This window comes from Pinus tabuliformis, chromosome 8, assembly GCF_031772625.1.
Source record: "Pinus tabuliformis cultivar Carrire ecotype Pingquan chromosome 8, CPIR1, whole genome shotgun sequence".
Classification (NCBI taxonomy): Eukaryota; Viridiplantae; Streptophyta; class Pinopsida; order Pinales; family Pinaceae; genus Pinus; species Pinus tabuliformis.
The window spans coordinates 1669550110-1669622198 of NC_142294.1; positions in this window are offsets into that span (position 1 = coordinate 1669550110).

Consider the following 72089-nt stretch of genomic DNA (forward strand, 5'->3'; position numbering starts at 1 on the left):
CCTATATCCTCCTGCCCAACCCCTATTAGAACATGATCTACCTCTGTGGTTGGAGGAGGAAGATGAGGATGAAGTTTATTTTTCACTGCTTTGTGCATTAGAAATCGCCATGGGGGGAAAATCGCAAGATGAGGATGATATGATTGAAGATCTGATTCATAATCCACCTCCCAGTGTACCACCATTAGAGGACATAGTAAGAGAAACCCCAAACAACCCCTAAACTGATCTCTGTGCGTCCGAATTCACCTCTCTCTGTGTTAAGAATATAGAGTTCAGCCCAGAAAGGACCTTGAAAATCAATCCATCCCTACCCACTTCCCAGGAGAAGGAATTGTGTAGCTTGCTGAGAAAACACCTAGATGCATTCGCCTGGGGTTATAAGGAGATGTAGGGAGTGCACCCTTCAGTATGTACTCATCATATATACATCAAGGAGGGTTGCAAGCCAGTTAGGCAGCTTCAAAGGAGGATGAATCCAACACTTAGAGATATTGTTAAGGAAGAACTACATAAATTGCTTGATGCAGGATTCATCTATCCCATCTTTGACAGAGAATGGGTCTCTCCTTTGGTTCTAGTGCCAAAGAAAAATGGTAAGTGGAGAATCTTTTTCGACTATCGGGAATTGAACAAAGCCACTAAAAAGGACCATTTCTTTACCTTTCATAGATCAAGTGTTAGACAGTTTGGCAGGGAAATTTTTTTTCTCTTTCCTAGATGGGTTTAGCGGGTACAATCAGATTCAAATCAGTGCCGAAGACCAAGATAAGACCACTTTCACTTGTCCTTGGGGTACCTTTGCATACCGAGTCCTTCCTTTTGGTTTGTGTAATTCTCCCGCCACTTTCCAAAGAGCAGTATTGAGTATATTCTCTGAATTAGTTCATGATGAGGTAGAGATACACATGGATGACTTTACTCCTTATGGCTCTGACTTTCAGGAAGCCTTATCTAATATAGGAAAATTTCTAGACAAGTGTATTGAGATGAACCTGTCCCTTAGTCTGGAAAAATGTGAATTTTTTATGACTGAAGGGATTGTGCTAGGTCATGCAATATCTCAACAGGGACTGCAGGTGGTCCCCAAAAAAATTGCTATCATCCAACAGGTCCCACCTCCTTAAAAGTGAGAGATGTCAAAAGTTTCCTAGGCTTAGCTGGGTATTACCGGAGATTCATTAAAGATTTCAGCAAGCTAGCCTCTCCTTTGTTTGGCCTTTTAGGTAAAGATGTCGAGTTTATATGGTCGAAAAACTATTAAGAAGCCTAGATACCTTGAAGAGCAAGCTCGTGACTACCCCAATTTTGAGAGGCCCAAACTGGGCCCTACCTTTCCACATTCACACAGATGCCTCGAACAAAGCAATAGGAGCAGCCTTGGGACAAATTGATGAAAAGTTTCCTTATGCCATATACTTTATAAGCAAAAACTTGTCAAAGGCTGAGTTAAACTATACAATGACTGAGAAGGAACTCCTAGCTGTCGTGCATTCTTTAAACAAATTCAGACATTATATCACAAGCTATCAAACCTTTGTGCACACTGATCATGCTATAATTAGATATTTAATGAACAAACTGGATGTGAATGATCACATTATTATATGGTTGCTTTTACTGCAGCAATTTGATTTGACCATTATTGATAAGCCTGGTAAAGAAAATGTTGTTGCTGACTTTTTTTCTAGAGTAAATTTGCCTGTAGGTGAAGAAGGAATGGTGGATGACCAAATTCCAGATGAACATTTGTTTGCTATCTCAGTACTCTCTCCATGGTTTGCTGATATAGCAAACTACTTGGTTTTAGCACAGTTCCCACCACACCTGTCCTCAAAAGAGAAGAGAAAGATAGTAAGAAAAAGTTCCCCTTTCACCTGGATTGGGGGCAATCTCTTCAAACTTGGCCCAGATCAGATCTTGAGAAGATGTGTCAGGGAGGAGGAAGTCTTTGAAATCCTCTTGACCTGTCATGATGGGCCTTGTGGAGGTCATTTTGCATAAAAAAGAACTGCCTTCAAGATACTGCAAGCAGGCTACTACTGGCCCACTCTTCATCAGGATGTGAGGAGATATACTAGCTAGTGTGATCGGTGTCAGAGGATGGGGAAACCTACTCCAAAGGATGAGACGCTCATGCAACCTCAAGTGACCTTTGAGCTATTTGAGAAGTGGGGCATGTACTTTGGGGGGCCTATCAGCCCTCCTTCAAAGTAGAAGCAATACGTCATTGTGTGCACCAATTACTTGACAAAGTGGGCAGAGACAAAAGTAATCAAAGCAACAACAGAGGAAAAAGTAGCTGAATTTTTGGGGGAGAACATATTCTATAAGTTCGGGTATCCAAGAGAATTGGTCACAGATCAAGGTAGTCAATTTACTTCCAATTTGATTGAAGACTTGCTCACACATCATAGAATCAAGCATAGGACTTCGACCCCTTACCATCCACAAGCCAATGGGCAGGTGGAGGTCACTAACAGAGCATTGGAAGGGATCCTGACAAAGGTAGTGAGCAGCAGCAGAAAAGACTGGGCGGATAGATTAGTTGAGGCCACTTGGGCCTACAACACAACATGGAAGACCACTACAGGGTTCACACCCTATGAGCTGATCTATGGGAAGAAGGCTTTGCTGTCAATAGAATTTGAATTCAATACCCTGAGGATGGTAGCTCAGCTAGACCTAGACCTCAGCCATGCACATAAAGAAATATTACTTCAACTCAATGGATTGGATGAACACAGAATGCAGGCCCTTCTCCATACAGAGGTAGTTCAGCTTTAGAGAAATATATGGAATGACAAAAATATCAAGGAGAAGCAATTCAAAGAGGGAGATTTGGCACTACTCTATGATTCAAGATACAAAGATTTCAAGGGCAGGCTAAGGACAAGATGGCTGGGACCCTACACTATGGAGAAATTCAATGACAATCGTTCAGTTCTAATCAGAACCATTGATGATGAAGCCATTTGCATACTTGTCAATGGACATCGATTGAAAGTTGACAAGAAACCCCTCTCCAAGCGAGAGTTCATTGAAGATTTGAATAAGACAGTGATGGTAGTGGACATGTCTTATCCTCCACTTCACCCACTCACTAAAGAAAAACAAAAAACAAAAAATAAGGACTCAAGTGAAAACCTCCATGAGGCACTTGAGTCCCATCATCGGGTTGAAAACCTCTTCTGAGGCAACCCAATGATGTCAAAAAAGAGAGAGAGAAAAATAAGATCCTTGGGTGAAAGCCTCCCTTGGAGGCGCCCAGGGTAGGCAATTAGTGTGAAAACCTCCCTGAGGCGCCCTAGTTGTTTTCAAACAAAAAAAATAGAGAAAAAGAAAAATGAATTTTCAGTTGCATTGCAGGTTTGCAGGAGGACTATAGGAAGCAACAAAAGGTGCCAAGGGAGCCTTGAAAATAACACCAACACCTATCCTACCTTCCCACACCTTTCTCAGTCATTCTTGGCAGTTCTTTCACCTCACTATGCTTCTTTTTCAAAGAATGTGTTTTCTACAGAAGGCTCCTATAGGAATTACAGAGAGCCAGAAATGGATATAAAAGGCAGTTTGAGGGACAGAGAAGCTTCATAAAAAAATCTATAAATCCTCCTGCAGTATCCAAGCCTCCTTGCCATCATTTCCAAGCCTGCATCACACCCCAAGCATCATTCTTCTTCCTATCCAAGAAAAACATAGAAAAAAAACAATTCTTCAGGAAAAGAAAAAAACAAAAAAATAAGAAAGGGAACAACACCATCAACCTCACCTGAAGCCTACCTATTACCTCTCCATCTCTATCTACATCTTTGGCATCATCCTCATAGCTCCAAGCACAGAAAGAAGCTGAAGTTTCAAGGGGAGAAGTAGCTATAGGAGCTCCTGTAGTAGCTGATCCCATTAAAATCTAACATCAACAGCAAGAGGGTGCAAATATGAAGGTTGAAGAAGACACCTGAAGCAAAGATCCAGCCGGAGAAGAACTTGCACAAGGCACAAACACACATCAACAATCAGATAGCATGCAGCAAAAGAAACAAAGGCATGCAGTAGAGAGAAAGAGCCATAACACCTCACAACAAATGCATTCGGATCTTAGGTAAGTAACTAACCTGCTCCTCTATTTGCATATGTGTAATTAGAAAGCATGTAATAGCAACGAGATGGTTGAGATTGAACGAGGGAAAGGTGGCCAGTTAACTTGGCCACCTTCATCTAGTTGACTCCACTCATCCGAAGATGTCACCCACACGTGCGCACAGTTAACTCAAGAAAGATGTCAAGGACAGGTAGTGGAGGAAGTGTGAACTTCGATGCAATCATGAGGGATGATTATGAGGAAAGGGCCATGATGACAAGGCAGGTGGGGACCAACGGTCTGAATATGGCCAACGTACACTTTGCTAGCTCACCCTCCATCACCAGAAATATCCATAAAGGGCAATAAGTACTCCTCCTCAAGCACTCTCACCACCTTTTCCTTCATTCTCTCCTCGAAACTCCACTCCTGCAATCTCCTCGTGCCCCCACAGCCTCGTAACCATCGTTCTCCATTGATCTCTCCCATATTCCTGCTCTCGGCGTTTTCTACAGGAGCACTTACAGGTTCTACAGGAGCACCTACATGGATTCTACAGGAGGGACAACAGTCTTCTACAGGAGGGCCAATGAGTTGTTTTGAAGGGAGAAAACACGAGTTTTAGCACGATTCTCGGGCTGAGGAGGTAGGTTCCATGCATACCCCCATTGAATATCAAAATATGCAAGCAGTGGTTTAAATTCGTGGGTGAAATCAAGCCTTTAGGTGAAGGAAATACATAAAATATTCTTCTGCTTATTTCTTACAAAAAGCACAGTCTCTATGTTTCTCTGTTTTTCTTCAAAAAGTGTTGTCTCCATCTCCAAATTTGGTTTCCCAAAGAAGCATAAACAAAATGACAGGAGGTTTTATGGAGAAGGAGCCCACCAACTCCTCCAGGCTCCATGCACATCCCCAAGTAGTGGACATATTCACAAGAGCAAATTGGATGAACGTTTTTGAGAAATTATGAGGGTTTGATGATGAAATTGCTCAAGAATTTGCCCACTCTTTGGTCCCTCACACCAAAACACATGCCAATGTCACCTTTAGAGGTCTTTCCATGAAGATAACCCCTGAATTTATCAATAGGGTCACTACCCTTCCTCTTGGGTTGCCTTGGAGTAAGGATGAGAAACCAATTGGCAATGCTGCTAAGAAAAACTTTTTCCAAAACAATGAAACCCCAGTAGAGGATACAAATGGCATTATAAGGACTAGCATACCCTATCCTTGGGATGAGGTTAGCTACCAAATGATCAAATATATTTCCTGTGAGGGGAGGTACAACATTGTATATGGTTACCACTTTAGGATCCTTCATGAATTAAGGTATGGCATGGACACTCCAGTTCCTCAGAAGCTTAGCATCCCCTACTTCCTCCTACAGTCTCTCATTGAATCCAGCACTACAGTTCAAGCAGGAAATTCAGAGCAATTATCTCACCATGGGTTAATCAAAATTTTAGTGGAAGAAGCCATCCATACATTTACACTCCCTATAGCATGGGAAATCTTTCGAAACATGACAGTTGAGGATGACATAAAGACCCTAACTTATGATATCAGTCCTACTGGCAGTTAGGAGGAAGAGCAGCAAGGGGAAGAAGGAAGCAACTAGTGACTTAGTAGAACAAGAAGGGAAGGAGGTGAAGCAACTAGTGACTTAGTAGAACAAGAAGGGAAGAAGGAAGAAACTAAGATAGAAGAGGAGAAAGCTCAAGAAACAGAGCAAACAAAGACAAAAAAGGAGACAGAAGGAGGAGAAAAAGGGGTAGAAAAGACAGAACAAGGAGAAGTGTCCCCTGAGACTCTAGAAAGAGAAGCAACAGTGGCTCTCACTGCCCTCAGTACACCCATCAAGCCAAAGAAGAAGAGCAAAAGACAGGCCTCCATGTATTTCAGGGCTAGGAAGAGCACAAGAATAAAAAAAGGGAGACCCCAGCCTTCTTCAAAAGTGCCAATTATAATTGAAGATTCACCCTCTACCCAAGGAAAGGAATCCCCTTCTAAGGCACCTATCACATATGAAAGGGGGACTCCTAGATCTCCCACATGGAAAGAAAAGGCAGAAATACAGGACCCAAAAGGCACAAACAGTTCTACAGGAGACACTGTCAAAACCACAGGAGACCCAAAAGCTTGAGAAAAGGATAGAAGGACAGCCACAGGGAAAGGAGGAAGAAATAGAGCTACAAGAACCTGATCCCTAGCCCAGTCTTGGCTCCTACTACAATATTCTTGAGGGGGGAAGAATAATTCCACAAAAATTTGCAATTCCACTATTCTTTGAATTAGAGAAAGAGAGAATAAGAACACATAGGTGGATGCAAATAGCCAAATCCAAAGGAGTTGAGGATATTGGCCATATGGAGAACAAACTCAGAGAAATGGGCAGAGAGTTGAGTGCTATCAGACACAGAGAAGCAATTACAAGAAACCACCTTGAAACTGAAAATGAATTGCTAAGAAGGCAGCTGCAAGAGAAAGAGACCCAACTGGCATGCATGGCCAGCTGGTCCATGGAGGCATTGCAATGTAGAACACCAGCAAAATCCTATGGCCTGTATCTCAAGGACCAATGGTTGCAATTTCAGATAAAGACTTTGGCACAAAGAGGCACAATGCCTTTCCAAGATTACAGGTAGTTTATGGACCTATGTGACCAAAGCACATCAAAAGATAAGGCAAAGATGGTAGAATTCTACCTACATAACATGGCCCTCACAGACATGAATGTGTGGGACCCCAATGCCAGGCTAGGGGACCTGCAACTAATGGCCATGGCCTCATGGATGAACCATGAAGAGTTAAGGGCAACAGAAATAAGAAGGTTGATGATAAAGGAGTAGAATGAGCCATTAATGATCAGAGCTGAGCCATCAGACCTCATGGCACTCATCAACACACATAACTTGCTTGCCAATAATCCTCAGATTGTCCCTAGATATATAAGTGATTAGGCACAAGCCATTGCACACTTTTAGGATATGGAAAGGCTACTTGGGGATGACTACGTGCATGCATGTATGAGGAGATGGAACACCTTACCACACAGTCTGCAGATCCGGGAATATCATTCCCCAATGAGGATGAAGGAGGCATTAGGAGAGTGCCAATGTATAAGCGCTCCATGCAAAGGCTGAAGGTCAATTGGATTGGCATCAAATTGAGTCCCCCACTGCTGCTAAGCATGTTGGAAGGCAGAAGAGAAGAAGAAGAGCAGGAGCAGTGGAAAGAGATAGGCAGGAAGGCAGAATTCTATGACAAGGAAGAGGAGACCACATCAGAAGCATGGAATGCTAGGGAGGCCACCAGGGCCATAAAAGATGAGGAGATGGACTAAGTTTCTCAGAGGATGAGCAACACTTTTAGTAGGCGGTGATGATGAGCCTCATAAATGGGTAATTATATGGGCTCATTTTACCTCCTAACCTAGTCAAATCAACCATTCTCTTAGCTTATTGTATGATTTTCTGATTATATTTATGCTTATAGAGTGGGTTGAGTTAGTTATGATGCCATGTGGTCTAATATGTAATTAATGCAAATTATTGATGAATTTTGAGGTCAAATTCAAGGATCCAGTGGACAAATGGTAGCAATAACTTGAAGTGGACAAAGGAGAGGACTTATAGGAGGGAATCCCCCTCATTTATTACTCCTCAATTTGAATTCCCCTTCATTTAGCTTGGAGTACAAGTAGCCAAGTCATGCACTAGAAGGCAGCCGAGCAAGTGGAGGATGACTGATGATTATCTCGAGTTTTGGGAGCCAAGCCTCCCTGATTTTAAGGAAGCTATTGGTAGCTTCAATTGTATAAGTAGAGAGGCCTAGGGCCTCACTAGGGTCGTATTTTTGTTGGATTTCTGCTTATGTAAACTCTACTCCAACTTCGAGCTTATTATTTTGACAATTTCATGTAATCTTGTTATTGTTTTGGAAATAAAGATGGAATCCATTTTGAGCTAGCATTGAGTTACCTCAGAGGGCTGAAGCTCTTGGGTTAGGGACCAATCCAAGCAACCAAGCTCCTCTTTACTTGTATTTGTATGCTTTATTTCAGTTTGTAGATTAGGTTGCTGTTAGATGAATTTCTTTTATGGTCAAGAATAGGTTGCTTTTGATGATTCAATAGTTTGCTTCCATTTGTGCTTTCTATAGAAGGTTAAGTAGTGGTAAAGAAAAGATTCAAAAGGCTAGCAACAGTGCCTTGGCCTCTCTTGCTCCCTTTGGGACCATGATTTGAGGCAAAGACCCTCTTGATGCCCCAAAAACACAGATTTTCCTCATTCATAGGACTTCTAGTGTTTGCAGCTTTTTTGGTGGTCACTTCTCGATTTACATTAGTCTTCTTTCATGCTTTCCTTTCTTGCAGTAGTTATCAACATTTCCTTTCATAGATCGCAGTTTAGACTAGTTTGATGCAAAACTCTGTTTTTCTAGATGCACTTATTTCATTGCTTGCTTAATCTCATTGGTTGAATGTTAGTTGTTTATGCAGTAGATATCTTATAGCAGCAAGCCAGCCTATCATCCATCCCATCCTCCATCTTATCCATGCCCTACAGGTCGCCCAAGTCTCCCCTCAATTCTGCCTTAGTTTCCTGCATTTTCCATAGAATTTCTTCCTCTCTCCTTGAGCAAATCCAATCATCTTTCTCTCTCCTGATGATTCTTGGTAGACCCTAGGCGCCCTAACACCTCATTCCAACCTTCATCCACCTTTCCACCCACTCTCACACCCTCAAAACAGCCAAAACTGTTCTCGACCTCCTCCTGTAGGCCTCCTGTAGAACGTTGTTTTTCCTCCTATAGATTTCCTGTGTCCTCCTGTAGATTTTCCTGTAGGCTTTCTTTTGAAGGCCGAGTATGGGAAAAGCCTCTAGAAGGCCACTTGAGACCTCCTAGGACCCAACCACACCATCCTAGTCCCAAAACCACCCTCCAACGCCACATATTCGCTGCCACATTCACAATCAATAAATTACATACATGTCAAATTCACATAAAAATACATAAAAATCCAAAAAGATGTTTTCTGCTCATTTACTTCCAGAAATATCTTAGTTAGATGTTGTTTACTTCTTTGAATAGATAATGGCATTCTTTTCTTGGTTTTCATAGTACTTTCTGCAAAAGTAGGGTTAGTTGGTTAATTAGGATTTACTTGGTTTGCTTTACATTTCAGTCTTTCTCCTTTCTGCAGTTAGAGTAGTATCTGTAGAGTAGTCTTTCTCTCCTTTCATCACATATAGAGCTTCTTTTGGAATCCATAGAAGTTGGCTTGAGCTCCTAGTGATCTTGCGTTGGCTAACCAAGTGACAACCTACAGTAAGAACTAGTACTTGTGCATACAACACCGTCGCTTCCAAGTTTGTTACAAACTATAAGGTTGATAAGAGTAAAGTAGGTAGCCCAAGAGTTGCAACATTATTGCTGCAATACTGGTGCTCACTAGATGTTAGTTCAGACAAAGACCTAGTTGAGATCAGATGCAGGGACAATGTATTATCATTTGCTAGATTTTTCCTATAAGGAAATATCCTGCATGCAGAAGGAATTCATTCCTTCAGGATTGTGCAGTTTTATAGTGTGTGAGAGCAATGTGTGAGATCAGTGTCACACTAGGTTACAGTTGGAGCACCCAGGGAAAACTGTGTAAGGAAATAGGAGGCTTGGAGGACATAGGGAAAGGCATATGGTTTGTCTGGTCTGTTTATATGCAGTGAGGGATTGTACTGAGAGTTGGATAACTGTGTGAGAGCTAAAGCTGTGTGTAATCTCTGAGATATTTCCATTGTATGATAATACATATAGTGGGGTTTTTTAGCTGAGGCTTTCCCTAGAGTATTCTTCTGTGTTTCATGTGTGATTGAATCTTCTTCTCTATTATATGTGTTCTATTTGATCTTGCTCAAATCTATTAAGCTTCCGCAAGTTTGATTTTAGAAGTAGATTAAGTATTTTGCTTTAGTACATTGCATAATCAGTTTAATCTATAGTGAGAATTTCTATATGGTATCAGAGCAAAGGTGATCAAAGATGTGAATAACATATTGAGAAGGGAGAAGCTTAAAGTTCTTGATTGCAGGTACAAAATTGATTTCTTATCACATCTCAAATTTCACCAATGGCGTTCAATGGATTGAGACTCGAGTATGCCCTGGATGGTAGCTCAAATTACATAGCTTGGAAGGATCGCATGGAAGTGGTAATAGAGGATAATGGTTTAAAGGACTTCATTGATCAAGAATTCCCCAAGCCATCAGCAGCTAATGCCCAAAAATGGGCGGAATGGAAGAAATGTGTGGCGAGAGTGAGGAGGATTCTTCTGGAGGGAGTTCGAGACCATATTGTCTCGAGTCTCCATGGGAAGGAGACTCCGTATTAAATGTGGAAGACATTGAAGGACCTACATCAGAACAATAGTGACCAGAGGAAGCTGGCGCTAAAGGACAAGCTTCAGAAAATCAAAATGGAAAAGGGCGACAACATTTCTACATATTTGAACAAGCTCACCACCTGTAGGGATGAGCTTGGTAGTGTAGGAATCATGACAACCAATGATGATATGGTGAGCCTTGCTCTCCTCGGTCTTCCAAAGAGCTTGAATAATTACTAGGACTTAGTGAATGGAAGAAAGAAACTGCTAGATTGGGAACGACTGTGGTTAGATCTGATGCAGGAGGAGATCAGGAGGAGCACCAGAGATGGTTCTTCATCTAAACCTGATGATGAAGAAAATCTAGCCTTGGCCAGTAAGGCGAGGAAAGGGAAAGGGAAGGCATCCCATTCCAAATCGAGTTCTTCTCATGTTGGGAAGAAGTTTGATAAATCTAAAGTGAGATGCTTTAATTGTCATGAGGTGGGTCATTATGCAAATAATTGCCCACAGAAGAAATCCAAGAAGGGATCAGAAAGTGAGGCACTGGCTTCACAATTCGAATTGGATTTTTCCCTCATCGCATGTATGGTTCCATCGATAGTTGGGTGTGTTCGGTATCTGGACAGTGAAGCCTCTTTCCACATGACCGGAGACAAAAGTTTATTCAGTACCTTGGAGGAGAAAGACCTCCAGATGCGCATAGAGATGGTCGATGATGGAAAGTATTGTGTTTCAGGTGAAGGTATGGTTGTGTTTCAGAGGGAGCATGGAGCTCCTCTCACCCTGACTGGAGTAAAGTATGTGCCTAGATTGATGAAGGACTTGGTCTCGGTATAAATGTTGAAAGATAAGGGCTATGATGTAGTCTTCAGCAAAGGAAAGGCGTTCCTGAGACACATAACCATGGGCTAGACCAAGAGGATTGGGATTCGAGTAAAGAATCTCTACAAGCTAGAGGTAGATGATTGTGCTGCATTGAGTTCAAAAGTAGAGAAGGTGCAAAGCCAAGATATTGGCGAGTTATGGCACAGATGGTTGGGCCACTTGCATCATGGAGCCTTGAAGATCATGCAACGGATTCTACTAGACTTCCCAAAGGTAAACTTGAGTAGGTAGATACATGCAAAGGTTGTACCTTGGGTAAGTATGCAGTCTTCCTTTCAGGATTGAGACAGTTAAGTAGAAGCAATATTGGAGCAAGTTCACTCATATGTGTGTGGACCATTCTTGACAGCCTCCACCACTAAACAAATGTACTATGCAATTTTTATTGATGATTTCTCTCGTAGATGCTGGATCTATTTCATGTTGAAGAAGGATCAAACCCTCTCAAAGTTTTGTGATTTCAAAGCTTTGGTTGAGAAAGAATCTGGAAGGAAAATCAAAGCCTTGAGGAGCAACAATGGTGGAGAGTATGTCTTTCAAGTGTTTAAGGACTTCTGTGCTGCAGAAGGAATTAAATAGAAATTGACGGAACCCCATAACCCACATCAGAATGGGGTGGTCGAGAGGAAGAACAGGATGATTGTGGGAGCAGCTTCGGTGATGCTACATGGCCAAGGCTTCATTTGTGGGCTGAGGCATGCAATACTATTGTCTATTTGTAGAATAGAATCCTGCATCGCATACTTGGGATGAAGACACTAGATGAAGCACTTTCCAGGGAGAGACCAGATGTGAGTCACTTCAGGATCTTTGGCTTATCAGTTTATTGCCATGTGACCAAGGATGCCTGAAAGAAACTTGAGCCAACAGCTGAGTTGGGGATACTTGTGGGGTACACTGATACACCCCACAACTAGTGTACTTGTCGACCAGTCAGAGGACAACAGTCCATAGAGATCTTAAGTTCGATGAGCAGAAGACCTTGAGAGTTTCCCTTGGGAGGGAGCTCGAACTATAGGCAGAAGAGGAACTTTTGAATCCTAAGGAGGAGGAGCCTCTGATTGATGTGGAATAGCCGCATGCAGAGGATCCAGGAGTGGAGACATCCACTCATGCAGAGTCTTCCAGAGAGGGACAGAAGCAAACCAGGGAAGCTAACAGATTGTTGTCAGATGCGAGAGAGAATGTGGGAGAACCATCCTCTTAGTGCAAACAGAGGAGGTCACCTGTTAGGTACACCGGGTACATGGCCCTTGTTGGGGAATGTATTGAGACTGAGTCTTCTTCTTTTGAGGAAGTAGTGCAGCAGCCGATTTTGGTTGATGCGATGGTGGAGGAGTATGAATCCATCATTCAGAACAGTGTTTTGGATCTAGTCCCAAAACTAGAGAACAAGTCAGTGGTGAGTTCTCGTTAGCTTTACAAGGTGAAGCATGCAGATGATGACAATGTTGAGAAACATAAGGAAAGGTTTGATGCCTGTGGTTTCTCATAGGTCGAGGGAATTGACTATGATGAGACTTTTGCTCCTATAGCAAGGTACTCATCTATCATATCAATGTTGGCACTATGAGCACAGATGGGTTGGAAGATCCATCAAATGGATGTGAAGACTACCTTCCTTAATGGCAAGATTGAGGAAGAGGTGTACATAGAGCAGCCAGAAGGTTTTGAGACATTCAATCATGGGTTGCATGTGTGCCGACTCAAGAGAGCTTTCTACGAGCTGAAGCAAGCACATCGTGCTTGGTACACCAGAATTGGCAACTACTTCACTGGGTTGGGCTTCATAAAGAGTGAAGCAGATGCGAACCTGTACCACATCATGGTAGAAGGTAAGCAGTTGATCATTGTTATTTATGTTGATGATCTCATATTGACAGGTGATGATCAATTGATCATGTCTTGCAAGGAGGACCTTGCAAGAGAATTCGATATGAAAGACATGGGTCTCATGCACTACTTTCTAGGCATGGAAGTGTGGCAGAAGGATGGGGAGTTGTTTGTGTCTCAAGGCAAGTATGCCAATGAGATACTCATGAGATTCCACATGGAGAAGTGCAAGCCCATGCAGACTCCTCTAGCAGGTATCTGGAGGAAGGAGGATGCTACTTCAGGTGAGGTAGTAGCTGCTACTGTTTATCGGCAGCTTGTGGGTTCACTGATGTACTTAGTGAACACACGACCAGATTTGTGTTTTGCAGTGAACCAGCTGAGTCAAGCTATGGTTCAGCCTACCAAGCTATTTTGGAAGGCAGCGAAGCATGTATTGAGATACCTCAGAGGCACATCTCAGTATGGATTATGGTACAGACGGATAGAGGGAGTGAAGCTTCAAGGCTTCACAGATGCAGATTGGGCAGGGAGTCCATCAGATTAGAAGAGCACATCAGGTGGAATTTTCAACCTTGGGTCAGCAGCAGTTTCTTGGTACAGCAGGAAATAGAGGTCAGTTGCACTCAGCACATCGGAGGCCGAATACATGGCTGCAAGTCAGGCAACATGTGAGGCTATCTGGATGCGGAAAATTCTAGTTGGGTTGTTTGATCAGAGGATGGATCCAACAGTGATATATTGTGATAATCAGAGTTGTATCAAACTCTCTGAGAATCCAGTGTTTCATGATAGGTCCAAGCACATCGATATTCGGTATCATCATCTTAGAGACTTTGTGGCGAGGAGGATCATGTTGTTGCAGTACATTTCAACTGAGGAGCATGATGCTAATATTTTGACTAAGGCATTGTCAAAATACAAATTCGAGTTCCATAGAGACAAGATTGGGGTGACTGATAATCCCTTTCTTGTTGAGAGGGAGTGTTGAAAATAGCAACAAGAAATGCTAAAAATAGCATTCCTATAGATAGCATTTTGGGATATATTCCAATTTTAATTTGTCCTTGAATTAAAATTCGAGTTTGGTCTTACTAGTTGTTTGAATAATAATTAATTAATTCATCTTGAGTTAATTAGTTAGAGAAATTCAAACATGAAGTCTATGTGAAGACATGCAATAGTTATCCCCTTGATTGTGGAATTTATCCCTTAGGTAAGGAGATGAGGATGAGTTGTAATTAGTTAGCTTAGTTAACTAAGTTAAGTCCAGTTAAATTAGTTCCAAACAGTTAGAGGAACTACTTGTGTGTTCAGTTAGTTAATGCTTGCATGCATGTAACTAGTGTTCTCCAGATAACTGAATATTCTCTCATGAATAACTCATGCATGTTAGTTCAAACAAAGACCCAGTTGAGATCAGATGCAGGGACAATGTACTATTAGTTGCTAGATTTTTCCTATAAGGAAATATCTTGCATGCAGAAGGAATTCATTCCTTCAAGATTGCGCAATTTTACAGTGTGTGAGAGCAGTGTGTGAGATCAATGTCACACTAGATTACAGCTAGAGCACCTAGGGAAAACTGCACAAGGAAATGGGATGCTTGGAGGACAGAGGGAAAGGCATATGGGTTGTCTGGTCTATCTATGAGCAGTGAGGGATTGTACTGAGAGCTGGATAGTTGTGTGAGTGCTAAAGCTGTGTGTAATCTCTAAGATATTTCCATTATATGATAATACAAATAGCGAGATTTTTTAGCTGAGGCTTTCCCCAGAGTATTCTTCTGTGTTTCATGTGTGATTGAATCTTCTTCTCTGTTATATGTGTTATGTTTGATCTTGCTCAAATCGATTAAGCTTCCGCAAGTTTGATTGTAGAAGTAAATCAAGTATTTTGCTTTAGTACATTGCATAATCAGTTTAATCTACAGTGAGAATTTCTATAAATTCCTAGTCAGATGGAATGATTTTCTAGAGAACGATGTCACATGGGAGGGAGAATAGGTGCTACAACATCGAACATTGAAATTGCTTGAGGATAAGCAAACTTTGGGCAAGGAGGACTGTGATATCCCCACTAAATAATTTTTTCCTAAGCAATCCTCAATTTTGGTATTTTTTCCATTTTATGATATGGGCTTAGGAAAAGGGGGTTGAGTAGACCCCCACTCAATTTTGGAGAAAAAGGAGGCTATGCACATTAGATAAAAAGGAATAATTATTTTTCTAGGGGAATGTGGGGGCCACAAAATTGTGAAATTCGACCCCCTTGAGGAATTAACACTATGAAAACTAGCTTGAAATGAAGCAACTAGAATTAATTCTTCTAACTAATTAAATTATGCAGTTTATTTTTTTACAGAAATGCAATTCCTTGACCAACAAAAATGTTGTGGAAAATAAAAACTAGAACTGAGAAATATAGAGCGCACACAAAAAATTGACACAATTATTTTTGGGCAAATGTCCCCAGAAAAACCTAGCTTGGTAAAATGGATGCAGCAGATGAGGTTTTTATCATTATACAGCAGTAGAAATTTTGAGTACAATCTATGGATGCCCAACTAGCAACCCAATCCAAGAGAAACACTGGAAAAATAAATGTGACGCAAATACCTCAGCACCACAACTGATTCTACTCCGAAATCTGGCCAAATTGGATTATGTGAAATGCCCCTATGTGACCCTTTGCGTAGTTCTTGTGTAGGATTTATCTGCTATGCCTCTAGAACACATTGAATCATGCATATTTTCCTGTCTCTACCTCGGAAAGTGACTCACTTGGCCTCTCGGAATTTATCCTGACCTCCAACAACTGAATTAACCCCTCCTCTTGTTGAATCAAACTCTCCCTAGAAACCCCTTGTTCAAGCCTTGAGAAGATCCTTGAGGAAAACTCATCCCTCTCTCGGTTGCCTCTTTCAGAACTGTAAATATCCTCGATGAATCTACTATTGATCTCCCTCTCAGTCTTGCTTCCTATTGTGCTATTCAACAACACCCCCATTTATTGATTTAATAATTAATATTCTATTGATAAATGGGACCCTTTATAAATATTCTCCAAAAAGCTTAACACTTAAGCACTTCCTTTTTGAATTATTAGAATAAATATAAGGTATCAAGCCAAAATCCCTTTGTGGCTAGGTATTCTCGCTTTATCGCATATCACTGGACCATGTGAGTCAAAGGTTAATTAACAGTTGGGATCTGTGAATTGTGATAAGAGGGACCATTGTAATAGACTTATGGTATCATTAAGCTTTTCATTAAAACTAAGGCTTAAAGTATTTCTTACAAAATAAAGTACCTATCGCAATCGCATAGGGTCTTTCACAAAATCACAAACAAGAAAAACCTTTAGAATACACGACTTGCGATATTGCGACATAACAAGCCTAACACTCATCACATCGCAACACTTACACAAAATCCAATCTTGTGAACCATGAAATGTTGCGAAATGCGATATGACCCGGACCGGATGGGAGTATGCGAAAATTGTTATAACTTAGGTCAGGTCTGCCACATAGTAAAAAGACACTTTATGCAATAAGTATTCATTCAAGCAAAATGTGCTAAAAACGATAAAAGGTACATTGCTCATATCACATGTCGCAAAATTCTAAATAAATTCGAAAAAACGCATAACCAAAAGTACGATGTTTCGATTTGCGATATTGCGATAATCTATATCACAATCACATAATCAGAATTGTGCGCTTTAAACTCATCAACTTGAAGTTTTTATTACACATTTGCGATGCAATGGCTTAAATGAATAATAAATGAAATAATAAAATATCTTAGTGCGTATTTAATGAGTTTTAATGGCATTTATGTTTAAAATGGCTCGACGTGATTTGATATCTTTCATCTACATTTTCGAATAAAATCTTCTTCCTTGTCACCTTTCAGAATTAACTGTATCATTGCATTTTCACTGTCATTTTTTCTTTGTGTGTTTATCCGATAATCTCCATTGCTCAATTTCAGGGAACCTCCGAAGGAAACAACATTTGAAAAGATGGCAAAGAAGGGAAAAGCTACTACATCTAAGAAATTGGACATGACACCACTCTTCTTTGATACCACCTGCAGCAAAGATGGAGGAACCACATCATGGGAAGCCATGTATAACCTACTGGAAGAAGAGAAACCCAGGCCACTGGAAACAAAGGCAACAATTGATGTCAAAGAATCATCTGACGCTTCTTACTTTGAGGCAACATGTTCGTTTTTACACAGAATAGCTGAAAGACCTAAGATATTACCATACACAAATATGGTAAAATGGGTGATTGATAATGTGAATATCTTAGACAGAACTTTCAAGAATGCAAGACATGAGGTCATGGGGTCTTTCACACTAGACAACTTGTGCCAGATGTACCATCTACCAGAGCCTCGAAATCTCTATGAGAAAGATTTCCTAGAGCATTTTTCCAAAGAGAATGATGACCCATTGGAAATTACGTAGACTTGGAGGTTAGGCTTGCACAAATTCAAATGGGAGAAATCCAATATGTACCCAATTGCATCCCTCTCAGCCCCACAGAATTTCGCAGTTGTGATGATATGTAGATTATTTGGTAAAGCTGATAATACAAAATTTTCTATAGAATGGCTTGCATTGATTGATGCAGCAGTTAATGCAATGATTATGAATTGGAGTCAGATTTTATCAGACAATTTAGCTATGGATATTAGGGAATATAGGCAAAAGAGAAGTATTTCCTCAAGAATTATTCCCCCTTTTTATATGAGCGCTTATGTAATGGATGCCATTTATTTTTTCTCTCAATTTCCAAACATGGGTTGGAAGTGGATTGTACAGAACCCTCTCCCCATCCATGTGTATCATAAAATCTTGTGGGAATCCCAATTCAATTCCCATTTTTACAAAATCTGCCATGGTATTATGTTGCCTATTTATAAAACCATTTTTGATAAAATGGCCCCCAGGCTTTCTGAAGAAACCAAGATAGACATCTTGCCAGTCGCAAGATGGTTCGGTGAAGAAAAATTCACTTATATCAGAGTTTTTGGGAGCATTGCAGCTCCACATGTCCTCCCATATTATGTTCCAGACAAGTTATTGGCAAGAGAGATAGTTTACCAAACAACAGGGGATGGTTTAACCAAATCCCTGAAGGAGCAGAAGAAATCCATTTGGCCAACCTTCCCATTATAATGTGGCACTTTTGCACTACATGAATATGGGAACCCAGTAAAAGAAGTAGAGAATATTACATCTCTAAAATTGGCCACAATTTCATGGCGACAGTATGACCCAAATTAAGTTGCTAAAGAATTCACCACCATGGTTAAAGTCAAATAGTTTACTCATGAAGAGGATCCATTTGATGACCTCTTTCAAGGAGTTGAATCATTTGCACGAGTCCTACATTTAACATCATTACAATTAAGCCCAAATGATATTAATTTTTTTGATCTATATAGGAATAAAATATTGTTAAAGGTCACATTGGACCTATTACAAATTGAACCAATAAGAGAATCTACTCCTAGCACGAGCCTGGAGGGAAGTTCAAAGGAAAATTCTGATGAGGAAAAACAAGTGAAATCAACTCACAAGTCGAAATAGTCAGAGAAACAATCTCAGAATGGAGAAGGGAGTCCTAATAAAGATTCTACAAAATATACGAAAGGAAATATTGAGGAAACGGTCGAACGAACCTTGGCCAAGAAACATACAGAGGTCGGCTCCACTTCAGCTCAAATAGGGAAGATTCCAGTCATTGACCTAGACAAGGAATGGGAGCAATTCAATCAGAAGCTCCAAATAGGCACAATTGTTGAGGAAACATATGGATTTCAGACCCCCAAACAGACTCAGCACAGAGAAAATTCAGAGTCAACAGAGCAAGGGGCTACAAACATTCAAGATATTGAGGTTATTCCAGCTTTTACCACTTTTAAAATTGTCTTAAAAATTTAATAAATACTGCCCTTAGAGATATTATAAAGTCCTACTCATAAGGTTGTGGTTAAAAGACAAAGAAAGAAGAGGAAATTAGACACCACGATTGTTCAACTCTAGAGAAAGAATCAATGGAAGTTGTGTGGAAATACACCCGTGTTGAACCATCAGAAAACCTTACGAAGTTGTCACAGTTTGCAGGTGCCTATGTCACAACGACCATTGATAAAGCAACATAAGTCCGACTGATGCTAAAAGAAAAATAACAGAGAATTATTCTGCTTGAACAAAAATTAGAACAAGAGAAAACCAATCAGCAAGCAAAACAATAGGTAGCTCAACTTCAAAGGGAATTCGAGCAAATGAGGTTACAACACTAGGCAAGCATATCAGAAAAGGACTCATAGATTTTCCAAATGCAGGCCATGGTAGATAGATTTAAAGATAATCCTCAAACAGATGAGTTCATCAAAGAAGCAATCAAGCTAAATTCCCTATTGATACAACAACAAGAGATGTTCTGCCATAAAATCTCACAAATCAATCCTTACTGTGAGACAAGTGATAAATTGACAAACCAAGTGATTGATTTAAGGTTTGAATATGAAGAAATCCATAAAAATATTTCTGAATTTATTACCTGGCAGGAATCTGATGAGGGAAGAAAGGATGATCTACCAAAAATAGAAGAATTCGACAAAGGCATTTTATTTGTAGATTGGGATACATGGTTAAAGCAGGCAGAAAGGGCAACAACGACAGCAGCAGGTGCAACAAACAATATAATTGAGGCCATTAATGAAAACCTCCACAGTTCCAACCTTGTCAAAGAATGCATACCAGGGGCTCTCCCAGATATCAAACAACTAGAAAAATAGTAGAAACAAATAGCTCAGACCAAAGAAAAAGCAATCAAACAGTTGACCAAACTGGATTGGGAGACATACTGACAATATTTGGTAAAACCACATAGCCAGTGGATGACTCTACGATTCTTAACCAAATCTGCACAAAAAATGGTGCCAACTCTGTCAAATGCCATATTTGTTGGATAGTTAAAATTCATAATCGGCCAGCCGCCCCAGGTCAAACCAATGATCGACATTTGCAATCCCAAAGATCAACTTAGCCGACTAAGATAATTCAAGTTGAAAGAAGCTTGTCATTAGTGATATTCTATTTTTAGTTTTATTTTTGTTTACTCCGAGGAAGGTTGTTTGAAACCTCCTCAACTTTTTTTGTAATAATCTATTTTTGAGGCATATATTATAGTATTTAAACCCCTCTCATGCATTTAGAGAGAGGTCTAGAATTTTATCAAAAACACTTTTCAAGGCATTACACTTCTGTATTTTTTGGAAGGTTTTGATGAAATTATCAGAACACGATCTATTTTTCTTTAAATATCGAAGCATACTCTACTAAAATTACACTTCTGTACTCTTAGAGTGTATTTGATTGGATGAAAGTGGATCAATATTGCTGAGCCCATGAGCAGGACCTTTCATATATGGTACTTTTATCGTATGATCGTGTTTTATTTATGCATTAGCAATACTCTTTCTTTGATTGTCTTATGTATGAAAATCTGAGTTATAGTTCTACATTATTACACTTTTGTATGATGTTTCAGCTCTGATTCTGTATTGAATATGTGAACAATTACTATATGCAATAAAATTTTCTCAATTGTTTTGTCTAACTATTTATCCAAAACAATTATCATTAACGATTTCATTTCTTTTGGCAATTGAATGATATTTATTACCAATTTCTTTGAGACATCTCTATAGATCGCATATCTTAGTTTATTCCTAGGTATATTTATAGTCAGATAATGTTAGATTAAGATAAATGCATGTGTTTATTATTTGTAGAAATTTCACCTTAGATCACCTGATAATGCAATGTAACTAAAGAAAAATACTTGATCTACTTCTACAAACAAACTTGCGGAAGCTTAATCGATTTGAGCAAGATCAAATAGAACACATATAATAGATGAAGTAGAAATCAATCACACATGAACACAAAAGAATACTCTAGGGAAATCCTCAGCTAAAAACCACGATCTCTGTATTATCATAAAAGTGGAAATATGTCCGGATTACACAAAGCTTTAGCTTACAGGCTATCCAGCTCTCAGTACAAGCCCTCAATGCTGCTCATAGACTGAATAGACACAACATATGCCTTCCCTCAATCCTCCAAGCCTCCTATTTCCTTGCGCAGTTTCTCCTAGGTCCTTAAGCTATTACCTGTGTGTAATAATCCCTCACACACTGCTCTGACCTCTGAAATAACTGCATAAACCTGAAGGAGATAATTCCTTCTGCATGGATGAGTTTCCTTTATAGGAAGATTCCTCCAACTGATAGTACATTGTCCCTTCCTCTGACCTCAACTGGGTCTTTGATTGAACTGACATGCATGAGTTATTTATGAGAGAATATTCAGTTATCTGAAGAGCATCAATTACATGCATGCAAGCATTAACTAAATAAACTCACAATTAATTCTGCATACTATTAGAACTAATCTAACTAGACTTGACTCAGTTAACTGAGCCAACTAATTACAACTCATCCTTATCTTATTAACTAATGGATGAATTACTCAATCAATGGAGAAACTGTTGCATGTCCTCACATAGACTTCATGTTTGATTTTCCACAACTAATTAACTCAAGATGAATTAATTAATCATTTTACAAATAGTTGCTAAGATCAAATTCGAATTTTACTTCTCTATTTTAGTTCAAGGAATAACTAAAATTGGAATCCATCCCGAAATGCTATTTATAGAACTTCCATTTTTCATTCCTTGTTGCTAAGTCTAACAATGGTACCTAAACTGCTATTTATAGCAATGCTATTTTTAGCATTTCTATTTTTAGTATTTCTTGTTGCCATTTTCAACACGCCCTCTCAACAAGAAAGGCATGCAACTCAAACCTGATCCTGAACCTTTGGAATGTTCTGCATGCAACACTTCTCCCAAGTGTTATTGCTCCAGCAACTCTAGAAACAAAAAATCTCCCAACTGACCTCCCTGTTGGGCTAGAAACATCCTCTGATGCTGAAGCTTCCTCCGCCGCTGACAAGTTCTCTCTCTGTGACCTCTGAGCTGTTGCAACACTCCATGCATCTCACACTATTTCACACCTCTTTGTGCCATCCTGCACTAGTGCAACACTCCTGTGCCTCTCCCATTGTTGCAGCCTGCTAGCTCTGCACTGTCTTGGGATTCTTGCACTATAGCTCTCTCTGCCGCTCCATCCGCATTTGCCTATACCCACTCAGCCAGTCCTGTTACTCCTCGTCGGGGCTCCCGTAGCAAGGTCTAATCCAAGAGGCTGGGTACCTCGAGGATCCTGCCTCTCTTTCAGCCTTCATGAGAGACTATCACTTCACATCGCCCCCCCTCTCACCTGGAGGTATGGCTGCATGTGATCCCTTTGCCCACTTGGCTCAAAATTCCCCCCTACTAGAGGTCTCTGCATGAGTGGATGCCTCCACTCTGCCTCCTCTCGGCTTCTCCAGTTGTGGCTACTCCACAATCTCCTGAAGCTGCTTCACCAATTGTGGCTCCTCCACAATTGTCTGAGACTTCTTCTGGCCATACATGTTGAGAGGTAATTTAGTCTCCCTCTCAACCACCAAGTATCTAACATTTGCCTTGTTCCTCAAGGCTTTGCATTCATCTTGTACCTCAAGTGCATACAAGTTCTTGGCTAGCACACCAATTTGTTTCATCTTTCCCACTGTCACAAAAATTTCTGGAAAAAGAGATGATTTTAAATCAGCGATATCTCCCCTCATCCGAACTCTGATTCAACCGAATTTTTTTATTTTTATTTATTTATTTATTATTATTATTATTATTATTATTATTATTATTTTAATTTGGGTATTTTTCAGCAAGGAATGCAGATCTGCTATTTGTTTTTGAAAATTTTGCACAAAAAATTTCAGATTTGCTCTAAAAACTCGCGACCCAATTTTATTTTTTCTTCGAATTCTCTTCTCCGTATACTGTTCTCCGCTTTGATCACCTTTTCTCCGATATCATGTAGAACTTTTTCTACAAGACCCCGCTTTAATACCATGTAGAAATTCCCACTGTAGATCACTTGATAATGCAATATACTAAAGCAAAATACTTGATCTACTTCTACAAACAATTATGCGGAAGCTTAATCGAATATGAGCAAGATCAATAGAACACATATAACTGATAAGATGAAATCAATCACACATAAAGCAAAAGAAATAACCCAGGGAAAGCCTCAGCTAGAAACCCCAACTCTGTATTATCATATAAGTGGAAATATGTCCAGATTACACAAAGCTTTAGCTCACAAGCTATCCAGCTCTCAGTACAATCTCTCAATGTTGCTCATAGACTGAATAGACACAACATATGCCTTCCCTCAGTCCTCCAAGCCTCCTATTTCCTTGCATAGTTTCTCCTGGGTCCTCAGGCTACCACCTGTCTATAATAATCCCTCACACACTGCTCTGACCTTTGAAATAACTGCACAAACCTGAAGGAGATAATTCCTTCTGCATGGATGAGTTTCCTTTATAGGAAAATTCCTCCAACTGATAGTACATTGTCCCTTCCTCTGATCTCAACTGGGTCTCTGACTGAACTGACATGCATGAGTTATTTATGAGAGAATATTCAGTTATTTGAAGAGCACCAGTTACATGCATGCAAGCATTAACTAACTAAACTCATAATTAATTCTACAAATTGTTAGAACTAATCTAACTAGACTTGACTCAATTAACTGAGCCAACTAATTACAACTCAATATTACAACTCATCCTTATCTATTTAACTGATGGATAAATTCCTCAATCAATGGAGAAACTGTTTCATGTCCTCACATAGACTTCATGTTTGATTTTCCACAACTAATTAACTCAAGATGAATTAATTAATCATTTTACAAACAACTGCTAAGATCAAATTCGAATTTTACTTCTCAATTTTAGTTCAGGAACTAACTAAAATTGGAATCCATCCTGAAATGCTATTTAAAGCAATGCTATTTTTAGCACTTCCATTTTTCATTCCTTGTTGCTAATTCCAACACTGGTGCCCGAACTACTATTTATAGCAATGCTATTTTTAGTATTTCTTGTTGCCATTTTCAACATTATTTAGATTAGATTATACTTAGTTGAATCATTCTCCATTATATCTTATATCACCCGAACAACATTATCAAATAAATCCTCTCTGGTAAACTGGTCCCATTATCCCCAGTCGGAGCCACTATACCAAATGGAAAAGGAGTTGCTTTTAAGGTCCGAACCAGGTGGTTATCCCTCATGTTGTAGCAGCGAATTTCGAGGCTTCAACATTTTAGTGCTAGAAGGAGGGCCTGACTGTCAATGCCAAGAAAATCTAAATCAGAAAGTCATTCTAAGAGTACAAATCCCTCACAATCACCTTTGAATTCTTGGTCGCATTTCAAATCCCCAAATCCTAAACGTGAAGTTGTGAATAAATCTTTACAATCCACTAGTGTTTCTCCAAGGAAATTAGATCAACCTTATTCTGTACAGGGTCCCGAAGTTCAGTCTCTAATTCATAAGTTACAAGGGATTTTTCTGTCTCAAGAAGAATCTGAATTATCTCAAGCCAGTGTTTCTTCTCATTTTCATTCCTCTTGAATATTAACTAGATCATAGAGTGAAAAAATTGGAATTCCTCCATTTGAATTTCCTCTACTTCCTCCTCAAAGGAAAAATAAGAAATTAGACTCTGAACTCATAGTGAGATTCTTCCATCATTACCAAAAACACCCTCATTCATTTCATCATCTTCATCACAAACTCAGTCATCCACCTCACCATCTCAGATCGTGATTTACACAGATATAGGAGCACAATCCTCCTCTACCCAATCACCTTCAACCATTGGTACATCTTCTTCCACACAGATACCCATAATGGCTCAAACACCATGGAAAAATTCTGGATTTGTTCAAATGGTAGGACCATTGCATCCATTGAAATGGTTTCCAAAATTCAATCCTGATGATGGTGTTCCTGCCGAAGAACACATAAACAATTTCATGTTATCCATAAATCTAAATGGAGTTGTAGAAGAAGACGTAGTTGTACGATTATTCCCTTATACTTTACAAGGATCAGCAGGATCCTGGTACTTTTCATTACCATCTGGTTCCATTGATAGTTGGAATGCATTTCAGGAACAATTCCTAACCAAATTTGGAGATGGCCGCTCATCAACTATTATTAATGATCTCTCCAACCTAAAAGTTGAATCTAAAGAGCCGATTAAGGACTTCAATTTCTGTTGTAACAAATTAAAAAAAATTCTGGTGGCATCTAGGTCAAGCACTGAAGTTCAAAATGAATGGTACATTTTTGCTCTTCCCTCAAATGCGGTATTTTTGTAGATAAATCTGCCAAACCAACTTTGGCAGAAAACATGAAAGAAGCCATAGTTGTCAAAAAAACGAATTTTAGCCTTAGAAAATAAGAATTCATTAGAAGAAAGAAAATCCAAGAAGGTCACTTTCAGGGAATCCAAGAAGAAAGCACCTAAAGATCCTTTCGATCTTGAAGGTCTACAAAAGGTACTTAAAGCCAATGTGTCTAATGAAATGGTCGACATTAAAAAGCAGGTCACTGAGACTTCTTCTAGGAAATCTTTTAGACCCTACAAAAGAAACCCCCCTTTGATCCTAAACCTCCAAATACAATATCAAATGTTGAATCATATGTGGAGGAAGAAGAAGTGTCAATAGCTGAAGAACAAATCGATGATGAAGAGATAGTTGAAGTACAAGGAATGTGGGATTTCATTCTTCCTTTGTCAGATAATGAAGAATCAAAAGAAGCATTACCTGTCACTACCAGAAGCAAGAGCACTGTTGATTTGCCACAAACAAATAAAAAATAGAAATCATCAACTCCTGCTCTCAAAGATAAAGAAATAGGTAATAAACATTCTCCCAAATCCACTCAAATGACTCCTCCTCAATCTAATTCTTCACCTCTAGGTAAAACCTTGCTAGTATCTGATGAGATGGAATACAACATTGTCAAAGACATGAAGAATACTAGAGCTAATATCACGTTCCATGAGATTAGCAAGCTAAAACATCATAAGAATCTATTGCTCAAAGAATTAAAAGCAATCCCCACTTCTCCTCTTCCTACTGTTGTAATTTCTTAGGCTGCTCAAGAAATGGGTAGGCCTCCTAGTACTTCATCAGGCAAAATGAGTTCAACTAATGTTGCTTTAATAGGTGGTAGATGTAAACCCCATACACATCCTTTTATTTTGACTTTTGAAGTCTTCAATAAGAATTTGCACAATTTTTAGTAGACTCTGGAGCCTCATCCAACATTTTACCAAAAATTGTTTGTGCAAAATTGAATGTCGAACCCCAGAAATCTATTGTTCGCATTGTACAGTTAGATCGATATCAAGTCGAATTCATAGGAGAAATCAATCAGGTTACCATTAGAATATCATCAAACCCAAAAGTATGTCAAGTGATTGACATTCTTGTGGATGATATCCCTGAATTCTATGATTTGATCCTTAGTAGAGATTGGTCTGAAAAGACTCATGGCTATTTCGCAACAAACTAGTCCCATATGTGGCTTCCTTATAATGGTAAGTCAAATCAAATAAGGGTCGACCGTGAATTTTTTTTTAAAGTATATCGTCACAAAACTGGAAGGAGAAAATGAGCCCGTTGCATAAAATAGTAATATCATTGGAAATTATTCAGTCGAATCATTTTTGGGAAAATTTAATGCCCATACTGCACCCTTTTTGGAAATTTTTTTACATCACAAATCAAAATTTATTCTCAAATGGATTCTTCTAAATGTATCAATTTTGTAGATAAACCTGTAGTCAATTCTTTATTTTGGAAATTATTTTTTGATGGATCTAAATCTAATGATGGAGCTGGGGCAGGTTGCATATTGGTTAGCCCTGAAGGAGAAAAAACTATGTTGGCATGCAGACTTGAATTTGAATGCACGAATAATACTGTTGAATATGAAGCATTAGTTCAAGGATTGTATAAAGCCATAGGCCTTGATATCAAATACCTTCAAGTATTTGGAGATTCAAAAATTGTAATGAAACAGGTGAGGAATACTATTCATTGTCTTTCTAGACATCTGAATCATTATCAATCATTAGTTCATGACCTCACCCTACATTTCCTAGAATTTAACATTTCCCCAATTCCAAGACTTCAAAATGCAAGTGTTGATCTTTTGGCTGATGTTGCATCCAATCTCATACCACTAGGAGATTATAGTCCTGATCGATTTTCTATAGAATTAATTTTTAGACCTTATATTCCTGATAACATCAACAATTGGTGAGCTTTTAATAATTATTCGGATATCATAAATTTTCTAACATTTGAAGGCTCTTATGATGACCAGATAATAGATGAAGATCAGCACGATAGCTAGCTTAAGCAAGAAACAAGTTTAAATCCCATACCTAAATCTGTGGTTAAGCTGGAAGATCTGTATGATCTTAAGGACAGATTCAAGAAACCAACTAACTCGAAGCTTCAAAGTTCAACTTTAAGGTTTGAGTTAGTTAATCTTGGAACTAACCTTAAACCTCAAAATATTAATCTGGGTCTTGGTCTTACACCCGATGAAAGATTAGCCTTTATTCATTTGTTGAAGAGATACAAAAATGTTTTTGCTTGGAATTATGAAGATCTTAAGACATATGATACTTCCATCATTCAACATACCATTCCTATGATATCCAACAAAAATCTTGTACAACAGAAGTTGAGAAAGATTCACCCAAACTTAGAAAATCAAATCAAATATGAATTGAATAAACTTCTCAAAGCCAAAATATTTTTTCCTGTCAGACATTCAAGGTGGGTTTCTAACCTAGTTCCAGTCAGGAAAAAGAATGGTGATATTTGAATTTGTATATACTTTCACAATCTCAACAAAACTTGTCAGAAGAACAAATTTCCATTGCCTCCTACGGAACAGATATTGCAATCAGTTGCAATCTCAAAGTTAATGTATTTTCTGGATGGATTTTCATGTTATAATCAAATTATTGTACATCCAGATGATCGACTTAAGCCACATTTAGGGCCAAATGGGGAACATACTCTTATCAAAAGATACCATTTGGATAAATTAATGCTAGTGCAACATTTCAAAGAGCCATGGATATAGCTTTCAAATGTTTGGTGAATAAAACAATGGTAATTTATTTAGATGATATAACTGTGTATTCAAAAAAGCGCAGTAATCATTTAAACGACTTAAAACAAATATTTGAACGTTGTATGAGATATGGAATTTCTCTAAATCCAAAAAAATATTTCTTTGCTTTAAGTGAAGGTAAACTTCTTGGATTTATTGTATCTAAAGATGGAATTCACATAAATCCTGATAGGATAAGAGAAATTTCTAAAATCTCTTTGCCTCATAACAAAAAATCCATGCAATCTTTCCTAGGTCAGATAAATTTTGTCAAAATATTTGTCCCTGACTTTTCACGAATTGTTTTACCCCTCCAATCTATGATCAAGAAAAATTATGTTTTTAAATGGGGACATATTGAGCATAAATATTTCAATCTTATCAAACAAGAAATTATCAATGCTCCCTCTTTAGCAACTCCGATTTTTTTAATCATTTTATTTTATGTACTTTTTCTTCCGCAACATCATATGCAACTATATTTACACAAGTCAATAATGAGAAAGTCGAAGCACCAATTTCTTTCTTTAGCTCCAATTTGCAAGGCACTGAATTGAATTACTCAGATGTTGAAAAATAGGTTTTTGCTGTTTTCAAATCAATAAAAAAATTTGTTAGAAAATTATATATTACAGAGCAATGGAACACATAAAATATTGCAGAAATATAAACACAGAAAATGCATAAAACAAGAGAGACACATATATACGTGGTTCACCCAGTTTGGGCTAACATCCAAGGAGAAACAAACGATCCTTCCTTTTTATATTATTCAGCAAACTGAAAATATACAACCTACAATAGCTCTACTGTAATTTCCTCTTCACTCTCAATCTCCTCTCTCTTCCTCACTCAGAATAAAAATCTCCATAGACGCAACACAATTCCCTCATATATAGCGAGGGGTTGCCTTCTAGGGCAAAACTCCCTAAATTAAACATAATTTCTATCGTCAGATCTCCGCTTAATGAACGACCCAGATTGACTACGAGATTACAACATTTTACAAGGCAATTTTACGTCTATTTTTAGCTTCGGGGGTGCTACCAGAGGTCGCAGCCACCCCCCCTGGACCCCCCCTGCAGCGAATATTTTATGGGCGGCATTTCCACCCCATTACGAACTGGGGTCCAATGTGGCCATACCTTTGAATACAGAAGATAATCAGGCTCCACACCCAACACATTTCAGACCTTTCCTTCTTAAAACTCACACTAAAGTAATAGTCACATTCTCATCAGTGAGAAATTTACTAGTGCAGAGAGAATTAGGTGAGAAAAGAGAAAATTGGGTAACAACACTGCAAGAATACGACATTGAAATTAGACCAGCTAAAATTGTTAGATGTCAAGGTTTTTGCAGAATGTTAGCTGGAGCATCCAACTTACCAGCACCAGAAGATTCAGGTGATGATATACAAATATGTGAGGTAAGTTTCAATGATACTGAATCTAAATATGTTTATATCATCTTCTATTTGAAAAATGGATATGCCCCTATGCAGCTCAGTTATAAAAGAAAAAGGGCTTTGAGATTAAAATCTAAGTAATATGAAATCATTAATGATGTTTTGTTTAAGAAGAATTATGATTTTGTTTTACTTAGGTGCTGTCATGCGGAAAGAGTCAATTTTGCAGACAAAACCGACCTCCCTAGAAGCTAAGGCTTTCTAGTGACAAACAAGACAAGTAAACACTACCTTTATCTAAATATGCATTTAGAATACAAGTAAACAGGTGTTTATAACATACCTTTAGTCCAACGCTTTGTAGTAGTCCAGTCTCGCCGATCTGGATGAGCTCCTCCTTCTCTTCGAAACCTGCATTCACTAATAAGCCAAAAGATTACATAGCACCTGATAAACTTATAAAATAACACATATTCATCATACAGACCAAGGAGTATATGAAACAAATCATGAATAACAATCTGTTGAGAAAAATGAGTTTATTTGTATTAAGTGGAAACAAAAGAAACCATTACAACCTGAGCCTTGGTGTTGTGCAAGTCCCTCCTAGGGTCCAGCAAGAGTTTTCCTTTACTTTGATCAGCTCACCCACTTCCAAATAAGGCTAGGAAAGGATGGGAATCTCTCCTCTCAAGCTCTATAAGGGAGTCCTAATTCCAGTAGCATCTACCCTTAGGAATGTTCAGCTTTCAACCTCTCCTCCTTCTGGCCCAATGCCTGTATTTATAGTGCTCTAGAGGAAGTTAATCAGGTCCACCATCAATGGGATAAGCCCCTCTTTGAATGGGATAGCTCCCCTCTTGATGGGATAAGTTCCTCTTTCATAGGGATACATGAACCATCTGGAGGCGCTCAATACACGTCAAACAAGCTTCTAGAATGCTCTAGAAATGACCACAAGTAACTTTTTTGAAGTGAAACTTGCGCCTTTTGACCTTTATAGGAGTACGCACCCACCCCTTTACAGACAGAGCGTACAAGTACGCAGGTATTGTGAACTTGAGGTGTGTACACGCAGGTAAGGTTAAGAGAAACTGCGTACCCAGAGATATATAGATTTTTAAAGACTTTTCTCTCTTTCTTGGAGTTTGACATGAAGAGCAGAGGCATGAGACTTGCCAAGGAGGATAGTATGACAATTGATGGAGCCATACTAACTGCAAATAGTCATGGTGACAAATGTTAGTGTAACAGATTGCCCCCTAAAGTGCGAAGCCTGTAGTAGATTAGGGTTTCATATCATCTAGGAAGGGTGAAGTACTTTATCATTTCAAGGATTATCTTGTGGAGAGCCCAGTCGGAACCTGCAAATATTCAACACAAAAAACATATATAAGATCATATCATCGCTGAGGTAGGCATTCCCATACTCAGATTGAAAACATTAACTAAAAAACTAACTACTGCTCTGATACAGGAATGATTTTGCAGTACATCATAATCACAGACTTGTGTAGACACAGTATGGACGCAACCATCTGTTTATAGTTGGTCTACTTATACAATGAATACAAAACTCCTCGCAGCCTGGATGGTGGAAACTAGATCCAGGGTCTTCATTTCTACTTCCCGAAATAGTACGATTCTATCCATGCGAATAAATGAGTTGATGTCGAACATGGTAGAAACCACTTGATTACCAGTCAATGATGTAAACTGTTAACAAGTGTGAGAGAGACCACCAGTGATGTCAATGGTTCTCAAAGTACCCAGTACAATCCATGAGATGTGAATGAATGAGTTGATGTCGAACATTTCACGAAATCCTTTGATCGAAAGTCAATGATGTAAACCGTCGTCAAATGCGAGAAACCTGCCATTGATGCATGCAGATTTCAAGGTACTAACGATTTCTAGGTCATCTTTCTAGATAATGTGCTGATGTCGATAGAAAGCGACCCGTTGTAGGCAAGCCCACAACACGAAATCATAGATCAAGCTGAAGAAATGTAGCTGTGACTGACTCAGGGATGGTCGAGATGGATGACGGGTATTTTGCAGATGAATGGTTTATTTGCAGTGACCTCTTGAACACATAACGACACAACAGATGGCTTGGTGACATTTGACCCAAAGTTAATACCTGACTGAAGACTTTCAATGTGGTTTGATCAACTGTGAGGCAAAGGATTTCCCAACCCAGGTGAATGAAAAGTGTCGTGTTCAAGAGTGGTGATAAGGCTTCTTCTGAGACAAAGGATAACAAATAGGCTCATTTTTCTCTCTTTTTCCCCACCATTTCTGGCAAGTACCTCTTTATTTTTTACAAGCTTGAGGACGATAACATATGCTTGATTATAAGCTCATCCTTCGGATGAGTCCAACTTAGTTTTGATTCGAACCCTAAGAAGGAGTGGTCCGTTCCTGTTTGTAATCGAACAGGTCCTTTACTGTGAAATTTTAACGAGTCCAGTATAGGAGAAACTCGGCGTTTTTAAATTTTAGAGAGTCTGAAAAAACTTAAGAAGACTCTAGGGTTGAACTTTTTTGTAAATTTTGTGTCTCCCAAGCCCGAAAAAGCATAAAATAATACTTGAGAGAACCGCTTGATCTTGTGACCAAGGAGTACTTTCATGATTAGTGTCTTTGACCTGAAAAGTAAAAAGTGATCAAGGACACGTCGTTTTATTTCCAGTATCGAATTTGAAACGACAAAAATCCGGCAATCTTTTCCTGTTTTTACGGTCAGAAAAGGGCTATAAGGGGACCGTCTTTTAATTCCGTTTTAATGAGTGTAAAAGGAACGCTCGGCAATCTTTTCATGTTTTAGGAGTCAGAAAAGGGCTTAAAAGATGACTCTGATGTTTTTGTTTGTGAAAAATGACATTTTCCCTGAAAATCCTTTTATCCTACGCAAAAACCAACACATTACTCATACCTGTTTAAAGATAGATAAAAATGCTTTGAAAAATACCTTTTCATGGTGGAAAATAAACAAATTTGACATTTATTTACTCAAAAAACCTATAAAAAGGGATTTTACCATTTCATTTTTACCATTTTACTGTTGAGGAGAGAAAAAGGGCTTTTGGCAAGAAACTTCCCGTGGACATTGCGGAGAATCCGACCGTCGAAACCGAACGCCGTCTCATCAGGTATTCTACAACATCCTCCCTTGCATTTCCATTCGTTTAGAATTTGTTTTTAAGCTTTAGTTTCATTTTTTGGAGGCCTTGGGGGTTTCAAGATCCGCTTTTCGGGGTACGCAGGTGCCCCATGGGTGACCTGCGTACCCCGACATTTTCTGAGTTGGGAAAATGCCGGGCGTACGCAGCTTGCCTTAAGAGAACCTGTGTACATACGCCCTGTCTCTAAAGGCGGGCTGCATACACCGCGGAAAGGATTTTGGAACTCCCATTTCTCCAAAATGAACCAAAAACGTTCAATTTTATGGACTCTAACAGATGTTTTATGGTGTGTAGATTGCCCACCATGCTTGATTGGCGCGAGAGAGAACACGAAGATGTTGATTTGGCCGCAATTAATCACCAACCTTCCATTGATGCTTTGAAGGCATGCGGTCTTTACAAATACTGGGCCATACCTGGCATGAGGGCCCAGGTGCGCTTTCTAGAGTGGCTGGTTGAAAGGTGGAACGTTCAGGATCAGTGTTTTTACATTGGAGGGCACCAGCTCAAGATAGAGCCCTCAGATATTTACTTTCTCACTGGTTTGCCCAAGAGGGGCGAACAATTGACTTTGTCCGGGACTAGGCCATGTGGCCAGTCCATTGCTAGTCTCCGGCTAGAGTGGTGCAATAATCAAAACCAGGATAAGGGGATAGAAATCAAAAAGATATCCCGACCTGAACTTATGGTAATTGCCTTTACAGTTACCAGACTTTGCGGGGCTGCCGCTTTGCACATTGCCACTGGATCCCAGATGCGGATGGCGATTGATTGCTATCGGGGCACCATTTTCAACTGGTGCGATGCTGTGTTGGCCAACTTAAAGGGCCAACTGACTAGGACCAAAAACAGACAGCTGAAGACTTTTGGTTATGGGCCTTTAGTTGTGAGTTTTTCCCTAGAGAGGGTTCTGATGCTGATCCCACAACAGCTCACTGTTGAGGTTGGGCCTCCCCGAGAGACTAAGTTGATGCGATGGGTTGCGGTGATGGCCCGTCATCCTGACGAGGGCACGGAGGTCGTCCGATTTAGACCGGAGTATTTTCACTGGTTAGAGAACCAGGTCTTCTCGATACAGGATTTTCCTTATGCCGGAGTTGATTTTCGTGGAGATCCGGACATGATTCTTCCACCGGGAGAACAGTGGGACGACACAGGTACTTCATTTTTCACAAGTTTTTAAATTATCTATTTTTTTGTTTTTATATCGTCTCAAAACTGACAGTGACAAGTTTCAAAATGCAGATGTAGGTCCACAGCGTCCGGCCAATCTCCGGCCTTTCGAGAGGAGAGTACCAGTTGCACCAGCACCGGCCCCACAGGACGCGGCCGCAGAGACCTTAGCTAAGTTGGAACAAGACCTAGAGCATCTTACGGCAGACATACCAGAGACGACTATAAATGATATTCCTATCAGACTTCAGCGCTATGTGGTCGCAGTCCCAGGACCTTTTAGGAGGTTCTTGTGTAGGGTGGCGTGTGCAGTGGTTTCATATAGAAAGCATCACCAGTGATTGGATGGTCACTTTTGTAGACACATGTGACATTTTGGTTTTTTGTACTTATCATTTTTGCCGATCATAAGGTGTTTTTCAACCTATGATCGAAGACGATGTATTTTTTGACACACTCCTATCTATATATATATCATTATTACCGGTTTATCTTGTTAAACATGTGTGATGAAATGTTTTTAAATTTACATGTATGATTATTGCAAATGTCTGTCTAACATTCAAGAAGCAATTGCATCTGCTAATGTATTTAAAGACCTTGGAATATGCTGATATTCAATGTAATCAATTTCACGTTCCAAGAGATGCACTCTAAAAAATAACCTTAATAACACTGGATTTCTAATGGCATACACTCTATTAAGCTATATTACAACGAGTTCAGAATCTAACCTCACTATCAAACTCCGAATCCCAAACGAAATAGATTTAGACAATAACTCGATCACTGCACTGTATTCTGCAATGTTGTTTGTTGTTTGACCGAGGCTCACCCCATGCATAGAAACTAACTCGTCAGAGGGCGAATAGATAACCCAAGCTACGGAAGAGATATTCCGTGTACTACGACAAGCACCATCAGCGAATCCAATGTACGTTTGGAGAGGCGTCGACATCTGCAATATCAAGAGTAAAACCAAGATAAGCCAGAATAACGATGAAAAACACACTTTCTATGCTAAGCACACTGTCTATACTAACAAACACACCAGCTAGAAAGAAAAATCTAACCTAACTAAATCTCCATACCCATCCTTTAAGCATAATACCTCTTTAGGTAAAGTCCATTTCTGGGTTTACCCAAAGAGTCCCCGTCAAAATCTACCAGCTCATAGGCCCCTTTTGCTAGCTTTCGCTTGACAATGTAGGGCCCATGCCACATAGGAACGAATTTGCCAACACCTAATTTATCGTTAGCTTGATCATGTAATAGCACTAGGTCTCCTTCTGAAAAATTTCGAGGGGTCACGTTTCGATCATACTGAGCTTTCATCCGTTTTGCGTGAGTCTCGATTGCCAATGCAGCGTCACGTCGAGTCTCATCTAATTGAGCTAAGTATAATAAACGCTTCTCCTCTTCGGAAGTAGCTGGAAGTAATTCGACAGCCATTTGAAGTGACGGGATTTCGCATTCAATGGGCAGCACTGCTTCCAAACCATAAACTAGTTGGAAAGGAGTGAACCCTGTTGATGTTTTCACTGAGGTTCGGTACGCCCAAAGCGCGGAAAATAACATGTTGTGCCAATTCGACCGATGAATACCAATGATTCGTCGGATCATGATAACTAAAACTTTTTTGATGCCCGGGACGTCTTCAGGAGGTTCGCCCCGAAGTCTACGGGACTTCCTCAACAAATCGGCCACGGTAACAATCTCAAGGGACTGGCCCCGAAGTCTATGGGACTGTCTCGGTAATTCAGCCACAGTTAAAAACTTTTAACTACTGCACACGCAAACAAAGTAAAATCTCAAAGCAAACCGCCTAAAGTCTCTAAAGAACCAAACAAATTCGAATCACACGCCTAAAGAATCTAGGATGTCAAACCATACACAAATAATAGCCTTCCGGACCGAAAACACTAGTTGGAGATGAAACCAAACATTGCCGAATTCAGTACAGAAGTGGTGGGTGGAACAGTTACCCCGGCAACCTGCTTAATGAATAGACAGGCACAAGTTCCTCCACTTTAACCGTCTCGAGTGAAGTGAACCCCCCGGAAAATCCAAGTGAGTCTAGCCGACGTCTGCTCCAGGTACAGTGGGATCTTCCCTCCACCATCACTTCGGTAGAATCCTAAAGATAATGGTCACTAAGGTTACCAACAACAACAAATATACCTGGGGGAACAGTTTACGACCCGATAGCACGCAAGGGCAGAGTAACAAGCTCAATCCCCTTGCCGGCTCCTTGACAATAATCCAAGGTTTACCGACAAGTGACCCCAGGCTCCTTGACAATAATCCGAGGTTTACCGTTTGTAGTACGTGCGTATCTGGCGTCTTTCCCAATGAAGGAGGATTGATCCCCTCACTGGTTCGGACACGGTCTCGTGCTTCTCCTTTAAGAGGAGCTTTCCCAGAGTACAAATGAAATAGTTGGATTTATCCTACCACAAGATGAGCTACTTGTTTGGTTTTACTGTCTTGGAGAGTTAATTACTCTCCTACTCCAAGACACTAGCCTGATCTATATTGGTGTTTCAGAGCCCTAGTAAATAAAAGTTACTAAGTTGATTTTACTTTAAGCGTTAATTTTTATGGCTTTTCTTTAGGACAAAAGGTAGTGGAGATGAAACTGATGGTGTGTAGACTCGACTCAAATCCACTAAAAAGATGCACTTAGGATGACTTATACTAAACCTGTATGGTCGCCATTTTGTCATGCGGAAAGAGTCAAGCGGACAAAACCGACCTCCCTAGAAGCTAAGGCTTTCTAGTGACAAACAAGACAAGTAAACACTACCTTTCTCTAAATATGCATTTAGAATACAAGTAAACATGTGTTTATAACATACCTTTAGTCCAACGCTTTGTAGTAGTCCAGCCTCGCTGATCCGGATGAGCTCCTCCTTCTCTTCGAAACCTGCATTCACTAACAAGCCAAAATATTACATAGCACCTGATAAACTTATAAAATAACACATATTCATCATACAGACCAAGGAGTATATGAAACAAATCATGAATAACAATCTGTTGAGAAAAATGAGTTTATTTGTATTAAGTGGAAACAAAAGAAACCATTACAACCTGAGCCTTGGTGTTGTGCAGGTCCCTCCTAGGGTCCAGCAAGAGTTTTCCTTTACTTTGATCAGCTCACCCACTTCCAAATAAGGCTAGGAAAGGATGGGAATCTCTCCTCTCAAGCTCTATAAGGGATTCCTAATTCCAGCAGCATCTACCCTTAGGAATGTTCAGCTTTCAACCTCTCCTCCTTCTGGCCCAATGCCTGTATTTATAGTGCTCTAGAGGAAGTTAATCAGGTCCACCATCAATGGGATAAGCCCCTCTTTGAATGGGACAGCTCCCCTCTTGATGGGATAAGTTCCTCTTTCATAGGGATACATGAACCATCTGGAGGCGCTCAATACACGTCAAACAAGCTTCTAGAATGCTCTAGAAATGACCACAAGTAACTTTTTTGAAGTGAAACTTGCGCCTTTTGACCTTTACAGGAGTACGCACCCACCCCTTTACAGACAGAGCGTACAAGTACGCAGGTATTGTGAACTTGAGGTGCGTACACGCAGGTAAGGCTAAGAGAAACTGCGTACCCAAAGATATATAGATTTTTAAAGACTTTTCTCTCTTTCTTGGAGTTTGACATGAAGAGCAGAGGTATGAGACTTGCCAAGGAGGATAGTATGACAGTTGATGGAGCCATACTAACTGCAAATAGTCATGGTGACAAATTTTAGTGTAACAGGTGCCTTGAAACATCTGAGGCATAAAAGGTTATGCAGGAACTCCATGATGGACTAGTTGGTGGACATTTTAGAGGAGACACAATAGCGCATAAAATTCAGCATGCTGGCTATTATTGGCCAACCTTATTCAAAGATGCACACGAATATGTAAAGAAGTGCAAAATTTTTCAAACAGTTGCTAGAAGAAAAAGGAAACTTGCATTGCCATTACAGCTGGTCAACATTGAACAACCATTTGAGCAATGAGGACTGGACATAATAGGTGAGATCGTTCCTCATTCTTCAAAGCAGCATAGATATATCCTTACAACAACTGATTACTTCACTAAGCGGGTAGAATAAATTCCACTCAAGGTAGTCAATTATGAAAACATCATTGAATTTATTGATCAATTTATTATCACCAGATTTGGCCTACCAATTGCCCTTGTGTTTGACAATGCATCCTATTTCATAGGCAATGCTATAACATAATTTTCTCTTAAAATAGGTTTCAAACTTAAATATTTTGATAATTATTATCCTTAGGGAAATGGTTTAGCTGAGTCAACAAATAAAAATCTCATAAGGATCATCAAACGGACTATTGATCAGAGTCAAAAAAACTGGCATAAATATTTAACATTTTCTCTATGCGCAGATCGAATAACATAAAAGGCATCAATAGGCACTTCTCCTTTTAATTTGGTCTATGAGAAAGAAGTTGTTCTTACTACAAATGTATTTATTCCTTCTCTAGCTTTGGTTCAATTTATTGAAGAAACTCATTCCTCTTCTATGCAATTAAGGCAATCACAAATCCTCAAACTCAAAGAAGAAAGAGATAAAGCTAAGATTATACATGCACATCATCAACAGTTAGTGAAATATTCCTTTGATGCAAATTTTGTAAGTCCTAAATATTTTCAACTCGAAGACCTTGTATTGAAGTGGGATAAAGCACATGAGGAAAAAGGTAAGCATACCAAATTCCAAAGAATGTGGCTTGGCCCATTTCAGATTGCAGAACAAATCGGCCCATGAATGTTTCTATTGCAAGATTTATTAGGCAAGAGAGATTCTTTGCCTGTCAATGGGAAGATTTTAAAGAAATGTTTTTTGTCAAAGATAACCTCTTCTATCCCTTGTACATTATTGCCTTTACTTTTCTTAGGAAAATAAAGGTTAAATAGTATTCACTATTGGCCTTTCAATAAAAAATCTCTTTAACTATTTTGATTTTTTTCTTGTATAAGTAGAGATTGTTAAGAAGATAATTATGACATCTGAAAATAAGCTAAGTTCTATCTCTCTGAAATTTGCTTGTTTCCACCAAAATTATTTATCCTTTGTGAAACCCCAAATTTATAAAGATTCCTTTGTTCTATTATCAGTCAGGAAAAGTATCTTTAGAAAAGCAAAAACTCTCAGTATATAAGCACCTTTAACTCTATAGTTGTCATCCAGAAACTCTTAAGGAGTCAATGATTCTCCCCATCTAGTAAACTTTTCTCTTTTTAGAGTGTAATTCTAAAATATACTAAAACTTAAAAGATAAGAGGTCTCATTAAGAGTCGACTTACCATGTTCATAGGGAAATAATAGACTGACATTACCAATACTGCATATCAAAATAGGGTAATGGATTAAGATTATTTTAGTCAAAAGACAATGGGTCTCATCACGAGCCAAAATTTTCAATTGAATTAAAACCAGTGAATGGCATTGTCACTTTTTGGCCACCAAACCAAGACAATGACTTTTAAGTAGAAAAAAAGAAATTTTTTAGAAGAAAAATAAATTGTTTAAAAAAGAAAGAGAAGAGAATAAGTATATGAGTCTGAATTTATCTCTAAAAATTGCACTCTTATCTGGATGGGATACTAAATCATTGATGGTTAAAAGGTAACCCTGTCGAGGCTATGGATGCCTGCTGGTAGCAGAGGCTCTACCTGTGACAAATGAGTACATCTAAAAGCTAATCTGCAAGAGCCCCCACTTTATCTTTAAACCAAGTAAAGACTGATATAGACAAAGGAATTTTCATTTTGAAGAGGATATCAAGTGGATGGTAATTAGGTGAGTTTTGTTTTCTTATTCGGAGAAATCTTTCTTATCTTAAATTTCATGTAATTCCTATTTTCTGAAATATATTTATTTTGGAAGTTTTTGAAGTTTCAAAAAATTATTAGAGATATCTGATTCTTCCAGTGAATCACCAATTCTTGTACTATTCAACAACCCCCCCATTTATTGATTTAATAGTTAATATTCTATTAATAAATGGGGACCCTTTATAAATATTCTCCAAAAAACTTAGCACTTAAGCGCTTTCTTTTTGAATTATTAGAAATAAATTTCTAATAAATATAAGGTATCAAGCCAAAATCCCTCTATGACTAGTTATTCTCGCTTTATCACATATCACTAGACCATGTGTGTCAAAGGTTAATTAACAATTAGGATCTGCGAATTGCGATAAGAGGAACCATCGTAATAGAATTATGGTATCATTAAGATTTTCATTAAAACTAAGGCTTAAACTATTTATTACAAAATAAAGTACCTATCACAATCACATAACAACATTCACAAAAGAACAAACAAGCAAAACCTTTGGAACATGTGACTTGTGATATTGCGACATAACAAGCCTAATACTCATCGCATTGCAATGCTTACAAAAAAGCCAATCTTGTGAGCCATGAAAGGTTTCGAAATGCGATATGATCTAGACCTGATGGGAGTATGCGAAAATTTTATAAATTAGGTCAGGTTCGGCGCATAGTAAAAAGGAACTTTATACAAATAAGTATTCATTCAAGAAAAATGCGCTCAAAACGATAAAAGGTACGTCGCTCACATTGCATGTCGCAAAATTCTAAATAACTTTGAAATAACACATAACCAAAAGTGTGAAGTCGCAATCACATAATCGTCATTGTGCACTTTAAACTCATCAACTTGAAGTTTTTCTTACACATTTTCATGTGATGTCTTAAATGAATAAAAAATGAAATAATAAAAGATCTTAGTGCGCATTTAATGAGTTTTAATGGCATTTATGTTTAAAATGGCTCAACGTGATTTGATGTCTTTCATATGCATTTTCCAATAAAATCTTCTTCCTTGTCACCTTTGGGAATTAACTGTATCATTTCATTTTCACTGTAATTTTCGCTTTGTGTGTTTATCTGATAATCTCGATTGCTCAATTTGAGGGAAACTCCGAAGGAAACAACATTTGAAAAGATGGCGAAGAAGGGAAAATCTACTGCATCTGAGAAATTGGACATGACACCACTCTTCTCCGATACCACCTACAACAAAGACGGAGGAACCACATCATGGGAAGCCATGTATAACCTACTAGAAGAAGAGAAACCCAGGCCACTGGAAACAAAGGCAACAGTTGATGCCGAAGAATCATCTGACGCTTCTTACTTTGAGGTAGCATGTTCATTTTTACACAGAATAGTTGCAAGACCTAATATATTACCATACACAGATATGGTAAAATGGGTGATCGATAATGTGAATATCTTAGATAGAAATTTCAGGAATGCAAGACATGAGGTCATGGGTCACACCAGACAACTTGTGTCAGATGTACCATCTACCAGAGCCTCAAAAGCTTATGACAAAGATTTCCTAGAGTATTTTTCCAAAAAGAATGAGGACCCATTGGACATTGCATAGACCTGGAGGTCAAGCTCGGAAAAATTCAAATGAGAGAAATCTGGTATGTATCCAATTGCATCCCTCTCGGCCTCACATAATTTCGCAGTTGCGATGATTTGTAGATTATTTGGTAAAGCTGATAATACCATATTTTCTATAGAATGGCTTCCATTGATTGATGCAGCAGTTAACACAATGATTATGAATTGGATTTATATTTTATCAGACAATTTAGCTATGGCTATTAGGGAGTATAGGCAAAAGAGAAGTATTTCCTCAAGAATTATTCCCCCTTTCTATACGAGCATTTATGTAATGGATGCCATTTTTTTCTCTCAATTTCCAAACATGGGTTGGAAGTGTATTGTATAAAACCCTCTCCCCATCCATGTGTATCATAAAATCTTGTGGGAATCCCAATTCAATTCCTATTTTTACAAAATATTTCATGGTATTATGTTGTCTATTTATAAAACCATTTTTGATAAAATGGTCCCTAGGCTTTCCGAAGAAGCCAAGATATACATCTTGCTAGTTGCAAGATGGTTCAGTGAAGAGATGTTCACTTATATCAGAGTTTTTGGGAGAGAGATAGCTTACCAGGCAGTAAGGGATGGTTTAACCAAAGCCCTAAAGGAGCAGAAGAAATCCATTCCCAACCTTCTCATTACAATGTGGCGCTTTTGCACTACATGACTATGGGCACGCAATAAAAGAAGTAGAGAATATTACATCTCTAAAATTGGCCACAGTTCTAGGGCGACAGTATGACCCAAATCAAGTTGCTAAAGACTTCACCACCATGGTTAAAGTCAAACAGTTTACTCATGAAGAGGATCCATTTGATGACCTCTTTCAAGGAGCCGAATCATTTGCACAGGTCCTACATTTAGCATCATTACAGTTAAGCCTAGATGATATTAATGATTTTCATGTATAAATATTGTTAAAGGTCCCATTGGACCTATTACAAATTGAACCAATAAGAGAACCTACTCCTAGCGTGAGCCTGGAGGGAAGTTCAAAGGAAAATTTTGATGAGGAAACACAAGAGAAATCAACTCACGAGTCAGAACAATCAGAGCAACAATCTCAGAATGGAGAAGGGAGTCCTAATAAATATTCTGAGAAAGATACAGAAGGAAATACTGAGGAAATGGTCGAACATGCCTTGGCCAAGAAACAAGCAGAGGCCAGCTCCACTTCAACTCAAATAGGGAAGATTCCAGTCATTGACCTAGACAAGGAATGGGAGCAATTCAATCAGAATCTCCAAACAGGCACAAATCTTGAGGAAACATCTGGATTTGAGACCCCCAAACAAGCTTAGCACAGAGCAAATCCAGAGACAATAGAGAAAGGGGCTACAAAGAATCAAGATATTGATGTTATTCCAACTTTTCCCACTTCTGAAATTGTCTTAAAAATTGAAGAAATATCGCTCTTAGATATATTCTCCAGTCCTACTCATAAGTTTGTGGTTAAAAGACAAAGAAATAAGAGGAAATTAGACACCACGGTTGTTGCAACTCTAGAGAATGAATCAATAGAAGTTGTGTGGAAATACACTCCTCTTGACCCATCAGAAAACCTTACGAAGTTGTCATAGTTTGCAGGCGCCTATGCCACAACGACCATTGATAAAGCAACAGAAGTTCAACTATTGCTAAAAGAAAAAGAACAGAGAATTCTTCTGCTTGAACAACAATTAGAACAAGAGAAAACCAATCAGCAAGCAGAACAGCAGGTAGCTCAGCTTCAGAGGGAATTTGAGCAAATGAGGTTACAACACTAGGAAAGCATATCAGAAAAGGACTCACAGATTCGCCAAATGCAGGCCATGGTAGATAGATTTAAATATAACCCTCAAATAGATGAGTTCATCAAAGAAGAAATCAAGCTAAATTCATTACTGATACAACAACAAGAGATGTTCTGCCGGAAAATCTCATAGATCAATCCTTATTGTGAGACAAGTGATAAATTGAAAAACCAAGTGATTGATTTGAGGTTTGAATATGAAGAAATCCATAAAAATATTTCTGAATTTATTACCTGGAAGGAATTTGATGAGGGAAGAAAGGCTGATCTACCAAAAATAGAAGAATCCCACAAAGACATTCTATTTGCAGATTGGGATACACGGTTAAAGCAGGCAGAAAGGGTGACAATGATAGCAGCAGGTGTAGCAAATAATATAATTGAGGTCATTAATGAAAACCTCCACAGTGCCAACCTTGTCAAAGAATGCATACCAGGGGCTCTCCCAGATATCAAACAACTGGAACAATAGTGGAAACAAATAGCTCAAACCAAAGAAGAAGCAATCAAATAGCTGACCAAACTGGATTGGGAGACATATTGGCAGTATTTGGTAAAACCACATAGCTAGTGGATGACTCTGCGATGCTTAACTACCTCTGCACAAAAAATGGTGCCATCTTTATCAGATTCCATATTTGCAGGATAGTTAAAATCCACAATCGGTTAGTCGCCCCAGGTCAAACCAATGATCAACATTTGCAATCTCAAAGATCAAGTTAGCCAACTGAGAAAATTAAAGTTGAAAGAAGCTTGTCAATAGTTTAATTCTATTTTTAGTTTTATTTTTGCTTACTCTGAGGAAGGTTGTTTGAAACATCCTCATCTTTTTTTGTAATAATCTATTTTTGAGGCATATATTATAGTATTTAAATCCCTCTCATGCATTTAGAGAGAGGTCCAAAATTTTATCAAAAGCACTTTTCAAGACATTACACTTATGTATTTTTTGGAAGGTTTTGATGAAATTATTGGAACATGATCTATTTTTCTTTGAATATCGAAGCATACTCTACTGAAATTACACTTTTGTACTCTTAGAGTGTATTTTATTGGATGAAAGTGGATCAATATTGTTGAGCCCATGAGCAGGACCTTTCATATATGGTACTTTTATCGTATGATTGTGTTTTATTTATGCATTAGCAATATTATTTCTTTGATTGTCTTATGTATGAAAATTTGAGTTATAGTTCTACATTATTGCACTTTTGTATGATGTTTCAGCTCTGATTCTGTATTGAATACGTGAACAATTACTATATGTGATAAAGTTTTCTCAATTTTTTTGTCTAACTATTTATCCAAAACAATTATCATTAACAATTTCATTTCTTTTGGCAGTTGAATGATCTTTATTGCCAATTGATTTGAGACATATCTGTAGATCACATATATTAGTTTATTCCTAGGTATATTTATAGTCATATAATGTTAAATTAAGATATATGCATGTGCTTATTATTTATATTAAATTATACTTAGTTGAATCATTCTCCATTATATCTTGTATCACCCCAACAACATTATCAAATCAATCCTCTCTGGGAAACTGGTCTCATTATCCCCAGTCGGAGCCACTATACTAAATGGAAAAGGAGTTTCTTTTAAGGTCCAGACTGGGTGGTTATCCCCCATGTTGTAGCAGCGAATTTCAAGGCTTCAACAATTCCTTCTAGCTCGAATTCTTCTGGTTGAATACTTCTCTTTGGAAAATTGAGTTGCCCAGGAAATTTTCTCTTAGTATGTCTTCTCCACCAACCCCATCGACCTCCTCTTATAATCTTCAATTAGATCACCAATGACCATTATTAAATCATTATCGATGGTTGAGATCATTTCTGAGTTGATCTGTTTGAGTTTTTAGAGAATTCTCACCTTTCTCAATTAATTCCTCTTTGTTAATCAATTTCCCTAAGTTAGACTTAGGCATTTTTAATTATTGATCAAATAATTTAATTGAGCTATCGCTAGGTGGAATTTCCAAAAATTGGGTTTCAGAGATCTCATGTTTTTTAGCCTCCAAAATTTTTGAGACTATAACAAAATTTGATGCTACAAAAAATAACATTCCCTATTAGTGAGAAAGGTGTTCTCCCATACCTTTGCCTTTGCAAGATCTCCTCCCATGCACGTTACTGATGTCTGACTCCTATCACCAACTGTCACTTCCCACCAACTATTGTGCAACTCTGATAATGTTGAATTTATGTTGTTGCTTACACTTCACTAAACACCTTGTACCATTGCCAACTCTACTATTGTATTTCATTTGATCTCATGCTATTGTTGTTGTTGCAACTACTAAAACTGAAATCCAAAAGTTTGAAAAAATTGTGTCCTCATGTTGCAACTATCTCTTGATTCTATGACTTCTACTAGCCTCTACACTACGTACTGAGTTTTTTTGCGTTGCAATTGTACTACGCCCCTCAGCATTTGGCTGCTACTAGTTCTATGACTATCCCTCAAGAATTGACTACATAAATCTGACATTGATCTATCTGTTACTGAATATTGTGGGCCCCTGTAGCAAGGGTATTGATCCAAGAGGAAACATCTTCCAATGCTTCTAGAACTCGATGTCTCCCCACCTCTCTTTTGGAGCTGTAACTGGATACAAAGAAAATTGATCCTCCATCCGGGAGGATAGTTGATCAATATTTGTCAAAGTTTCTACCTAATATTGCTTCTCATTCTTGTCCTTCTTCCTCTGAGAACATTGGTACTGTAGTGACTGAATTCACCACACCTTAATCACTTGATCTTTGACAAATCATTTTTATTCTTTTCTCCTCCTCCATGTGAGCTTTGTCCCTAGATGGAACACTTTTTTACCTTTCCCTTTGATGTAAGGGCAACATTTTCCTCCTCCTTCACACTCTTTCGTCCTTTGTTGCTACCACCACCAAGGTTACTCCTGACTTGAGAAAGTCGCATTTCCTCCTAAGTGAAGTTTGACCACAACCAATCCCATCATGGTAGTGTATCTCATCCTGAAATGACTTGGACGAAGGCAGCCCACTCTTCGGTCAAACCATTGATGGAACCATGTACAAGTTGATTTTCCTCTGGCTTCACACCTACAATACTGTGAAAATATTATTCTGCAGTGATTGATTTATTTCTCCTACTTGTTTACAATAATAATTTATTTACCAATGCTTCAGTGAATATCAAAATAAATTCAGTTGCAGACTTCACAAATTATGAACTGAGAAAAGCAAGAGAAACACTAGTACATGAACAATCACATTGACACACTTGTTTTTGGACAATAGTCCCTAGAAAAAACCAATGAAGGAAAACCAGTGCAGTAGATCTGAGGGTTTCTATTATTAGAAGTAAATTTATTAATACAATTTGAATTCCCTAGAGAAATGGAAATCCACTCAGATAATATAACTAATAGAGAGGTAGTGATAATTTTATCACACTGAATATGGAGATTCTGCACTAGCCCCAGCTCCTGGATGACCCACTTCGCAATCTTTGCATGCAGTCATTGTGTCGCTTCTACGTGGAGACTCCCTCTGAATGTGTCACCCTTGCTACTACTTCATCTATTTATAATAAACTGAGATTTCATCTGCCAACCACCCATAGTGATTCCTGACATTTCTTTCTGCTATCTCCTAGCAATTCTGCATCAAACTACTCCAATTGTTGCATTGTCCCTCCTTGGCACTACGTTGCCTCTCTGATCCTTCACTGTCTTCTTTGAAATATATTCACTGGAACTGGAAATCACTTCCTTCATGTACTTCCTCTGACCCTCACTACTTGATCACTTGTTCAAATTCCTTAGCCAACCCTGCCCTAGAAATATCGAATGGATCGATCAACTCTCTGTGTATTTTCAAATGAACCCCAAGCCTCCTTATACTTTTCTCGTTGAGACTTCAACGACCTAAATTAAGTCTCTAATCAACGACTAAGATTAAAACATAACTTGATCTTCTTTCTAGAACATTCTCACTCATATTTTGATTAACTCGTTAATACTTTAATTTTCCTAAGTTTAGACTTAGGAACCCCATTAAAAATATTAATAGTTATAATAAAATACAATCCATGTGGAATTTCACCAAACAATTTTTGGGTCCTTTAGAACTCATGCGCCTTAGCCTCTCCACCAATTTTCATGGCTAGAGCACATCTGATGCTACCAAAAACTAGCACTCCTTCTTAGTGAGAAATGTGTTATATCAACAATGTCCAACTACATGTTGCTTTGTTTCTGAAGCATATCCTTTCCACACTGTTTTTGCCACCAACACTGTGTTGTTGTTTCTATTGTACTGCTTCCCATGACACTACCACTGCCACTGCTGCATCTGTACTACAGCTCCCTCTTAAATGCTGCATCATGTTATTGAAAGGGATTTTCCAACATACCCATCTGTTCTTGGAATTGAACAAACTTTGTTCTTCCTAGAGCCTTGGTGAGTACATATGCTCCCTAATTTCCTATGGGAGTATACTCCAATTGTACCGCCCCATGCTGAACACAGTCCCTGATAAAGTGACACTGAATATCAATGTGTTTGGAGTGGTCATGAAACACTCGATTTACAGAGAGTTTGATACAACTCTGATTATCACAGAATATTTGTGTCACTTCCATCCTCATCCTGAATATATTTACAAGCAGTTTCCTGATCCATATAGCTTCACATGTTGTTCTGCTAGCTTCGATATACTCAGCTTTAGTCGAGCTTAGTGTTACAGACTTATGCTTCTTACTACACCAAGAGGTCATCCCAGATCCAATACCAAAGCAATACCCAGAGGTACTTTTCTTGTCTACTGAACTTCCTGCCCAATCTACATCAGTGAATCCATTCTATTCGATGTCATCGCCCTTGGTGTATCTTAATCCAAAATTGATTATTCCCCACACATACTTGAGAATGTGCTTTGTTGCTACCTAGTGCGCCCTTTTTGGTTCCACCATGAACTGGATAAGGGTGTTGATAGCATAACATATGTATGGTCTGGTGTTGACCAAATACATCAACGACCCAATGAGTTGTATGTACAAGGTGGGGTCCACTTCCTTGTCTCCGGATGCATCTATTTTCTTCTAGTTGGTAATCATAGGCGTAGCCATAGGTCGACAATTCTGCATTCTGAATATTTTCAGAATTTCTGACGCATATCTACCTCAGCCAAGGAAGATCTCACCATCCTGCTACCAAACTTCCAATCCTAGAAAGTTGTGCATTAGCCCCAAATCCTTCATGTCAAATTTTGTCTCCAAGTTCTTCTTACAAGCCTCTATGAGTCTAGATGATCCCGTTAAAAACAGATCATCCACATATAATACCATAATTAACATATCATCTTCTACTAATAGATAATAAAGATTGGTATTGGCATCACTCTTGATGAACCCCAATTGTTGTAAGTAGTTGCTAATTTGACCATACCAATCTCTTGGTGCTTGTTTCATCCCATACAAGGCTTTCTTCAATATACACCCATGAGTTATCTTTTCATATGTTTTGAAACCTTCTGGTTGTTCGATATATACCTTTTCTTCTATCACCCCATTCAAGAAAGTTGTGTTGACATCCATTTGGTGAATCTCCCATCCCATCTATGTTGCAAGGGATATAATGGATCTGATAGAGCTATTGTTATGGAACCAGGTCACAAAAATATAGAAAAGATAGATGAACGCCTTAGAAATAAGCCTCCTCAAGGGGGAAACCTCCTTACATTACACAAATGAACAATTCTTAGATGATACAAATGACAAGACCTCCTTTCTATATATAGGAGTCTAAGGGGTTATAATATAATCAGAGCCGACATAACAATAATAATTTAAGGTCACAATAATAACAATAGTGGGCTACTATGGGGCACAATAGTAACAATATGGGGACCACATGGGTACAGAAATATAATAAGGGGGTTGTACTAATAACAATAAGGGTTTACACTAGTAGTATAGGGGCCTAACATGCCCCTCTCCTTCAAAAAGTGGTGTCCTTAATTCTTGAGTAGTTCTTGATGCTTCTATATAAAATTCTTTTCCTTCCATGTGGAATCTTCAGTGGGTAAGTTCTTCCACTTGATGAGATACTCTGAAATTGATCGATTTCGTAGCTATCGGGTTCTTGTTTCTGTGACTGCTCCAGGTTCCAATATGATTTTTCCTTCCTCTTCAAGTTTTGGCAATATGGTTTGAATTGGGATCTTTTGAAACTTTTGAATGAGTGGCCACACTTCTTCGTCCTTCTTCCATTCATCCCTTGCTTCATTTATCTAATCTGGATGGATAATAGAAATAGCACAAAACAATGCTTCCACATCCTCATCCTTTCTTGAGAGTGCATCTGCAACAAAATTTTGCTTCCATTTTTTCTAGATGATGTCAAAGTCATAACCCAACATATTTGTGACCCATTTTTTCTGTTCTTCTAAATCTAATATTTTTTCTAAAAAGTGTTTATGACTATCATGATCCATTTTTACCTTGAACTGTCTTCCCATTGGGCAAGGTCACCATTTCTTAAGTGCATGTAGTATTGCCAACATTTCCTTCTCATGAATATCTTGCTTGATATGTAGCCATAAAAATACCCAATCACCTACATCAAAACATTTTTCACTACGATGTTGATCTACCTATTGTTTCATTTGATTCTACACCAAAGTGGCGTTATCCTTTAAAGGTTAGAGAACTTGTTGTTGATGCTCGATGTGATATTTCACTGCTTGAACCTTTTTCTTCTTGATATGTCCTTCTATCTTTAGAGTTTTAGGAGTGGTAATTTCTTCCAATGCTTTACAAGATATGGTCGGTTTCATTTCTTGATGCTCGATGTGATCTTTCACTTCTTGAACATTTTTCTTCTTGATATGTCCTTCTATCTCGATACCTTGAGGAGTTTTAATTCTAGCCAATGCATTACAAGATATGGTTGGATTCATTTCTTCTTTCTCGATGTGATATTTCACTTCTTGAACCTTTTTCTTCTTGATATGTCCTTCTATCTTGAGAGTTTGAGGAGTGGTAATTCTTTCCAATGCTTTATAAGATATGGTCGGATTCATTTCTTCTTTCTATGAGGTTGGTTCCTGGTGTATATACTCTTATTTTGATGTTCTTGATCCTTTTCTTCCTCCTCTTCATAATCTATCTAAAATAATTTCTTCTCATCACACTTATGACCTTTACTACATTTGTTATCACAATTGTAACAAAGTCCTTTTTCACTTTTTTCTTCCAATTTTTGTGGTGTCACCCTTGTAGGTTGTGCAAGGCTAGGAGAAACAACACCTCCATGTTTATAGTTGTGAGGGGTAGAATTCATTTTTTCCATAATTTTGCTTTCCACTTTTCTTGCCAACCAAAATGCCTTCTCCAATAAATCAGGTTCCTAAAGACAAACTTCATGTTGAATGTTATCCTTTAAAGTCCCTATGGAGACATCGATCCTCTGCTTCTCTGGAATATCACTTTCCCTTATATTCAATTTTTGAAAGTCCTCAATGTGCTCTACCATTGAACCTTTTTGTTTGAGATTTATCAATTGGCTAAAGAAAGTGTTTCTCTTTGTATCCTCATAATGTGCTATCATTTCCTCCGTGAAAATTGACCACGTGACAAGTGGTTTATGAGAACAAAGCCCTTTATACCATAAAAATTGATTCATTTCTAAATAATTTGATGCAATACATACCTTTTGTAACAGTGGTACACCATGTAGATCAAAATATTCCTTCATCTGTAGTATCCAGTTTACCGGATCCTTGCCACCAAACTTCCTCATCTTGCTTTTTCTTGATTTTAGGAGCTTGATTTTGAAGCGACTGTAAATCTGTATTTTCAGATCTTCCAATTTTGAAATCGAGACTAGCAATAGCTCTCTGCGTCCTCTTTCCAATGCCACCAATCTGATTGAAATTGGATTCTCCAAGAAAGAGTTATGTACAATCTCCTAAGATGACCTGATTATATACCTTTTCAGAAGATCGAACTTCTATGAAGTGTCACGTGTCACTTTTTTGACCTTCGGATCTAAAAAATATAAAAAGAAAACTACAGTCCAACCTCTTTCTGTAACTTCTTACTAAACTTCAATTTGATGCTCAAAGAGAAAGTTATGATGATTTTTCCAAGGTCACTTGTTTAAGATGTAATTTGGGAGTTTGCAAAAACCCTAACTTCCTCAGACTCTATGCCCGAAAATACAGCGAGACACGATCTGAAATTTGGAGCAGAGGCTCAAACTGATTTCCTCTCAAATGGGTTTTTTTTAGCATCTGAAACGTCACAGACAAAAAGTTACAGCAAAAATGCCACGATGACCTGTTTGGAGCAACGAAACCCTAGAATCCAAAGCTCTGATACCAAATGTTATGGAACCAACTCACAAAAAGATAGAAAAGATAGATGAATGCCTTAGAAATAAGCCTCTTCGAGGGGGAAACCTCCTTTACATTACAAAAATGAACAATTCTTAGATGATACAAATGAAAAGGCCTCCTTTCTATATATAGGAGTCTAAGAGGTCATAATATAATTAGAGTTGACATAAAAATAATAATTTAAAGGCACAATAATAACAATAGTGGGCTTCTATGGGGCAAAATAGTAACAATATGGGGACTACATGAGTACAAAAATATAATAAGGGGGTTGTACTAATAACAATAAGGGGTTACACTAGTAGTATAAGGGCCTAATAGGCATACCGAGCTACTGGGGCAAAGGTTTATTCATAGTCTATTCCTTCCTTTTGAGCATATCCTTTCACGGTGAACCTAGCCTTATACTTGTCTACGTTGCCATCTACAACATACTTATTCTTGTAGATCCATCTCAAACCCACAAGTAATATGTTCTCTAGTACTGGTACATTTTCCAGGCATCATTTTTCACAATGGAACTATATTCTTCGACCATGGAATCCACCCACACCTAGTGTTGTATGGCTTCATGAAAACTAGAGGGTTCCTCAACCTGAGCTACCAATGCTTGGTACCGGTCAGGTTGTCTATGTTTCCTTTTCTCAAATCTAGGAGCTCCAACGAATTACTCTGCATCCCTCAGAATATGTCGTACCTCTTGGCTAGTCCTTCCACTAGTGGTGGGAGGTTCCATCCGTTCTTCTTCCAGTTGTTGTATCTGTTGTGACACTCCCGACTCCTCTTCTCTTGAGGAGATGCTAGTACTGGTTACAGTTCTCGTACCAGATACCTATCTTCTTGCTAGATCTTCTCCCTATTGCTAGACTAGAGGAACATCCTCAGCCTATTCTTCAAAATGCATATCTCAAGATTACCTGAAAGCTCTATCTTCCATGAACTTTACATCCTGCCTTACTACAATCTTCCTACTGCTCGAAATGTAGATTTGGTATGCCTTTGAAGTCTCGTTGTAACCCATGAGATATCCAACTTCAACAGTCTTGTCTAACTTGCTCCGCTTTTCATCTGGAATATGACAATAAGCCACACTTCCAAATATTTTGAGGTGACTCACTTCTGGCTTATTTTCCATGAAAACACCCTCTGATGTCTTCTTTCCCAAAGCTCTGTGAGGGGCCCTGTTCTGAATGTATACAGTCGTGTTGCATGCTTCTGCCCACAAAAACTTTGGTAGATTCTGATCATATAACATTGCCTTTGTTGCTCCAACAATAGTTATGTTCTTACTTTCTATGACTCCATTCTGTTATGGATTATAAGGTGATGTTCATTCTCTTCTGACCCCTTCTCTTACGCAAAAATCTATGAAATTTGTATTCGTATATTATCCACCATCATCTGAGCATAATATTTTGATCTTCCTTCCTATCAAGTTTTCCACTAGAGCCTTAAACTCCTTAAATCAATCAAAGACCTCATCCTTGGTTTTTAAGAAATAAATCCAAGTTTTCCTGGAATGGTCATCTATGAAGGTGACAAAAGACTCAACACCACTGATAACTCTTGTAGACATTGGACCGCAGATGTCTAAGTGTATTAAACCCAATACAATCTGAGCTCTATTGTTGCTTCTAGAATAAGTCACTTTGGCGTACTTGCTTAGTACGCAGCCTTTGCATGTATCACCATGCTTGGTAGTAAGCAGTGGAACTCCTGTAGCAGTTTCCTTGAGAACCTTTAACTCCCCATGATGTAAGTGTCCCATCCTTCTATGCCACAGTTCATTCAAGTCTTTGTCTCCACTAACATTATTTTTTATCAATGCCATAGGAGACTCGAGTTGCAACTTATATAACCTGTCGCTTCGAGTTCCAATCTAGGCCCTCCTTTTCCACTTAGGATGCTTGAAATATACTCTGTTATTGATGAAGTATACATCATATCCTTTATCTTGTAACTGATATATTGAAATCAAATTCATTCCCATACCTGGCACATGCAATACGTTAGTGGCCCGAAGATTGTCTCCTGCTACTGTCTAGAATGTAATGGTTCCCTTTCCTACTCGGGTGCATTTCATCATGTTACCCATTGTGATTTAAAAGTTCATCTCTTCCTCCTGATAACTCGAAAAATATTTTCATTCTCCAATAATACGATTTGAAGCTCCACTATCAATGTACCAATCCTCAATTGATGTAAAACTCGATAAGCAATGAAATTCCTCTTTCATCCTGGAAGCTAATTCGGAAATATTATGATCCCTACTGTTCTCCATGCTATTTTTCTCTGCTAATGATTTATGCAAGGGACTGTGTCAATCTTTTGGAGATTGATTTGCTGCCAATGTAGCACCACCACCCTATATTGTAGAAATTACTACCATCTTGCCTAATCTTTTCTCTCATACCCATGTGAAAATATTATTCTACAATGATTGATTTATTTCTCCTACTTATTTATAATAATAAGTTATTTACCAATGATTCAGTAAATATAAAAATAAATTTAGCCGCAGACTTCACAAATTATGAACTGAGAAAAGCAAGAGAAACACTATGTAACAATCCAGAAATAAATATCTAATTAACTTTACTAATCAACATTTAATTTAAATCAGAGTGGCACTTATCTAGCTAGATAAACATGTAGTTAATAAACTAAATGAATAGTTCTTACCTGTGGTAGAAGTAGGCTTACCGCAACAAGGTTTTGGGGACGACTCTCCACCCAACCATAGGCTCAATTGTGCAAGAATTCGCTACAACTAGCCACCCCCGAGCCCTCAATCAACGTACTACTGCCAGTGACTCCTAAGTCTTAGAACACCATTCTCCAAAGAGAATGAAAGATAGAATCTTGGAAAGATGGAATGCAAGAATGCCTCTCATCTTCCTCACCATCTATTAAATAGAACAAACATTGGATGGGAACCACATGCACACACTCCATGTGTCTACATGCGACTTTGATTTTAGCTTTCTTGTTTTATTTCTTTACTTTTCTTTTGATTTTTAGCTTTCTTATTTTATTTTCTTCTTTTTGATAGCTTTACTGTTTTTTTTATTGTTTTCTTTGTTTTATTTCTATTTATTCATATTTAGAGCTTTAGTATAGTTATTACTATTTTTATTTTTTTATTATTTTTATTTATTTTCTTGTATATTTTTAAATATCATTTATTATTTAACATTTATGATTTATGATTTATGATTTATATTATTGTTATTTATTTTGTATAATTTATTATTTATTATTATATTATTATATTATTATATTATTATTTATTTATTATTTATTATTAAGGGGAGGGATATTACATACTCTCCCACTTTAAGGAACTTCGTCCCGAAGTTATGTTGAATTATGTATTATTTTTATTATTTATTATTTTATTTACTTCATGTTGCCAACACCCTCTGCTGAACTAGTATAACCAGCAGGCATCGAAAGTCCCCAACACCCCGGGAAATCTCAAGGAATCTCTGTCCTTTTTCCCACTTTCGGCACCAGGCTAAGCCTGACCCAGTATGTATCCTAGTCCAAGGTTGGCCCCAAGGCTCGCGCCTGACTCAGACCTCATCTGCCCCAAGGCAGGCATCCGGTCCGGTACTCAATGACCCCGGGCATCTCGCAAGGCTGGCCCACTCCCTCCACAACTACTAAGGCGCACAGCCCCAGGCATCGAATTCCTTTACATCCCTTCCAGACTTTGGCATCCCAATCCAATAACAGGCACCTAGCCTAAAACATCAGGCACTCAGCCTCCTCAAGATGGTCCTATAGCTCTTCAAGAGCTATCCATCAAGAGCTATACACAAGACAAAGGAACCACTGGCATATGTAGTGTTGATTGAGTTTTTTCCCCAGCCCATATGGTGTTACTTATTCTCCCTCGTGCGTATGGGCTCGCACGAGATCATCAAATAAACCGGCCCTCTCGGCCCATTTGTGGAGTCCTGTGAATCATCACATCTCAACATGCATCCAATGCATTAACCATACCATCATAGTATCATAGGAAATAATCCACATGCCAAGTCTTGCATGTCATCATGAGAACGTTCATCTTTGTTAATCACAATATTATGAATAATAAGGAACTGCATGCTCATGCATGTCATATATTTGTACAGAACTATCATATGCTTCAGTTATACCATCAACATAATTATATCTAAGACATGTCATGACTTCACATAAATGAACCACATGTCAATAATCCTCATATTATAGCGTCATAATTCCTATGCCACGTTATGCATACCATATCCATCATGAGTATTGAACATTAAATACCTATCATCACGTGGTAAATGAATATGTCAATATTCCTTGACATAACGTCATAATACCTATGCATATCGCTATTATCATATGGATACATTATCACTATAAGAACCATATATACATCATTATCTTCCTACCATGATATCGTCAATATGTTTTCATCAAGTTGTCAATTACTTTTCCATAATCATTTAGACTTCTTTCTACTAGGTAGTTGATCATAATCATGAGCATCATCATCTTGAGTCTTAATCTCTCGTCATATATTCTTCCTTCCCCAAGGAAATTCTGGTGAATTTCATTGTTTAAGATATTACTAGTGATACCATCATTATTTAAATCATCTATCTCAGAATTAAAATCCCTTGATTTTACATCCATTTACCCTTTGGCTTACTGATTCCAATCCCACTATATGCAATTGCATATAAATACTATTTCATCATGATTTAACTTTATATCATGCTTAATTTTCTTGCATGAGGATTTGTTGACCCATGTTGACTTATTTAACAATTAGCACTTCATCCATAAAATATTTTCTTATCTCGTCGAGTTCGTAAAGTTCGTATCTCAATACCACTTGATTGCTTTATCATAAATTCAGTTTGCTCAAGTTGGGCAAAAGACTCTTTCTTATTAAATAGTATCATTATTTTAAATTTTGAAACAGTTGGAAACACTACTACCATCATTGTCCATGAGAAACTTAAATGTGAGGTGTTATGTAGAAACAACCTCTTTTAACGTTATGGGAAGTCCTACTCATGAAATAATGAGTCAAGTATAATCTCTATTAATTGACTTTCACTTCTTTTGTCACTATGTACACAATCCTTCTCAAGGTATCTGTATAAAATTTCTAGCAACATTCCTTCCTATATCTTCCTCGTTTATTATCATTTGGTCATCATGCAACTTCACCTTCACATTTTTAAAATATGTAGATCATCATTATGACCCTTACCAATCATGTTTCTATCTCTACTCATCCATACCTTTAAAATAACTTTCTTCTTGACAGAACATCCCTTCATTTCCTCCTACCCGATATTCATAGATATATTTTTCTTTTTCTCCCTGTCTTGATTTCCTACTATTCCATGTCTACTAGCTTCAAAAATGGAAGTTTCTTCACTTCATTAAATTGACTTGAATTTCTCACCTCCAATCATTGTGGTTTCTTCTCCTCCCCTCCTATAGCACTGATATCCCTTGGAAATGTTGTTACTATTTCCATATTGGGTAATACCTAACAAATAAATTCATTAAGATAGCTACCAAGTCATGATTATACCAAACTCTTCCATTGTGCTCTAAAACAAGTTGTTTCTTCTTATTGATTTCTTACCACTTTTGTGATACTTCTTCTCTACCACCTTAAACATCTGATCCAAGTCGGCCATAATGACATGAACTATCTGTTATAGCTCCAAATCTCACTCTTATGGTTTGTGATGCTGCACTCATGGCCTAGGGCAACCCCTCCTTTCAGACCTGGTCCTAAAATTTAAAAAACAGTGTTTTATCCCTTATACGCGACATTGCCCTGAGTTAAACGTGTGTACATGCGGGTCTGTGTATACCCAACCCGCGTGTATGTATTAAAACACTTAAAAAAATAAATAATTCCTTATTTTCGGGCGGAGATCGCGGGTTTTACCTGCTAATAAACTGTTAGTGCCCGTGGCCCAACTGTTCCCAACCAACTCCTAACTAAAAAACTACTTTGGAGATGGTATAAAAAGACATCAAAGGGAAGGCCTAAGGGAGAGAGAAAAGGAGAGAGAAAAGGAGAGCAAGATTATTATGCTGAGATTTTCCCCTTAGACCAGGTCTGAAGTCCTTGGTGCTTTCTGCACTTCCCCCATTTTGCATAGGAAACCCTTGTTTCCATGTGTATTGGTGATCATTCATCTTTTATATCACCATTGAGTAAGACTTGGAAGGAGCTCTTGTTGGAGGCTTGAGGCTGGAACGAATCCGGGAGGAAGCTTTGCTTGGAGCCTGCTGAAGGTGTTTCAGGTGAAATCTTTCCGTTATATGTACTTTTCTTGCCTTTATATAAAGAAACACATCTTGGTTCCCGAAACAATCTTTCTTTGTGCTTATGAGATTCTTGTTTTGAATTCTTATGCAAGTAGTTACTCAAAGATTTTTATAACTAACTTTATAGCATGAAGATGGTTTATGTATAAGTATTTGTCCATGTACTGCTGTGTTCTTTGATTTGTTTGTTTTACAGGTCAAAGGAGAAGAAGGGAACTCCAAGAAGGGTTTGGACCCTAAAGGCCTTCTCGAACGTAGGACCTTAGGTACGTACCCTCAACATTAGAATTTTCTTACAGTAAATATAATGGCTGTGTGTGTGTTTCTTTAAATAAGCAATTTTCAGTCTGGTAGAGTCTTAACCCAAAGGACCCTAGGGGTACTTTCCCCTCAACCAGAATTGGCAACTCCGCTGGGGATCGAGAGTGATACAACGTCAACCTCATGTGTCACGGGATTCCCCTCCGCAGCCACCTGTGTAGATCCCTAGGAGAGGCAACTATGGGCACCAACTCGTCGCAGAAGCCAGGCGGAACAGTCGTGAGGTAAGTTCGGACAAGTAGGAGAGGGGGTATCTCTCTTCCCTGTCTTCACAGACCCTCGTGCTTAACTCCCAGATCCGGAGCTTTCCTGGTCTTCCTAACGCTATTGGATTTTCTCTCATTATTCAGACTCCTATGTTTGACGTTTTATGTGGCCTTGGAGAGTTAACTCTCCACTCGCTTAATCCAAGGCCTTAAAATCCTAATCTTGTTGGTGTAACTGACTAAAACAAAAAGTTCTAGTGAATTTTAGTTAGCGCTTGATTTTATTAGGCTGTTCTTTAAGTCACAAGGTAATGGCGATGAAACTTGTGGTGTTTTTTGGACGCAAAAAGAAATTAATAAAACTTAGCTACATGCATATGCACTTTTTGTTTTCGATGAAGAGCAATTTCTATGAGGTTCAGAGGTACTTCTAATAAAACAAAGTTTTTTGCTTTCTTTTCAAACTCCACACTCACAAAAGCTAACAAAGCTATGTATGCATAAAAAGGGATGCAAATCTATCCTAATGCAACAACTATATGTGAATGCAAGATTTGAAGACTACTCTGCAAACAAAGAAGGAAAGCTGCTCACTTATCAAATTTGTCTTGCCACTAGAATGCTTAGATAGAATATGATGTGCTACCAATCATTTCGTCCAAACAATAAAAACAAGTTCTAAGATAAACATAAAGCACTTTCACTTCGCAAAAAAGGAAATCAAATGAAAAGCAAGTTTAAGAAAGCGAAACTTAAAACTTTCAAAAGATTTTCTTTCAAACAACAAGCAAAGAAGTCTTTTTCAAAGAATGCTCTCAAAAATACTGACACTAATGATTGAAGAATAGGCAACCAAACACTTTTGTGAATTGACACCTTTCAAATGATGAAAACCCAACAAAAATAAATGTGTTTGAAATCGCTCTTGACAATCAAAAGCAGCAATGAAAGTCCAAGAGATCAAAAGACAAGTTTCAAGAAAATGGTAACAAACAACTTTCCCGAAACGAAGGAGCAAATGGTCACAAAAATGGTTTCGTTAAGCAAACAAAAGGGTCACCAAAACAAAATGAACACAAAGATTGAATCCAATCTTCCTACTCTGCCAAAACAGAGCAGTCAAGATTCTTAACCAGAAATCTTGTGTGTCAAAAAACAATGACGCTTGCAATCAACGAAAACAAGACTAATACTCCTTATAATTAGAGAGAGTTCAGAACAAGATGCCCCCTATTAAACAGAGGAGAGTTACTGGAAAATGACTGCTTCAAACTGACACAAACCACCAGACAAACATTCAGCAAAAAGAAAATTTATAAATCTTGAAAATTATATAATATACGCGCCTGCAGTGATATGTAGAGTGCGTGTACACGCGACTGTAACTGAGGAAACCTGCGTATACGCGGGTTCACTTAGTTAAAATTGCGTATATACGCTTCTGTAATCCAGCAAAACAGCGTATCTGAAGATTTTCAAGAAAAATAAAAAATACAGACTAAAAAAACTGGAAAAGCTTAGAGGTCAAGAACAGATCAGACAGTCAGAGCCAGCAAACATAGGGGTTGAGCCTTGATTGGATTGAAGACTACACAAACTAGGAACAACAAGAGTGTTGTTCCACAGCGGAGTCGCAAATTCTGGTTGAGGGGAAAGTACCCCTAGGGTCCTTTGGGTTAAGACTCTACCAGACTGAAAATTGCTTATTCAAAGAAACACACACACAACCATTATCTTTACTGTAAGCAAATTCTAATGTTGAGGGTATGTACCTAAGGTCCTACGTTTGAGAAGGCCTTTAGGGTCCAAACCCTTCTTGGAGTTCCCTTCTTCTCCTTTGACCTGTAAAACAAACAAATGAAAGAACACAACAGTACATGGTGTTGTGGGGGAAAATGCCTATGCAGGACGATCCTATCCACCTAAGGTGTGACAGTGCCTTAGCAACAAACAAAGACAGCTATTCTGGTTTCTTCCTTTATGAAATGTGAAAGAAGAGAGATAAATAGACTTACCGGTGTCTTCCATTTGTCCCTCGATCTGGTCTCTCTTCTCTTTGGGAGTTCACAGCTACTTGCCTTCTCACTCGCCCAGCTTCAACAGGTTCATGCAAGATCACAAGAGAACAACTACTTGCCTTCTTGCTTGTCCAACTTCAACGGGCTCCTGCAAGATCACAAGAGAACAACTACTTGCGACAAGAGAAGAACACTACACAAAGACAAATATTCACATTCATAACTAGTTTAGGATTAGAAATAAACCAAATACACTAATGCAATCATACATCAAAGATACATCAGTATATAGGAGAAACCAAGATATCTTTATTGATGAATAACAAGGTTCAGGAAGAGATACAACCCAGAAGGCTCCAATCCAGCATCTCCTTCCCAGCAAATGGAATTCCTATCTTCACCCCCTTCAAAGCATTAAGCACCCAATGATTCCAGTCTCAAACCAACAACAATTCTTTGCAATAACAAAATTCCAGCCTCTAGATCTCATGGAGGAGAGATCCATATATAGATGTTTGGAGAGAGGATGAGTCAGCTTGAGATCTGACTAGTGTCCTCTCCCTCTGTCAGTTCTTGATTCCACTTGGAGGTTCTTGCTTCCACTTGGAGATTTGGAACATCTTACTCATCACCAGTCGAATTCCCTGAGGCAAGTGTCATTTTGGAAGCTTCCTGGGTTTTGACACCTTGAGAAATGAGCTTGCCACATGTCCACTCTCGTTCAGCGCAGGTAGCCAGTGTTCCCTTTGACATTCAACGCAGGTAGCCAGTGTTGGCTTTGACATTCAGCGCAAACAGCTAGTGTAGCCACTGAAATGATCCTGAATTGACTTGTTTTTGAGCAGTTTCTGGTGGAGAACTTCTGTGAATTGCTGTGGTTTGTTAGCCTTGTTCCTCTAGGGGTAGGAACAACATGTTTAGGGACTTTGGATCCCTTAGATTATGGAAATTTCATGCTCAATGCTATAAGGCAAAAAAATGTCTATAACAGTTGCCCCCTAAAGTATGAGGCCGTTTATCGGGTGAAATGCTTTATCAGGGGGATCCGAAGTTTATCCAATGCTGGGAGGAGACCTGTAATAAGATACAATACAATACATTATTTTTCATACTGCTTTCATGATCTAGCTGAGGCGGGCATTCCCATGCTCAGCTTTATAAATTCATTTTTCTGTACATAGAACAAACAATCGTCTGATGGTAGACTGATAATTTTGATGAAATTATCATCCTTTGAGTAGGATGATTATCTGCTGCAATGATGTACATGTCAATGTCTTTATTTTTCCTGAATATATATCGCAGCCCGGATGGATGAAACTAGATCCGGGGTCTTCAAACTCGTTCGATCTTCACTCTAAGTACAAGTCAATCCATGTGAGAAATGTTCTGAAGTCGAACATGGAAAGACATCGCTTGATTACCGGTCAATGATGTAAACCGTTAACAAGCGCGAGAGGAATCACCGATAATGATAATGACCCTCAAGGTACTGCAGTACAATTCACGTGGTGTGAATAAAGGACTTGGCGTCGAACACCACGCAAAATCTTTCGGTCGAAGGTCATTGACGTATACCTATCGCCGGAAGTGAGAAACTTGCCATTGAGGCATGCAAGCTTCAAAGTACTGAAGGGGTTGTTCCTAGATCAACTTCTTGGATAATGAGCTGATGTTGACAAGAAGCGATCCGTCAAAGGAGGGCCTTAATGAATCCCACATCAGTGACACGGAATAGAGCTAATGATTTTAATGGAGGTGAAAATGATCTGTGACATATGATTCAGGGTGGCGGTCATGAAAGGATGAAGGATAATGTATGGCAGTGGATGGGACACGGTTGACTTTTCTGAACGACTTCTCTTGAACATGTGGCAACACTGATACGATGGATTGGTAGCATTACCCCAAATATGGATGGTATGGCGAGACCATGGATGTGACCGGTGAATGAAACAACCCAACCCGATTGTGGTACGGAGGAAAAGTGTCATGTTCAAGAGCGACTTGCTACCATCAAAGTTTTCTTGAGTTTCTCCCAATTTTTCCCCAGTCATTGCTTACCAGTACCTCTTTATTTTTGTCAAGCTTGAGGAGGATAACATATGCTTGTTCTATAACCTGCCCTTCGGGCAAGCCCATCGCTATGTTTTAACGAGCCTAGCGATAGTGAAATTCATTCTTGTCTAAAGACAAGTTTGTCGCTATTTAATGATTTTAACGAGTCTAACGACAAGGAAACTCGGTCCTTTTCATTTTTAGAGAGTCTGAAAAGGTACATAAAGTTAACTCCAAAAGTCCTTTTTCGTCATCTAATCCCTTAAGTCTGAAAAAGTATAAAACAATACAGAAGGGATGAGTTTTCGATAGTTTTAACGAGCCGAATAAAACAAGCGCTCGATCTTTTTGTGCAATAATCCCTCAGGTCCAAAAAGATTAAAATCTAGAGGAGGGATAGCTCTTCCTGTCCCTTTAACGAGCTGGAAGGCCAAGGACTCGGCAATCTTTTCATATTTTACGAGTCAGATGAAAAGAGATTAAAGAAGACTCGTCTTTTGAGGAACGAGTGATAAACATGGTTAGCAGCTGATTCCAGGTACAGGTTGGAATTTTCCAATCACGGCAGTGTCACAAGGATGGCTAGGTGAAATCACTCTTTGCAGCTGTTCCTCAAAATGGGTAAAAAATCATATGGAGGTGAACGATCGGCCAAATGAAAAGTGGAGGTGACGGTGCAAACACGACCAAGGCTTTAATGGCTGATGATATTACATTCACAGTGGTTATTTACCGGGATAGTTCATTTTTTAACGAGCTTAAACGCGGGTGGAAACATTTGCTCGATCTTATGTTTATTTTTTAATGAGCATGAACTGTGTGCTAAAACTGCTCGATTACCCAGTCATATGATAAGAATGTCTCATTAAGATTCTATTTTTTATGGAGCTTCATCTTACAAAGCTATGCCCCGTATCCTTTCGTTATGCAAGTTCGGAAACGACTAATCCTACGAGTTTAAAGGGTTATACCTACAGGTTTAAAGGGAGGACCTAAAAATTTAAAAAATAAATAGCCGCCCCTTGCTTGCACTCCAAAAGGTTTGCATGCCCCCAGGCATAAAGTACGATTTCAAGGTTACCCCTCAATTTGCAGATAAAACATTTGTTTTACCGGGAGAGGCCTACCTCTTTCAGGCTACCCAAAGATTGTTCTGTTATTCTTTCAACAAAACACTTCTTCGGCGATGTCTACCGAGATAAACAAAGGTGAGTGACGAGACCCGCCCTCTCACATAACTTTGACAAGAGAATCTTATTCCAGAACAACCCCTCTTCCAACCACGGACGGGGTACGGACTAGTCATATTCTCTCGCGGAAACCTACCCTATACCCAAAGTTTTCCTGCCGAAGCAGACCAGGACGCATGCCCCCTGGGTTCCGGTCATATCCTCCCGGATTACTCGCGCTCATCAGGAGGATGGACCGTGGGTTGAGACATTTCTTGAGTGAAGAGACCATTTAGGGATGGTATATGACTATTTGCGATGCGTGATCCGGGAAATGAAAGTTGGTCCACGAGCTTGACCACTCTTCCTTCATGTGGAAAACACATTACTCTAAAGAGTGAGGAGACGATGGCTCCCATGCAATATATATAGTCTCGTCCAAGGATTAGGTTATAATCCAAGGGTCCTTGAACGACCATCACGTTCATTTGAACGGTCTTCCCTTTCAATGTTATGGGTACATTGGGGAGGATCCCTAAAGGTCGACTGGTTCCTTTATCAAAACCTGATAGATTTCTCATTTCAGGCAAAAGCGCTGGCGAACCAAGCGCTTTCCAAGCAATAGAGGAAAGGATACTCACTGATGCCCCCTCATCAATGATAGTGCCAACCATTACCATTCTATATATTTGAACGATAATTCTGAATGGTATGCTTGCCGGCAACCGGGGTCTGCCTAGTTGGTTCCAGTCGAACGAGACAACTAGGTTGCTTGGTGGTGGGACCGAATAGACGGCCGGGTATGACTCTGACGAAGTTCCTTCCTGCGATAAAGGAATGGGCAAATTGCCCCCTTGTTCGTCGGAGTCTGTGTTGATGAAGAGAATTTGGACGGTGTCGTCTTTATTCTCCTCTATGATGGTATCATTCGAAGATAGAGCCTCTGAAGGCAAAACCGGGTCAACTGCCGCCTCAACCTTTTGACTTTCGTCAGGCATGGATCCAGACGGTTCATCTTCAATGATAGGTGCTTCGGCTGACCACTTGGGCGGGCCAGCCGGGTTCTCAACTAGTGAAGGACTTGGCAGGAGTTTTTGATATCCAGGAGGAAGTTGCGCTCGTAAAATCGGGCGATCTTCCAGAACTCTTTTAGCCTCGTCTAAGAAGGGACAACGGTGGATGGCGTGGTTGCCTTCACATAGTTTACAGGGAAATCTAGCTTTCCCTCTCTGTCCCGGGACTTCACTTTCACTAGTCGACGGTGAGCAGTCAACATGGCTATCAGAGGTTGATGCTACCGAATTGTGCAAACGGGGAGACCAATCCCTTAGTATCCAAGGGATGCAGGGACAATCTCTGTGGAAGTGGTCTCCCTTGCATATGACACATGGCGATTTAGGCCTGGTCAGTGCTGTGTGTGGATTTTTGTCAGACGACACTCGTTTGCCCCCAGTCGCTTTTGGCTCCTTCTTCTTCTTCTCTTTCTTCTTCTTTTCCTTCTTCTCCTTAGGAACTTGGTTTTCTGTTTTACCAGTTCCGTCAAGTGAAGAGGAAGGAGGAGAGGAAGAATTCGATGAAGTAGAAGGCTGGTGGGCGACTCTGGTCTGGTCTAACTGTTGACTCGACTGTTCAGGAATGGTGGTGTTCTGAACGACATTGGTTGAAAAGAGCCAGACCGGCAGGCCAATTGTCAGTCCTGGAAGCAACAATGTGGCCATATGGGGCGCACCAACATCTCCCCAAGAGGATAAGGGACTAGGATTTCCACCAAGGGAAATTCCTTGGTTGGTGTGCTCCATTTTTTCAACCTAAAGACCAACGCAGGAATAAAGGGTGATTGTTCCATTTAAAATAAATTTTAACGACGCTTTAGACACAACTCGCTTTTTCAATTTTAAAGAGTCGAGAAAAAGCTAAAGATGACTCTAGTCTCCTTCGATGTTTTAACGAGCTCGAAGTGACAAATGCTCGGATGGACTTTTTCCATTATAGAGTCTGAAAAAGGCCAAAAGGAACTGCTCTGGAGTTCTAGGCAGAGGGTGTGCCAAACTTTTCGCAAAACCGCAGAATACTTTTTAGGGTACGGGCGGTCGATCTTCCTGAATGCTGTGTTCAGTGCATTGCGATCAATAGGGCGGCCGACACGGCTTCCTAAGGATAAAGGTTTTATGCCTATAGGGGTCTCCCAATATATACGCGACGGTACGTGGGAGCACAATCCGTACTGGCGCTATCGTCCCTCAGGAGGAATCACCCACCATCCACGAGATCGACAGTCACCAGGCTTTACGACGCCTGAACACGTCTCTAGCCTGGACCTCTATGTTGTGCTTTATGTTGCAAAGCATTGTTAAGTTCATTCAATTTATTTTAGGTTGATCTTTTTAGAAGTTTGCCTTTCAAGGTTCACCACGAGATGTATGATACAATTCCTAAATGCAGTCTAAACATCATAAGCAAGCTTTATATCTTTTCAACTTTGAAAATCCTAGCTACTAAGGGAAAAGAAAGACACCATCTTTTCTCAAAGAGCAATCAGCACGCTCTAATGCACTTTTCCTAAATCAAACATGCAAACTATCAAAATGCAAATGCACAATGCAGGTGTTTGTTTTCCGCTTTCTTAGTATTGATGCCTACAAAGAAAGCTTTTTGGACAACTTTGAATTTGCTTTTAAATGACAGATACAAACAAGTTTACTTTTTCGAAATCAGAGAGGGTAGAAGAGATTACAACACTTAACGATTTTCGAAATGAATACTTGTTTCGACACTTAAAAGAGACAAACTCAAACCAATAAGCAAGAGTAAATGTATAATCAATATGCAATCAGCCAATGAACTCTCTTCGAAGATCACAATCAACAGATCTGAATCAAGGGCTACAGGATGACTATTTCACTCATGCAAAGGAAAACTGTAAATGACGCCACAAACACATAAAAACACTCACAGTCTTTTTGTACAAAAGGAGGCGGAATCTAAGCAGAGAAAAGGAGTTATCAGACTGGTACCTATGCTGGTTACACGCTGCAAAAATCAGAGATCAAAACAAGGCAAAACAGAGCAGAGAACCCCAGCTGCACAAGGGCAAACTGGTTCAGCGCAACCTCAACACAGGGGTTTTGACATTCAACGCAGGTAGCCTTCACGGGACCTGCGTTGAAATGCAGAATCCCTTCACTGGGTCTACGCTGAAGGAGAAACTCTCGTTTCCCACAGGTTCTGGGTCACAGATTGCTATTTAATTCACTGTTTTAGTCCAAATAAAAGCAACAAGCAAGGTACAATCAAAGGGATGCTTCGAGGGAGTACTAAGATCTATCACAAAGGATCATCAAATCATTTGTGAACCCATTGTTCAGATCATAGACAAGTCCAGTGATTGGATCAAAGCAGCAACTATCTACTTTGCATCCGGGAAAAGCAGATGTAGTTCGATTGTTGCTGTCAAGTCTATGAAACAAACAATGATAGAAACACAAATAAAATGACTAAACAAATCTCCTTAGCGGAGTCACCAATTTGTTGTGGGGAAAAATGCCTATGCAGGACCATCCTATCCACCTAAGGTGTGACAGTGCCTTAGCAACAAACAAAGACAGCTATTCTGGTTTCTTCCTTTATGAAATGTGAAAGAAGAGAGATAAATAGACTTACCGGTGTCTTCCGTTTGTCCCTCGATCCGGTCTCTCTTCTCTTTGGGAGTTCACAGCTACTTGCCTTCTCACTCGCCCAGCTTCAACAGGTTCATGCAAGATCACAAGAAAACAACTACTTGCCTTCTTGCTTGTCCAGCTTCAACGGGCTCCTGCAAGATCACAAGAGAACAGCTACTTGCGACAAGAGAAGAACACTACACAAAGACAGATATTCACATTCATAACTAGTTTAGGATTAGAAATAAAACAAATACACTAATGCAATCATACATCAAAGATACATCAGTATATAGGAGAAACCAAGATAGCTTTATTGATGAATAACAAGGTTCAGGAAGAGATACAACCCAGAAGGCTCCAATCCAGCATCTCCTTCCCAGCAAATGGAATTCCTATCTTCACCCCCTTCAAAGCATTAAGCACCCAATGATTCCAATCTCAAACCAACAACAATTCTTTGCAATAACAAAATTCCAGCCTCTAGATCTCATGGAGGAGAGATCCATATATAGATGTTTGGAGAGAGGATGAGTCAGCTTGAGATCTGACTAGTGTCCTCTCCCTCTGTCAGTTCTTGATTCCACTTGGAGGTTCTTGCTTCCACTTGGAGATTTGGAACCTCTTACTCATCACCAGTCGAATTCCCTGAGGCAAGTGTCATTTTGGAAGCTTCCTGGGTTTTGACACCTTGAGAAATGAGCTTGCCACATGTCCACTCTCGTTCAGCGCAGGTAGCCAGTGTTCCCTTTGAAATTCAACACAGGTAGCCAGTGTTGGCTTTGACATTCAGCACAAACAGCTAGTGTAGCCACTGAAATGATCCTGAATTGACTTGTTTTTGAGCAGTTTCTGGTGGAGAACTTCTGTGAATTGATGTGGTTTGTTAGCCTTGTTCCTCTACGGGTAGGAACAACATGTTTAGGGACTTTGGATCCCCTAGATTATGGACATTTCATGCACAATGCTGTAAGGCACAAAAATGTCTATAACACATGGACAAATACTTATACGTAAACCATCTTCATGCTATAAAGTTAGTTATAAAAATCTTTGAGTAACTACTTGCATAAGAATTCAAAACAAGAATCTCATAAGCACAAAGAAAGATTGTTTCGGGAACCAAGACGTGTTTCTTTATATAAAGGCAAGCAAAGTACATATAACGGAAAGATTTCACCTGAAACACCTTCAGCAGGCTCCAAGCAAAGCTTCATCCCGGATTCGTTCCAGCCTCAAGCCTCCAACAAGAGCTCCTTCCAAGTCTTACTCAATGGTGATATAAAAGATGAATGATCACCAATACACATGGAAACAAGGGTTTCCTATGCAAAATGGGGGAAGTGCAGAAAGCACCAAGGACTTCAGACCTGGTCTAAGGGGAAAATCTCAGCATAATAATCTTGCTCTCCTTTTCTCTCTCCCTTAGGCCTTCCCTTTGATGTATTTTTATACCATCTCCAAAGTAGTTTTTTAGTTAGGAGTTGGTTGGGAACAGTTGGGCCATGGGCACTAACAGGTGATTAGCAGGTAAAACCCGCGATCTCCGCCCGAAAATAAGGAATTATTTATTTTTTTAAGTGTTTTAATACATACACGCGGGTTGGGTATACACAGACCCGCGTGTACACGCGTTTAACTCAGGGCAATGTCGCGTATAAGGGATAAAACATTGTTTTTTAAATTTTAGGACCAGGTCTGGAAGGAGGGGTTGCCCTAGGCCATGAGTGCAGCATCACAAACCATAAGAGTGAGATTTGGAGCTATAACACTATCATTAGCAAGTTTCTCCTTTCCATTTCTCTTTAGACATCTTTATCCACTATATGCAATTAAACTTGAATCATGAAACCTCATGTAACATTATACATCTAAACTGAAATCCAAGTATGTACGATTTGCCATTGAGAATATAGTAGTAAATGAGCAGATACATGTAATCTGAATGGCAATGGTAGTGCAAAATTAAACTTATTAGAAGATCATATTGAGAGAGTTGTGCTCTTGCAATAATAGACCAGAGAAATGCCAAGCAATTGCTATTGCTAAAGGACAATGAGAACAACAATCCAACCCAAATAATTAGTGAATAGTATGATCAACATTCAAGGAATGTTATCTCTGTGTTTTTAGATCAGATTGAACAAAAATAATGAACAGATGCTAGTGAACAATGATCATCTAAAGGTAATAAGATATCAGAGTTTATCCATTGTGAATTGGAACAGATTTCACTATTTTAGAGCACTTTAATTGGTGACAAATTTCAACTTCAATTATCCAAATACTTCAAGTGCTATGTAAACTGTGTTTTAAAATGAACCGGTGGTGAGTAGTTACACCAGCATTAAGATTTGTTACAAAAAAAAAACATGCCAGAATATCATTTCAATAGTGCAATCTTTCAGAGAATTATACATCGTCAATTATGGGTAGATTATCACCATCCAATATTACAAGATTATATACTTTTTCAATGAATCAATGAGTCATAATAAAACTATATCTTTAATTATGTGACTCATTTAGATTTTTGCTTTGTTATATGGTTGTGATGGAGAGAGCTATGCAAGCACAAACAACTCAAGAAAATGAGATAGTGGTTTTATCATGTAATGAGAGCAGAGAACCACAAAGGAAAGGACCGGTGTCCATACCAAATAATTTGTTGTGTATAATGATGTATGAGAAAATCAATGAGGAACTAATGAGTGCACCAAACTTTAACTTACACTTAATTTAATATCAGGTCTTACTTCTATAATTTAATATCATACTTTTGTAATGATAAAAAAAATAAGCTGGCTGTAGCTAGTTTAACAAGTATATCAGTCTACCAAAGCCAGATCAGTTATCAAAATGTGATTAAAAAAAATAAAAAATAAAAAAATTGATGAACTGTAAAAGAAAAGAAGGTTGATCTAGAGACCTTGTAAGAGAAATAAAAACACTATTGTAACTCAAGATTCATCATAAAATAAAAATCAATATACTCAATAATAATTATCATTGAAGTCTAATAAGGTTAATAAGTTATCTTTATTATCAGAGTTATGAGTTTAACCATAATTAAACCATAAATTATCAACAATTACAAATTTTTGTAGTATAAACCATGGAAACATGAATTAGAAGGTACTAATGATGTCAGAATAAAACTTAGAGGATTGTCTTAATGTTGGTGGCATTATTGTGTTAAGAAGGTACTTTGATCTTCAAAAGAAAATTTATTCGTCATTATGTCACACTAATATTAAGTCTACAGATTCATGATTTTTAAAGATCGAAATATTTAAGTATCTGTTTAAGCAATCATAACTTATGTTAGAAGAACTAAATGCACTGTTTTTAACAAAATAAATCGTTTAAACAAATTTATTGAATGTATCTTGAGATTCTTATGGCTATTAAATGATTTAAGAAATCAACAACCAAGAAATACTCCACACCATAAATAAGAGACACCGCCATCCGACCCAGAACCGGATCGGATGACTGGGAAGGTTATTCCTCCCCAACACAAAATAAAATCATTTTATTAATTATATGGCCTGCCTATAAGCGCACCCGCGAAGGCAACACCATATCAAACCCTTAACAAAGCTTTAATAGCTACCGGGTTTACATTCATTAATTACAATATAAGGATTGAAATAAAACCAGGAACTCTTGAACAAACGTACTGGTGTGCTTGGACTAGATACATTTTGGTCCACAGTTGGACAACCTTGGGCTAGATACATTTTGGTCCACACTTGGACAACCGTAGGGACATAATTCTTTTATATAACTTTCTGAAAAGCTAGCAGTGAAACTGGATGAATACGTAATGGTGTCGATAAGAAGCAAAGCTCTGCTAATAAGATTATTCATATTGTGGATGCATCATTCAAATTTGATGGATTCTCCATCATATTTCATAAGCAGAAGGCACTGCATACTGTGATGACATATTTTTGTACAACCAGGAATGGAACTTTCTCTATAATCCTCACTTCGGATAGTTTTTGAAGCATCTTCAGCCCTACATGATGTTGTCACATTGAGGAGATCTGAATTTTTGATGTTTCAGCTCATGTTTCAACTATACTAGATTTGCCACCCTAGCATGAAAACCAGTTTCTCTTGAAGACTTGAAACACAGATTTGCCAACCACATTGGAACCTCCAAGAAACCAGGGGATCCATTTATGGCAGCTTATGAGCTATTTGCAGCCGCAGGAAATTGTTCCTGCCTGTCACAATTAATAAAAAGAACATAAGAAGAAACCTGCCACAGGTAAAAGGGGATTTGGGAAGGGGTAGATGCACATGGTCTCTTCTTTTAGTATTTTATATAAACAATGCCATTTTCTTTTAAAAACACTTGTACTAAAACTTTAAATAAAAATTGAAAAAGGCATACTGTGGATCTAAAACCTTAACTTTTTTCTATAAAAGCCCTTCTAAAGACACACGTTCGAGTTTAACTTTTCATAGCCTGTCTGCATTATCGATTTTGTGAGAGTGACTTA